This window comes from Juglans microcarpa x Juglans regia, chromosome 6S, assembly GCF_004785595.1.
Source record: "Juglans microcarpa x Juglans regia isolate MS1-56 chromosome 6S, Jm3101_v1.0, whole genome shotgun sequence".
Taxonomy (NCBI): domain Eukaryota; kingdom Viridiplantae; phylum Streptophyta; class Magnoliopsida; order Fagales; family Juglandaceae; genus Juglans; species Juglans microcarpa x Juglans regia.
This window is the reverse complement of record NC_054605.1, coordinates 16,478,546-16,541,936: the sequence shown is the minus strand read 5'-3', so window position 1 is coordinate 16,541,936 and position 63,391 is coordinate 16,478,546. Positions and strand designations below refer to the sequence as shown.

Genomic DNA, 63,391 nt, shown 5'->3' with positions numbered 1-63,391 from the left:
CTCTCGAAGGAGCTCACGCTCAAAGGTATAGAACACGACTAAAATGAAACAAATTCCTCTGTATTTCTCCTTCGACATGACATGCATCCAGAGGCTAATATTCAACACTCATGAAAAATTATAAAAACTTGCTAGAACTTATGGTTGGCCTTGACAATTTGCATATCCAATCAATGGAATTAAGATTTCAGAACCCTGCGGCAATATTGTTGGTTCGACTTTCAAAATACAAATTCTTAAAGAATGGGTGCTTCAAGCCCAGACCCAAGTGCAAGGGTGTTAATGTTTTACAATTGTTTATATTTCTACGGTTTGAAGAATTTCAGAACCAGATCAATGGGTGTAGAAAAGTGAGCACCATCTTCATGACAATCCTGAAAATTTGTAAAATACAGAACATAAAAGAATGGAGCTGAAAAATATGAAAATGTTTAGCATCAAGGTCCAATTGATTCCTAAGCATGGAAAGAATTTTAAAGGTCATAGATAATTAAATATCGTCTAAAAATATGAGATTGAGGAAGTCGAGCAAGAACTTTCAAGTTGCTTCGTATGTGCAAATGTTTTCAAATCCCATGTACTCATTCTATTGAATATTTCTAATCGTGGTGATGGAGACGGCTGATTTTGGTAGTGAATCGTAGTGGAGCTGTCTGTGCAGTGGGGAAGGTTGGGGAAGAGTTTTAGTGGGGAAGAAGGTGGGTTTCGAATGGATGTTGTTTTGCTATTGAAGGATTTAATCATCTACAGATCAGTGTATTGTGCTACTCTCCTTTTTCTTACGCGGACCCACGTGGTTGGAGGGTTGTTTTTTGCCTAAAAACAACTGGGCTGTCCCAAAGCGGCTATGAATAATAAATGATGCATAGGTACTAAGTAGGTTTCGATCGTGAGTTGAAATGAAAGTTGAAAGTTAAATAAAATATTATTAAAATATTATTTTTTAATATTATTATTATCGTTTTAAATTTTAAAAAATTGAATTATTTATTGTATTTTATATAGAAATTTAGTAAAATTGTAATGATTAGATGAAATGAGATGAGTTGAAATACTTTTTATATCCAAACTAAGGTTGCCCTGTTTGGATTAAGAAGTGATCTCAACTCATATCATCTCATCATTATAATTTTTTCAAATTTACATATAAAATATAATATATAATTCAACTTTTTTAAATCTTAAAATAATAATAATATTAAAAAATAATAGTCTAATAATATTTTATTCAATTCATCTAAAATTATCTCATTTCAATTCACTATCTAAATCTCACTTAAATATCCGAAATATCTCAAATTTTGAATATCTCAAATTTAAAATTTTGAATATACCACTTTTCGTTCTTGGGGTCATGCTTGGGGAAAAGCTTTAGGCTGGTTTGATTTTAAGATTAAAATTTAAAACTTTGAAAATTTTCTATTTTATCATTATTACTTTTTTTAAATCTCTACATAAAATAAAATAAATAATTCAAATTTTTTAAATTTTAAAACAAAAATCATATTAAAAAATATATTCTAATAATATTTTATTTAATTTTTAACTTTAATCTCAACTTATAATAATATTTTATTCAATTTTTAACTTTAAACTTCACTAATCTCATTTCTAAAAATAAATGAATCTAATTATCTTCCTCTTTTTTCTTTCTTTAATTGCATCTCCATCATTGTACGATTAATGCAGGACGTGGATTTAACTGTTTTATAAAATGCATCCTAGCTAGCTTGTTTGATTTGTTCTATTTTTAAATTGACGTGTAGAGTACATAATTTATGATAAAATTTAATTTATAAGATTTAAATTTTAAAAACTATCTTTTAAATTAAATTGACAAATGATATATGTACTACTTTATAACAATTTGTTTACAATTATATAATAAATTAATTTTATTTTAAATTTTATTTTGATTTTTACTCTTAATTTGATGGATTTAAATTTAATAAAGAATATTATTATATTTAAAATTATCTTTATGAATTATGAATAGATTGAAAAATTTTGAAAAATATTTAAAATATTTATATTTTATATGAAAATTTAAAAAAATAATAATAATAAATTGAAATGAAATAAAATGATACAGGACCTTAACGTACTCTTCACACCGGTCTAAATATTTTTGAATTAATTAATTGTCTCTCTCCGGCCCAATAAATCCCAAACAAACGTCTGATAGGGCCGATTGCTCTTTCTCACAGGGAAACGACCAAATTGCACTCTTCGAGGCATTCGAGGCCTCACAAGTGGAACTCCGAAACAGAATAGCAACGTAGTTGATCTGTTGCGTCAGACGGAGACACTGAAACGTAAACAAACAACAATACTCATCTCTTCAGACCCCAGATCATGAGACACTACTTAGGACGTTCAACTGTCTTGCAAACCAGTACTGACAGTTGCTTGTCGTTTTTCTACTACTTTTCCTTTTCCTTTGCCACCTTGTCTGAGGTGTTGGGTATAACCAATGCTGGTTGTACAATGACTGAAGGTGAAACGCTCAGTGTTCACATGGCTCTCTGACCATTACAGATTACTGTGTAGATGAAACGATTCCTGTCTGTTCAGAGAGTTTTTTTTTTTACAACTGCTCCTAATTTCTTCCTATTTTAAGGATCAGTTTCTCAAACATATTCCATACTTATTTAACTCGAAACGATTAAAATGGTCGGAAAGCAAGTTAATTCACTCATGTCGACATAGATGATCTTTAAATGTGATACATTTCCAGATTCTTAATTTGTGCGTATGTAGTTGATAGCCAAAGCTAATGCATAAGCATTACCTTCTCCTCCAGTGGAAGAAAATCATGCAAATTATTATTAATCCTAGTAATTATTGCTAGCTAGCGAGCTAGCTGCAGCAGGACATGGAAATATACATATATATAGCACCTCCAAATCGTAATCATGAGAGAGTTGCAGTTGCAGCGGCGGCGGTTGGGAGGTTTTGTTGGATGCGATTCCTTTGGCAGGGTTCCGTGGCTTCTCGTGAAGATGGAGGGGAAGGGAGACAACTGCTGCGACAAGTGGGGCACGAGGAGCGGGAGGACAACCACTCCTCGATGCACTGCGCGTGGAACCCATGCTTACACCTTACCAACACCCGAATGCCCTCTCCTTCCACGAACTCCGATAAGCAAATGGCACACTCGGCCTCCGCCCCAGCCAGATTCATCCCGACCGAGAACACCACCGTGGGAGCTGCCACCAATGGATCATCAACTGCATCTTTCTGCATGGAGGTCTTCCGCTGATGATGTTGTTGCTGTTCGTTTTGGGGAGGGCTGCTGTCAGGTGGTGGGTGACTGCGGCCACCACGTAGGAAGCAGCGGATGGCGGCATTGAGAGCCAGCGCACAGACGAGAGAGCAGAGGAGGAGGATGAGGACTATAGTAGCGTTTGCTTCAAAATCTCTGGAATTGGAGTAGGGCTGCCACCTGCAAGCATGTGCTTCGCATCTTGATGTTGTTGTTGGAGAAGAGGTTGGTGGAGAGAGATGTATTACATATTGAGTTGCTGCTGCCGCTGCTACTGCTGCTGGTTCTAGTTTTGGTATCGATCGCATTTGCTTCTGTCTTTCGATTGAGCTCGACGGCTGAAACTTAAGAAAGAGGGTAATCTTTCTGAGACTTTCAGGCCTTTGGGCTTTTGAGGTGAGGTAGGTACATATGCAGAGAGAGAGAGAGAGAGAGAGAGAGAGAGAGAGATTGCGTGGGAGTCAGATGGTGGTAATGGTATAATTAATTATATTCGTCACTGGGCATCAAGAGATGCATGCCGTACACACGAGGTTGTCACCATTTTACTTTTCGAATTTTCCTTTTTTTTTTTTTTTTTTAACTTCTCAGCTTTTTCGATTCATCATTCACGAATTTTGAGGTTGGATTCTATCTCATCTATTTTATTTTAAATAATTTTAAATTTTTAAAATTTGTATTAAATAATTATTTAATTATTATAATTTTTTGAAATTTTTAAATAAAACATAAAAAATAATTCATTTTTTTAAATTTTAAAATAACAATAATATTATTTTAATACTATTTATAAATTTTTCATCTTATCTCAATATAAAACAAGACCTTATGCTTGAAGTTTCGACTAAAATGAAAAAAAATAGATATATAAATGGATTAAGCTCTCTTCAAGATTTTGTCCGAACTTAAAAGTCTCAAGTGAAAGAGAAATAAACATGTGAAGTATGTCCTATTAACTTTATTACTCAGTTAATACTATTCGAAACATTTATGGTATATATATATATATATATATGCATCGATAAATATTGTAGGACTTAGTTTATATATCTATTTCTCTCATGCTTGAGATCTTGGTAATAACTTGAAGGAATCTTTTCCACATAAATTGGGTCATACTGATTAATTACTCATTTAATGTTATCCGAAATATTTGTACTACAATAAATATTATAGAACCCAATATTCATGTGTGTCTCTCCACTTAAAAACCTCAATTTTGACAAAAATTCAAGGAGATGTTTTACAAGAATCACTAACTATCTAAAGAAATTACTAACTTTACTAGGATACTGTAAAAGAGAAATATTACTTATCATCGCACACCGCATATTAATATGTGATTTATTATTTTTATCGACCTTCTATTTAAATACACATATTCACACATCAATATATGTGTATTTAAATAAAATTGTAAAAATAATAAATCACATATTGGTGTGTGATGTAGGGGATGATAAATATAATTTTTCTACTGAAAAGCTTGATGTTATAATGATACATTCCAAATCTTCTGGCCCTGTTTGGATAGTGAAAGTATCTTATTTCATCTCATCATTACAACTTTTATAAAGTCTCACATAAAATATAATAAAAAATTTAATTTTTTCAAATTTAAAAATAATAATAATATTAAAAATCAATTCAACTTTCATCTGAAACTATCTCATCTTATCTCACTATCCAAACTGCACCTTAATCTCATTCTCAAGGCACCGTAAACCTAACAAATTTTATGCTCCAATTAGGAGATAATTTAGAGACATTATGCCAAAAAGATTAAGGTTTGTATTCGCAACTCATCTCAACTCATTTTAACTCATCTCACTATTATTCATCAACTTTAACTTACAAATCTTACTACTATTCACAACTCATCTCAACTCATCTTCAAATTCTTAGAGTTCAATCTCTTTAGAAATAGATGACAAGTAATGCCTAACTCCAACTTCACAAAGAGCTCAATCAAAATAGAGTAATGATAGACATACAATCCTTTTTACATTCATGTTTTAAAAAGATGATATTTATGTACTAAAGTAAACTGTAATACTACTTTTATAAGTAGTTATTTTATAAAAATATATATATTTTTTATATAATTATATAAATGATTGTAATAAAAATTGCATGTCTATTATTTTCTGCCAAAATAATTATTAGATAATATACGTGGCAGGCATTCTGAACTTGCTACGTCAATTTTAATCTCTTTTAAGAATTTACCACGTTCGCATTCCTTGTAATTATATATATATATATATATATATATATATATATATATATATTAATTGTAACCACAATTGGGAGAACTAATTGGCCATTTTGCTTTTAATTAATTAACTCATGATTATTGGCACTTTCATAATCTCATGGTTGATTTCTTCTTTTATTAATTGTTCATTGAGGAGTAATGATCACCTGGAAGTGTGGTTAGCTGGGTAATTAGCTGCCTTCCAACTTCAAATATATATTCTTCTAGTACTGGACAATAGTCATAGGTTTCTTCTCTTGGTGTCCATTGTTTCCACAAATTATAGAATTTCACGTAAAAGAAAATGGAAAAAAGAAAGAAGAGCAATCATACACTTATAATTTGTTTTTATATTTTTTATACAATTATGTATTAAATTGAAGATATTTTATACAATCATGATTAGATGAAGGTCTCCTACCAAATGTGCCCACCAAATATACATATGACTAGTGCAGATGAGTTTTTTTTTTTTTATTCTTTTTATTTTTCTTTAAGTATTTTTTAAACATCTTTAACCATTAAGAAAAAAATAAAAAAATAAATATAAATTCACTAATAGTAACTTCCTTAACCATTAAAAAAATAAAAAAATAAAAATATATATATGAGTGGGCACATGCATTTGGTAGGCATATTTAGTAGTCATACTATCATTTTCCTATCCTCTTATATCATCCATCTCATTTTACATAATCTCATTTTAACATTCTAATTATTATTTAAATATAAATATTATTTAATTTTAAATCTCAAATTTTTTCATCTCATTATTAATTAATCATTACAACTTTTTCAAATTTATAAACAAAACACAAAAAAATAATTTAACCTTTTCAAACCATAAAATATAAATTATATTAAAAATTTATATTCTAACAATATTTTCACTTTATAATATTTTTATTCAACTTGCTATTTCTCTTTTCTCAAAACTTCATTAAATACCTTAACTCAAACAATTTCACTACTATTTACAAACTTTTTCACTACTATTCATAAATTTATTATCTAATCTCATCTCAACTAATATTTTTATTAGAGCCGTATGAACATTGCAAACTATTTCTTGATGAAAAGAACTTTTATTTTACGGTGTATACACCAGACCATTTACATTACTTAAATTCTAAGATTTAAATTATAAGATTTAAATTTTGACATTTATTTTTTAAATCAAATTATGGTGGTATATATAAATACCTTAAAATAACAATACTCTAATGAAAATTGATATATGTAATTATTTTTATTATTTTTTATAATAATAATTTATAAAAATAACATCATTTTACATAAATACCTTCAATTTAAAATATAATTATTTAAGAAATTATTAAAAAAAATTATACGTCTATCAGTTTTTTTTTTTTTAATTTATTAGCCGTTTATTGCTGTTTTGCATGTGATTCTATTTCAATTTGGAGGATTAGTTTTCTACTGTCAAAGCTGTGGGCACATGATCGATACTCTTACCCAATAACAATAACATGATAATAATGGCTAGCGTGGCCAATGGCTGTAAGATAATAATACTCTGTTCTTGGTAGAGAGAGAATAATATGTGTGGGTGAGTGAGGATTGAGAAAATGTTGGAAATGCATATATGCAGAAGAAGAGAAAGAAACTGAGGGTTCGGAGCTAAACGAGGCGGGTCAGTCTCCTTCAAACGCTCAACGGCTCAAACGATGCCACCGGCCATGTTATCTAGACCGGTTCCATCCTTCTCTCTCCTATCGAAAAGAATAAAGAAAGAGCAAATAAAGAAATAATAATATCCCCTGCCCTTTTTTTTTCCTTTTTCGTTTTCAGCACGTATATATGCTCACCACTCACCACTTCCTGTAATGGCGGAGGCTTTCCGCCTTTCTGTGTTATACATTATTCTATACTTTTAAGCCCCCTCTCTCTCTGGCCGCCTCCTTGTCTGCCCCAAGCTTCATTTATGTATTCTCTTTAAGTTTTATGATGTATATAGCTATTGCCAATAACTCTTAAAAACTAGAGAGAGAAAATAAAGGAGAACTCGAGTACCTAGGAGTTTCATGTTAACTTCATATGGTAGTAATCAATAACATTTCATCGTGAGAATCTGGGAGTCTTTAGCTGAGGAATCTGGGAGTCTTTTGCTGAGCATCACCTTCAGGTGTGCTTCTTCTCTTTTCTTTTTTTCTTCTTTTTTACAGAAAAGTTCCACTGCATGGATGTTTCCTGTGGGTTTCCCTTGAAAAAGGTTTGCAAATTCGTTTCTCGTTAGAGCTTTTTCAAGTATGAAGAAGGGGGCGCACCTTTTTCTGATTTTTGGGTTTTGATTTTCTTTTGAATTGGAAAGAGGTATGTTTCGAGTTTCCAGTTTCTGCATATTCTTGCTTTCCTTTGGTTGTAACTTATATCTACTCATCATGTCTTATTCGTTTCATTTTTTGTTTCACTTCAGTTCCTACAACGAACTAGCAGCTTTGCTTATAGAGGGATCTAGTGTTTGGTCGCTTTTTCTTGATATTTTACGTTACTTTTGTCTTTCAAGTTTTAATTTTTTTCAGGTTTTCAGCTGTTCTGTTCCGCTGCCATTGGCTTTTCGACTTCTTTTCTCTGTGAAACCTAATTGCCTTGCATTCATTAGTCCTTTCCTATCCGACTGACCGTCCCTGTTTCCTCCGTTTCATCTACATGTTCCTGCGAAACTTCGTCTTCTGTTTTCTTGATTTTCTTTTTTTCCCCATATAATGAATGTGGGTGGTAGAAGGTGACATGAGATAATGATTTTCGTGCTGTTTGTGATTTAATTGCCTAATTGATTCCTTTCCTTATTTTTGCTTTTGTTTTCCAAAAATCCAAAAGGAAACAAGAGTTGTTTGTAAAGAAAATGTTCAGCCTAGTGTCTTTTTGTCCATTGCAGCCTCCTCTGTTTCAAATACAATTTTCTGAAAAGGGAATAAAAAACACAAGTGAATAAATTCTCTTGTGATTTCTTTTTGTTATGGCAGAAGTAAATGGCAAAAGAGTACAGTGGATCCCCAAAAATTCATCAGCCGGAATCCAAGAGGAATCGCCTCACCTGGATCCTAGGGGTTAGTGCTCTCTGCATTTTGTCTTACATTATTGGGGCTTGGCAGAATACTTCTGCCCCCACAAATCTATCCGAGGTCTTCAATCATGGAGGCCGTAGCGATACTGGGTCGACTTCAGCAGGCAACAGTCAGCCATTGTCATCTTCATCCTCTGCATTGGATTTTCAAAGCCATCATCAAGTTGAAATGAACAACTCCGGGGGAGCCCAGAATTTCCCACCTTGTGATATTTCCTATAGCGAGTACACTCCTTGCCAAGATCCAGTGAGGGGAAGGAAATTCGATCGGGACATGTTGAAATACAGAGAGCGGCATTGCCCCAAAAAGGAAGAGCTCCTCCGTTGCCTTATACCTGCTCCTCCAAGATATAGGACACCTTTCAAGTGGCCTCAGAGCCGAGACTACGCCTGGTATGTTAATATTCCCCACAGAGAACTCAGCATTGAGAAGGCTGTTCAGAATTGGATTCAGGTCGAAGGTGACCGTTTCAGATTTCCTGGAGGAGGTACCATGTTCCCCCGCGGAGCTGATGCATATATTGATGACATTAACGACCTCATTCCTCTCAAAAGCGGAAATATCAGGACTGCCATAGACACAGGCTGTGGTGTAAGTACTACCAATGCTGTATACTACACTATGCTTTCATCCCATTTTGTAAATGTGGCTCTTTTTATGATTATCTCTTAATTTTTAAAGAAAATAATTCAAAAGTTGATGGGCAATGCTACCCATCGTTATGGAATAACAGTGAGATGATTGTGTAGTATATAGAATTTTCCAAAAGATATATATAAGTTATATGTGTTTTGTTGTAATTTATGACTTCTCAGCATAGATTAGATGGCAGGAAATTTGCTAATATGCTTTCCCCATGACTTCTATTTGTTGTGTGTATTAAGGTTGCAAGTTGGGGTGCTTACCTGTTGAGGAGGGACATCCTGGCAATGTCGTTTGCACCAAGGGACACGCACGAAGCACAGGTCCAGTTTGCATTGGAGCGGGGAGTTCCTGCTATGATTGGCATCATGGCCTCACAGAGGCTTCCTTACCCAGCGAGGGCATTTGATATGGCTCATTGTTCACGCTGCTTGATTCCTTGGCAGAAATATGGTGAGATTTTATAAATTGCAAAAGCTAAAACTCATCACACATCCTCTTTTATGCATGCAGTGAGTGAGAAAAGACGTGTATTCATCCGAGATGGTTTGATTTCTACAGATGGTATGTATCTAATTGAAGTGGACAGAGTTCTGAGGCCTGGTGGTTACTGGATTCTTTCCGGCCCCCCAATCCGCTGGAAGACATACTGGAGAGGATGGGAAAGAACTCAAGAAGATTTGAAACAAGAGCAAGATGCAATTGAGGATGTAGCCAAGCGCCTGTGCTGGAAGAAAGTGATTGAAAAGAATGATCTTGCAATCTGGCAAAAGCCTCTCAATCACATTGATTGCATTAAGAGCAAGAAAGTTTATAAAACACCACATATATGCCAGTCGGATGATCCAGACACAGCTTGGTACTCCCACAGCATCATCTTTCATGCATCATTCATTGCTTTGGTAATACAAAAACTATTGTGGTTGACTCTATTTAAATTCGCATCTTTTGTGCTGAAAAGGTACAGAAACATGGAAACTTGCATCACTCCACTACCAGAGGTAAGCAGCTCAGATGAAGTTGCTGGTGGGGCATTGGAGAAGTGGCCCCAGCGTGCATTTGCCATCCCTCCTAGAATTACTAGTGGATCAATACCAGGCATCACTGACGAGAAATTCCGCGAGGACAATGATCTATGGAAAGACAGGGTGTCCCATTACAAGGGGATCATTCCCCTATCCAAGGGACGGTACAGGAACATCATGGACATGAATGCCTACCTTGGTGGGTTTGCTGCAGCCTTGTCCAAATATCCTGTGTGGGTTATGAATGTGGTTCCTGCCAATTCGAACCAGGACACTTTAGGTGTGATTTATGAACGCGGTTTCATTGGGACTTACCAGGATTGGTGTGAGGCATTCTCAACATATCCAAGAACATATGATCTCATTCATGCGGGCGGTTTGTTCAGCATATATCAAGACAGGTAAAATCTTTGAGATACAACTGCACAACTGAACACAATATGCTTAATGATCTTTGGTCTTGTAATTTTGAACGTTGTGGTTGGCTTTGTGTTTGTGTATTGAAGGTGTGACATCACCCACATTCTGCTAGAAATGGATAGGATTTTGAGGCCAGAAGGCACAGTTATATTTAGGGATACAGTAGAGGTTCTTGTGAAGATTCAGGGTATTATAGATGGAATGAGATGGAAGAGCCAGTTTGTGGACCACGAAAGTGGGCCCTTCAATCCGGAGAAAATTCTTGTTGCTGTCAAGGCTTACTGGACCAGTGAAGCTGCGCAAAAACAAAGCTAGTTCCCCGGAGTTATTAGGTAGACTTGTGTTTTGCCAAAGCATTTGATTTTATATATTTTTTTGAGTTTTGCTAAAGCATACTGTTCCTATAAACATGGGAAACGGTTAGTTTTGCTTAGCCATCATGTATTTTGTTTACATGCTGTAATTGCAGAGAGTTGTTTCCATTTTATATTTCGTTTTATCATAATCATTACTGGCTTACGTAGAAATGCACAGGTCTGTATTTTGATGGAATGGGGCTGGACTCTTATGTTTCCAATATCTGCCTTATTTGATGGAAGTATATTACAAGGGCTGAAAAAGAAGGTTGTAGCACTAAAAAGGAAAATGCTTGAGTTATAACATTTGATACTACGTAAATATACAAATTGACGTGGTGAATTTTTGCCGAGAACTTGTGCATCTTTAGAATTAGTCAAAATTTTATTTTCAACACCCAGTGCTAATAAAAAAAAAAGGCGTGATACTAATGGATTGTTGTGTGATACGAGCACGTTAATCAATTTTGAAATATAAAATAAATAAAAATCATGAATGTCTTGTCCCTTTATGATGAGTTGTGCTACGGATCAGCCATTGTTCACGGTTGATCCGTAGCACACGTGACGTGTATATATATATATATATTTTAAAAAAATTCAAAATTGACGCATTTCAACCTCTACCCCCACCCGATTCCCACTCTAAGCCCACCCAGTCTCGCCGTGTGCCACTTGCAGTCATCGACTACCACCATCGTCAGCCTCCAGCCCCATTGTCGATACCGCTGATGCTCATGTATTCCTTCCTCGCCACGTAAATCTGTCAATTTACTTAGGAATAAATCTGTCAATTTACTTAGCCACTTAAAGTGTGTTTTGGATGATGCGTGTAGAGAGCCCGCTCCCAAGAATGATATTTGATGCAGTAGACATAGCAAAATCATACAAAAATATTGGTCTCTCTCTCATTCTTCTTGGCAAATGGAAGAACTGCATATCAACCACTGTCTGAAGGAGACAACTAACCCCACCAATTTCTATGGCTGCAAGTCATATTCCAGCCTGACACGGCAATGAAGTAAATAAAAAGATGCTGCATCTGCACGTAATTACTGTCAAAGGGAAGGTAACAAGTATATTTTAGATGGTTAGTCGAATTGCAATCATTTAATACAGTTTTCATTGGATCCCAAGGACTACCCATACATAAAAACCTTGTAGCCATTATTATTTTTTTGTTCTAGTTTTAGGAGCAAATGCTCATGGAGTATGTTTTCGGTAAGAGGAATAGTCAGGATTGTATAGCAGTAATTTTATAAATTAACGTAATTTTAGATGATCTGTCGGATCTATTTTACAATAAAAATAACTTTACAATCTGATAAATCGCATCAAACTACGTCAGTTTGTAATATTACTTTTATATAATTTTATTGTGATTAGTACATTTCTCTTTCGATAAAAATGCCGTCAAGGTTGGCGTAGTATGTGATCCGGTAGACTTGGAGGAGGTGGATCACCCAAAAAGGTCATTTTTGCATCATCTGTACCGGTGAAATATTTTAACCACAAAAGATTCTATAAAAATAAACTATAAACTAACATAATTTGATATAAAATTTTAGATTATAAAAATATTTTTGTTATAAATTATATATATCGTGTAATATCAAATCATTTTTAATATTTTGGATTGTCAGATGTCCCAATCTGTGGATCCGGCCCTAAGTATACATAAGAGCAATCACAAGAGTTGTGCTCTAGAGACTACAACAAAGGATGTAATCATGTAACACAATAATCCATTGCATTCGACCATTGAAGCCTGAAGGAGAACTCCATGGTGTTCATCAGTGTCAATGACGAAAGGACGTACACTCTATCTTACTTTCTCCCTAGAGCATTGCTACTCTGTCGCTCAAGTAGTACCACTCGGTATTATTACTAATTGTAAAATTAATTTTTTTTTTATTTTTTTATTCATATTTTTTTAATGTATTTAAATATTTTTAAAAAATAAAAAAATACATCATTACATTTAAAATCATTTTCTTCATTATTTGGTTAAAAAAAAAAAAAAAAAAAAACACCAAACAGTCAAACCGAGCAGTATACTTCAGGTAACATAGTAGAGTTTTCCTTCTCCATATACCATACGACACCTTCTATGGAGAGGTAAACGCAATGGGAAAAGGAAAAAGGATGTACAGAGGAATATTAGATACATACTTACGGCATGTAAATTTTATCATTAAAAAAATAATTTTTTCATTTGAATTTTAGATTTATCGACTTTATTTGAAAGGAGTGTATAAATTTTACATATTCTAAGACGGTCAATATCATTTCTTAAAAAAAAAATGAGGATAAATCAAAAAAGCTACCATGTTAAAGAGATTTAGGACAAGTTTGGGAAGTAAGATGAGAAAAATTTTGTGAATAGTAATAAGATAATTTATGAATAGATTTTTTATGAAATTTTAGAAAATGAGTGAGAAAATATTGAATAAAAAATATTATAAATATAAATATTGTTAGAAAATAATTTTTTAATATTATTTTTGTCTGAAAATTTAAAAAAGTTGAATTGTTTTTTATTTGAAAGTTTGAGAAAATTATAATAATTAATTTGAAAGTATTTATATTTGAGTAATGTTTAAAAATATGAGATGAGATGAGATGAAATAAAAATTTTAAGATATAAACTTTTTCTAAAGAAGTTAAAGCCTCTAATAGTTACCACTGTATCCAATTAAATAGATTGTTCGTGTGAATAAATAGACAACATTTAATATAGAATAAATATTATAGAATTTATATTATATTTATATTTCTCTACTACTCTATATCTTGTAAAAGTTCTCAGATCCGAACGACATGGTTGTAGCTAATGTTTAATTGCCCATCACCTCAAGATGACATTGATGTTCAAACCTAATTTTCGATTTTATTTAGGTATGATAGTGAGAGTTAGGCAGAGGGAGGTAGCCAAGGGCTGAAGGGTTTACCCGTAAACGAACTGTACATGCAAAGCAGAAGTACTTAAATAGGAATTAACTACGTCAAGGCTGAAGCGGTGGTGTTTGGTAATGAATTTTGATTATACTCTGCGAACCTATGGTTTGAGGTTGTTGAGGTGATGTTACCGGAAAGAAAACGAAAGCACGGCTCGAGAAAGGAAGTGCTTGGGTACTAAGAAAACGAAAAGAAAAGAATTGGGTAAGAGATGGCTGATCCGAAGGCTGCGTTGGAGGATTCTGCGAAGAATGTAGAGGAAGAAGTAAGGAGAGTGGTGGAGCAGGCGAAGGAGCTGCAGGATTCGGTTGCGTCTTCCATCTCCAAGGCTTCCTCCGATGAGCTGTCTCTCAGTCACCGCGCACTTTCCCTCGAGTCCTCCATCCGCCGCCTCCAGTCTTTGCTCCGTTCCCTTCTCTCCTATCACCTTCTTGATCCTAAATTAGTTAACAAGGCAGTTCTCTCAATCTCCCTTGCGCCTCTGCGTGTCTCGTTGTTCAATTGGAAAGGATTCGTCTTGGATTGGAGTCCAATTTCACGATTTTTGCTCTTTCATCTTTGATCAGGATATAATTTTATTCGTTTATTTCCTTTTATGATCAGCTCCAAGAAGAATTAGAGAGAGCAAGATGTATTATGGTTGACGGAGACGCCGCTACATATCTTCGTGGCAAAAATCAGGGTGCTTTTCCCATTTTATTCTCCTTTTCTCCTATTTTAGATATTGGTAGTCCCATGAATTCTAATAAAGCCTGTTAATTTCTATCGCGAATTGATGATTTATTGTGTTGATATGATACGGGGGCAGGCGGGTTTCTGCGGATGTTTCTGGGTCCAATTAATGTGCGTGCCTCGCGGAAAGACGTCCAGCTGAAGGTTAAAGAGGAGTACAACAGCTACAGAGTATTGTTTCTATTTATCTCTCGATTCTCTTACCAAAGACTAAGCTTCTTTTCATTCCAAATGCATCTCGTGTGCTTTTTTATTTTCAGATTATCTTCATAATAAACTCTCTTCCTTCCTAATATGATTTAGATATCAAACAAGATATAAAACTTGATTTTCTTTTCATCCATTAAAACTTGATTGATATATTCTAGCAGAATCAGAATCCACCTTCAATACAGATAAAGCTTCTGCTTGTGCTTGGAGTACTGTCAAGCTTATTCTATCATCTTCCTTCTGTATTTTCCATATAGCTGGAACTAAAACAAATGGCAACTGAACTGTGGTGTGCTTCTTGAAGAATTTTGCTCACATAATTATCTCTTTGGACCAGGATAGAACCGCCCTCCTTTTTCTTCTTTTTCCATCGATGCTGCTTATCCTAAGATCTTGGATTTGGGATGGATGCTTGCCAGCATTTCCTGTTCAGCTGTACCAGGTATCTCCTACTTAACATTTCTCCACTTCTGATTTTGAAGATTCATCTGTGATGTAAAAGGGAACATACACTTTGTCAGGCTTGGCTTTTGTTCCTCTACACTGGTTTGGCATTGCGAGAAAACATTTTGAGAGAGAATGGAAGTGATATTCACCCATGGTAAGCATTTGCATATAATTCTCCCAGCATTGAAACTTTCTTTAAATTGGGCATGCGTTTTGTCATATTCATTGGCTGTTGTAACATGCTTCTTGTTCTTTTATGTTCTTGAATAGAACAATGAATTGACTGTAAATGTGAAAGTGAATGCGTCTAAATTCCGGGATGCATTGAATTTGAGTGTGATGTAATATTGACTATATGTGATGTTGTTGTGATGGTTGCATCTTATGAGAGCAAGCCCAAGTGAAAAAAATAACGCAGATATGTCAAGCATAATGTGGTAGTTTCCCATTGTAGAGATTTATAGTTTATGAAGTTGACATGTAATCTGCTTTAGTTGCGCCATCTTTTATGTTGAGATGTAGTTATTAAATTGATTGGGCACACCTCCAATGTTGGAGACACCTGATTAAATGTTAGTTGTTGGATGCCATCTTGTGATGATGTTGGGAGAATTGAATCAAAGTTGTTAAATGATGAAGTTTTGGAATGAACTTCACTTTGTTTTGTGTTATTTTCACCTTTTAAGATGATGAAGCTTTGTGTGAGGCTATCAGGTTTACCTTTGCATAATTGTTTCTGAGATTGCTTGGTAACCGCACTTTTTTTTTTTTTTTTGACTGGGTTCATACAGCCCATAGAATATTTATAAACGTACTGTTGGATTCTACAGGTGGATATACCATCACTACTGTGCTATGATAATGGCCCTTGTTAGTCTTACATGGGAGGTTAAAGGACAGCCAAATTGTGCACAAAAGCAGGTTATTTTTGTTTGCTTATGTGCAAACTACAACATTTGTTCTGTTTATAATTGTCAGTTAAATTTTGTGCAGAGAGGGGTTCAACTTTTCCTACAATGGGCTATGATGCAAGGAGTTGCGATGCTTTTACAAAATAGATATCAGCGCCAGAGACTCTATACCCGTATTGCATTGGGAAAGGTGCCATTCCAAATTTTTCTCTGCATCTGACAAATTCTCCTGTCTTAGTCCCCCCGTCCCCCCCTTTTCCTTTCCTTTCTTTGGTCAGTCATCACCAGGCAGCTCTTCCATCTATAGAGGGGGGGGGGGGGGGGGGGGGGGGTGCGTAGCCCATCTTCCGTGTTATTTTCATTGCAGATCTCCTTTGTTAGGATGATGTAGGCATGCCAGGAATGCCTTTCTAACATATTTGTGAACATATGGTTCCCATGTGTATTTAAATTTTGTTTTCAGGCTAAGAGGATGGATGTTGTCTGGGGAGAAACGGCTGGTGTGGATGGCCAACTGTGGCTGTTGTGTCCCATACTTTTTATTTTACAGGTGATTTTCTTAAAATGTTGGTTAGTACTAGCTAGTTGAAATTTTTCTGAAGAATATTACTGGTATTATTCATTTAAGATGAGTATAATCCATTGCACCCACTTATTTGTATGTTCTGCTCGAAAAGATGTCAGGCAAATATGGTTTCCTGCTTTATTGTATCATTGTAAAGCAAGTTTCATCTTTGTTATGTAAAATGTTTTAAGTAAACATACGAACCTGAGTTTAGTCATAGTCTTTTTGTTTGTTTTCATTTTAAGTTGTGTTTATGCATTTTATGTAGGGTTTTGAGGCGTACGTGGGACTACTGTTGCTCCAGACTGCATTTCTCGGGGTCGTTTCTGAGTGGCAGGTAATTTCTGTCAAGGATCTTCCTCTGTTTTTTCAGTTTAACCAAATGAAATAAAAATGAGCAGGAGAAAACTGCATTATTACGTATGCCGAAACAATATTTAGTGATAGAAAGTTGTTGTTGCAGGTATTTTTTTGTGGGATCCTTTTCGTCATAATGGCTGTTGTGAACTTTGCAAATACAGTACAGACACTCCTAGCCAAGTCGAGGTTTAAGGCGAAGATGAAAAGAAGCAAGAGCAAGCAGGATCTGCAATAGCTTATCCCTAACTATCAGATATAGTCTTCCTATAAAGCCACTAAATTCCATTTTTGGGATTTTTTTTCTCTCGGTCTCAACATGTTTTTTTGACGCCAAAGCAGCAGAAGTTTCTTCATGAATTTTCATTTTTGACCTCCCCCACTCACCTTTCTAAAGGGGGTCTGAGAATGAATGTGTTTGACTTTGACAGAAGCGTTAACTGTGATGCAAGTCCTAATAATTTTGTGTACTACTTGGCCCATATTATCTGCTCGACTGCCTGTGTAATTATATTTTCTTCTCTTTTGCATAAACTGGGAGTCAAGATAAAGAGCCTTCATGTGAAATGAGATTGTACTTCATTCCTCCCATGGTGGTGCATTTTTTTATGAATCGTGTAGAAGTTACAGGTGAGCACACCTTTAGTGAGTGCCTTCGTAATATGAGACGATGGTTTGCAGAGATTGAAGAAGAGGTCAGGAACATGTTTTGGTTTGTTTTCTATGAGAACTTGGGGGTTCTTTCATTTACTGCTGCCTGTTACTTGTTTGAGATGCGAACTTGGTGTTGGCGGTTGGGTCTCCAGACTGGGAACATCTTGTATAATTTTCCATACTTCTATTTTATGTTTTGAATGCTGGCTTGCGTCAATGAAGAATTTGGGAAAAATTGACTGTGCAAAACAGAATTAATTCAGATTCTCTCGAGTCTTTATCCGAATATTAGGACCAACAGTGGGAGAGAGAGAAATATATAGGGATTAAAATATTTATAGCTACTCTGAAATTTTTCGAATAGCATTAAGATCTGAGTTAGTTATACAGATGAGATGAAAGTTGAATAAAATATTATTATTATTAATTTAGGATTTGTTAAAGTTGAATTCTTTATTGTATTTTGTGAGAATTTAGAAAAGTTGTAATAATTAGATGATATGAGATAGTTTATGTAATCAAACGAGGCTTAAGATACCGTTTGGATAGGAAAGTTGAGATGAAAGTTAAATAAAATATTGTTAGAATATTATTTTTTAAAATTATTATTGTTTTGGAATTTGAAAAAATTGAATTGTTTATTATATTTGATGTAAAAATTTAAAAAAGTTGTAACGATAAAATAAGATAAAATATTTCTTGTATCCAAAATAGACTGTTTTGAAACACGTTTTATGCATTTGTTTTCCTTTCATTCTCAACCTTAGAGTTTTGGTACGAATTTTAGAGGATCCAAGTGGAAAATATAGCGTTGCCTATACAGTCCGCTCTTTTTTGCAGGTAAAACTTGCAAAATTATAAATCCCCATGGCTTGAAATGGGCTAGCATTATTTTCTCATTTATCAATGTAGGCCCATACCTTCTTTTCCCCTTTCATTGACTATTTGCGTCCTTTGTTGGTCTTGTGAAACAGTGCAAAAAGTCAGTGCTTTGATCATCGCTTATTTTATATTAGAGAAATACTTCTATCTATAAATTGAAATGGTTTGATATGATTCGTTAAATTTTAAAATTATTTTTATTATAAAGTAGATCTAACGAAACTATATCAATTTATGAGATTGTCAATTTTTTGTAATTTAATATCAATTTTGTAAAAGTTCAAAATTTACGCTTGATCGACAAAAAAGTGATAATCATATATTTAATTTAGAATTGAACCAAATTAAAAAGGAAAAAAAAAAAATTGAGATAAGAGTACTACGAGACTTGGGAATGAAGTATATACATAAACGGATTACTGCAGAATGGCAAATAGGCAGCCGTTGGTTGTTTTGAAAGGAAGGGAGATGACAATGATCAGTACGTCTGTGAAGGCATGAAATTCATGACTATTACGTGAATTTTGGCTTCTAAATTAATTAAAGCGTCGACAAGGCTAAACATCATGAGCTAGCTAGCTAGGCAAAGGAGAAAATAACCGAATGTTTGGGAAAAAATATGAGGTAGTAAAATGATTTGTGAATAGTAGTGATATAGTTCGAGTTATAATGTTTTATAGGATTTTAAAAAAGAAAAGAGAAAAAGTTAAATAAAAATATTATAAAATTTAAATATTGTTAGAATATAATTTTTTAATATTATTTTTGTTTTAAAATTTGAAAATATTAATTTTTTGTTTAGATATTAAAATGGAATGCGATGATAAGATGAGATGAATCTGTATCATTAAATCCTTCATAAACCAATACAATAGAATATTTAATTAATAAAATAAAGTATAAAATCAAAGTTCATGACCTATACTCACTCGAAATGGTCGACCCAAAACTTCTCTTATAAAAACACACGAGACCCAAAACTAGTCATGTATAGGGCAATCTGGTATTGAAATGCTGCAGATAACTCCAAAGCCATCTTCTCTGTCTCCCCCATGTGCTAGCTGCAGCCCTGCACCCTATTAATAAACAAATATTGTTGATCTTTTATGCATGCAATATTACAGCAGCGGCGCCTAACGCGTCATTCATGATACAACCAAATTAAAATGTCCCATAAATATAGACATAAAAGTAAGGCAGGTGAAGTAGTACTACTGGAGGGATCGAATTTGGCGGGCCAAAGCTGCAGGCATGCTGTAAAAACTACATGCATAAATTAATAAACAAGAACATGATGGTAGGGCATACTTCTCTGCTTGAAATGAGTTGGATCATATATAATTATTATTGTGCAACTGAAAAAGGTTGTATTTGCAGAGATCATCATCGAAAAGAAACCAATTAAACCCAGAACGTACGAGCTTGCTGGAGGTTGGCAATGGTGCTTTATTTTCGTTTTGTAGTACTGATGGAATCATGGAAGAACAAATATTAATGGAGGGCTCGGCCTTAGTCCGGGCCCGGCCTAGCTACGGCGCTTGGCTGGCTTTAGTACTCTCAGGATCAAAGACAATATCCCACCGATACGGATGATGATCTATATATATATATATATATAATATTCTTCATATATAGCTAGATTATGTTGTTTATCTTATAATTAATCGAAAGCTTTTCTTTGTTAATTAATTTGCAATAACCATGAACGCTAGCTAGCTGCTTGCAGTACTCATGTACATGAAAACTGAAACAACATTAATGAAGTTGGAAGTACTTAAACCTCAACCAGCTTTGAGGTTCAGAACTTTTTTTTTTTTTTTTTCTAATCTTTGAGGTTCAGAACTTAATTCGATCCTTTCGACCAGGTCGACAAACTACGTACGTACCTACCTCGTACAGTCATGGCCTTCATCATCATGTGTTCTGAAATATAAATGAAATGTCGACTCCAATTAATTACTTTTAATACTCGTAAGGTAAATGTACGTACGTTTTCGATAATTAATAACATATATATTATATGGGGCGAGAAATAGTGTTGTTTTTGCCTTCGTCTTTATTTTTTATTACATAGTGATTGTTATTTTATTGTGATATATATTTATGTATATGTATTTATTATCATTATCATATTATTATTATTATTATTATTATTATTATTATTAGTATTGATATTGAATATAGTTTCTTTACAATTGTATATTATATGATCGAATTGAATAATTCAATTCTTGAAAGAAATAGATATTATTTCACATTTATATGAAACTCATATAATTGCTTGAAAATCCAACACACTAGCTATGTAGGGTCTATTTCTTTTCAGAATTAAAATATATACACAATGTATATCATATAATTACAGAGGATCCAATTGGATTACAATTTATGTATCTACATTTATTTTTTAGCTAGATTAATTTCGATTGTCATGAAATGATCAACAGGGTGAACTCAACTGGGATTTCAAGTTACATGGCATGTGTTCATTAATTGGAGCTAGCTAATAGTTTAAACCCATTTTAATTTTGTAATTTCCAAGCTACCTTTTTTTTTTTTTGCCTTTTATATATAATAATCCTAATATTGAAATAACAGGAAAGCAATACAATAAATAGAAAAATTCTATTTATTATAAGTTGATGCTTGTTAAATTTTAATCGGTACGTATGTATGAATCGTATGATAATATACTCTATATATAGTTTATAGAGTATGACTTAAAAATAAAATAACTCCAACAAATATTTCAAGAGAGGAAATTGGAAATTAAGTTATTACAAACTGAATAACAAGGATACCCAGTTTTTTCCTCTTCGTCCAAATTAAGCAAATAAGGAAGAAAGAAAACCGAGCTTTAAAAATAAAATAAAATAAAAATAACCTGAAACATCTTCTCCTGATTTCAAAACCATCAACATCTCATTGCCTTGCAGATCTCCACACTCCAGTAGTGCACCTTATTGACGAAGAAGAAGATGATCGTGACAGTACTGAGCGCATGCTGTTGCGGTGCAAGCTTATTTTTCTCTCTCAATTGAAAGATTGCTCGTCCCGTTTGCCTTTGAAAGGTTTATTAATCTCCAACAAATTAATCAACAAATTGGAAAAACCTTGTACAACCGATCAATGCCATCGATCCAAGGTTTCCCCGTTAACAAAGCTACTGACAAATGGAAGAAGAAGTTAGAATATATAAAATTATCAAGCTTTCAACTTGGTACGCCATGATTAGGTTTCTTCTTGATTTGAGCTTCTGAACCAATAGCTAGAAATATATCGTACATGAGTAGCCATGGATGCCAATTAGGCTATAGAACTACGGCCAAAAAGGAGGGTGCCCCATTTTCTCCTCCATTAGGGGCCACTGCATTCTGTCTCTGAAATCCAATCTTATAATCCATCTTCATATTCTCTTCCAATTCTTCGTCCTCCTCTTCATCCTCGTCTTCCTCTTCCTCTTGATCAATATCGTCGGTATCATCTTCCTCGTTTTTGTCATAGTCATCTACAATTAATTGTTGCTGACCTTGATGTTCCTGCTGTTCCTTTATTATTAACTCATCTACAATGTCTTCTGGCTTCAAATTGGAAAATGACAATCAGCATTTTTCCATGACATAAAGTGGTAAGTGATCAGAAAAGATCCATAATGGCAATGCAATAATGTACTTTATATATGGGGATTGAGTTTACCTTTTTGGGTGCCCCTCCAATCCCTTCTCCAAAGATTCCTTCTGCCAATCCCATGTTGCTTGTCTGGGACCGTACATCTGTCCTAGCTCCATTTTTGTTTTCTGAATCCGTACTGGCAAGGCCATGTGGTGGTCGTGGTTGTGGTGGCGGAATAGTTTCTGGAGCATCGCTTGGATCCAGTTCGATGTTCTCTTGCTGCTGTGGCCTGTTGATCTGATAAAGGAAACTCACGTTGTTGCCGCTGCCACCAGTACTGCTGGAGCCGCCCTGAATCTTCTTCCGATAAAGCGCATCGAGTTCGTGAAAATAAGGACAGGTTTTGGCATCCTCGGGGCGTACTTTGTTGCTTTCCTTTACCTTCTTGTAGTACTTATTGATGTTCTCCCATTTTTCTTTGCATCTTTTGGCACTTCTCTTGTAACCCATCCGCTGCATTCCTGCCGAAATTTCATCCCAAAGTGGTCCCTTGGGCCCTGCTTCTTGATACCTTGATTCGAGCCCACTCCTCAACTTTATAAGTGCAAGAACCTCCGCCTTCGGCCATCTCGAGGAAGTTGGTTCAAAGCTCCCTCCTCCACCACTAATGTCCTGCGGGGGTACCTGCTGTTCTGGGATAGCCATCACCACTTGGGTAAGTTGATGAGAATGTCGGAGAACTTGTTGCTGTTGTGGCTTTTGTTGTGAGGGAGGTGGTTGCGGTGGTGGTGCTGGCATTGGTGAGGGGACAAGGGCAGGTGGTGGGGCAGCAGGAGTATTGCTTAAAGGTGTAGGTAGTTGGATGGAGTGGCCTGTTATCTTTTGTAGAAACCCAACTATGGCGGCATCTCTGGAAGCAGAGATGGCCCGTTCCTGAGCCATTAGCTCCTGCTCGCGGGCCAGCCTCGCCATCTCTTGCCTATTCCAAGCTTCTTCTCTTATCATCCTGTCTTGCTCTCTCTTCTCCATTACCTCTAAAAATCTTTGTTGCATGGCTTCTTGCTTGTGCATGACCTGTTTCATTAGATTCTGGAAGAACGCCATCATTCTACGGGTGTCACTACTGCCGCCGGCCTTTGATGATTCCCGACGTTTACGTTTGCGGCTGCTACCTAAGTTCAATGGCTCCGCTTCTAGGCTCTCCTCTTCGTCATCGTCGTCCTCGTTGGATCCCGGTGAAGAGGACAAGCTATTAGATGAGAAGCTGACGCCTATCGGCGCGGCTGCTGCTCCGATAGATCCAGAAACGGGAGCCGGTGCAACTGCTGCCGAACTAGGATTGGAAGGAAACATTCCGAAGCCCGGAGGTACTTGGGGATTAACTCTGATGGATGTGATTGGCATAGGGTTGCTGAAGATACCGCCGATGCCAATACCAGTGGAAGCCGGAGCAGCCATAGGGTGAATGGTGGTGAAGGTAGTTGTCGCCGGCGGCACTACGAGAGTAACCAAGCCCCTATTGCCGGCGACGCTGCTACCGGAAAATGAACCATGGAGAGCCTCAAGCTCGCTGAAAAACTTGTAGTTTTTCCCATCTTGACGACCAGCCCGGCTTTCCTTTGTTCGCTTGTAATACTTGTCGACGTTCTCGAATTTTTCTTTGCATTTCTTGGCACTCCTTTTGTATCCCATCTCCCCAGCTTCCTGCCACCAACCCAGATTTTACTTGCGTATAAAATACTCAGATCATATGTACAAAATCTTATATCTGATCTTCTGCTAGCTACCAGAAGAAAATAAAAAAGAAAGCAAACCCGGATCAAGTTCTGACTTCTCTCCTTCCGATGCATATAATCTAACCGGTTATCAGGACTAGGCAACAAAAAAAGTACTAAATAAATTATGATCCAAGAGAGATCGGGAAGGAAAAAAAAATTACAGCTACTGATCATGTACTGTCTCATTTTCGATCCGTTGTTCTTTTTTAATCTAAAGAGTGAAGAATTCTTCTTGGGGCTTTCAATTACTGATTGAATACAATAAACCAAGTGATTTTTTTTTTCTTTTCCTCTTCACCTGAGTCCAAGGCGATTGGCTCCAATACATGCAGCGGATCTGAGACGTTCTTTAAAAAAAAAAAAAAAAAGAGAAAGAAATAGAGGGAGAGAGAAACAAAGATGGCTTGGCAGCTCGTGAATCGTGAGTGAAAGAGATAAAGAAGCCCAGTGCACTTTTATGTGTGGAGATGAGAGTGCGAGTGTGAGAGGGGATCTATTTTGCGCAGAAATTACCACCGGCAGTAAAGAAGCTTTGGCTCGATAACAAGCGTTTTGATAAAGAAAAGGACTTTTCTGGTTTTGCTTGAAAGATATTTTTGTGTGCTTTTATCTGGAAATGGATGGGAAAGGATGGATATATTGGGGTTGAATAATCTTTACAATATATATGTATGTGTATGTATATGATGATTACCTAGATATATCTTCCCACAGGGGGCCTTTGAGTGATGCATCACGGAAGGCTGCGTCCATCTCCGACCTAATCTTGAGAAGTGCTAAAGTCTCTTGACGAGGCCACCGATTTCCGCCGCCAAAACCTCCTCCATCTCCGGCACCGGCAGCAAGCGCATCCTCATCTGCACCACCACCACCACCCTGTAAAGCCATCAGCTCATCCAAATTCACAGCCTCAGAGGCAGGAGGCCGGCAACTGATGGGCGAGGCAGCTTCCACCTGCAGCTGGGCTTGGTCGTTGTCCATGCCCATCGGGTGACCGCCGGTAGTAATCGCAGCAGATGTTGCATCCAGGGCAGGAGTAGTACCCATCTCGGATGACCCTCCGTATTGAGATTTAGAACCCCCTCCGCCATCTTCTCCTTGTTGCATCTCTAGTTTAAATATTCCCAAAGCTGGATCGATGCCTCGATTTCCAATTCTACCAAATTGTTCTCTACAAAAATCTTGCTGTAATAAATGATCCGGTGCTGGATCTTCTTCCACTTGATTTATATCTCACCTTTTTCCTTCCTCCCGCGTTCAGTCGGTCGTCATGTGATGAGTGAGGGAAGTGGCTTCTGCGAGAAATGGAGAGACAAAAGAAGCAAGCGCAGAGACAAGTTTTGGTTGCGGGATGTTAAGAAGTGGAGGAAAAAAAGAAAAGAGGGAGGACAGTAGCCAACTGGAAAGATAAAAAAAGGGAAGGCAGAAAGTGAATTTATATGAGTTAGTGCTGCCCTCCCTTCAAGATTTGATCTTTTATTCCCCTTTGTTTTATTTACTCTGATTTTGAAACCAAAACCAAAACCAAAAGATTGAGTGAGCTTGAGAGAAGAGAGAATAGAGAGAAGGGGCTGTGGTCTATGGAGAAAGAGATCAATGTAGAGAGAAAGAGAGGAGAGACAGAAATGAATGGAGATGACTATTATGAGGAGTATGATGATTAAGAGAGAGAGATTTGATAAAACAAAAGAAATGCTGTGTTGTCAAAACTATTTACCAACGCCTGGTTTGACTAAAATCAAAAATTTTGAAAATCATTCATATTATTATTATAATTTTTTTAAATTTTTATATAAAATAAAATAAATTTTTTAAATTTTAAAATAGAAATAATATTAAAAAATATATTCTAATAATTTTTTATTTAATTTTTTAATTTTAATCTCATTTCATCTCAAAAATTCTTAATTTTACTTTGAAATCACTGAGAAATTAAATAGAGAACAGAGACATTAAAAAAAAAAAAAAAAAAAAGCGAGAAAAGAAAAGAAGGAGAATGATAAACAATCCATCCTTTAGAGACAGACACACACGCACACTAACCACAAAGTACTCCATCATCTTTCAGAATAAATATCCACTCTCCAACCGTCTTTTGCTTCCCATTCCAATCATTTTCTCTATCGGATTGCCCAAAAACCCATTTTTGTCCACCCGGCGTTTCTTGATTGGAGACTGTTTCAACTTTATCAGGACTTGACAGTAACCCCATGATATGTATGTATATATCAGATTCCTTTTCTTTTCTCTTTTTAGTGATCAAAATCATCAAACTCCACAGTTTTTTCCACTCCTTTTTTAGAGGTACGATGGCTGCAATTATAAGGTGTACATGCCGTCGTATATACCTTTTAAAAAATTAATTAGATTAATATGATATCTATATAAAAAATTAATTTTTTTAATATTAAACTCTATTTTTTAAAAAAATAAATGCGTTATACTTATAAAACACATTTCTTTTTATTTTCCACTTTTTTTAATTTTTTGGGTTCTGCTTTCGTACGTAGTATAGATTTGTTATTTTCTGAGCTGTGGAACAAACTCCAAGATATATAGAAGAAGTCTGAGGAAAAGGAATCAGAATATCTACGCTCCAGCTTAACCATGGTTAAAATCTGACCCAACTAACCAAACGATAAGATCTACATGCAACAGCTACTGTTCTTTTGATAATTAATGCTCTGCACTGGAATTGAAAACTCATGAAAACGACGGGGGAAAGAAGAAAGGATAGAAAAGGAAAAAAAAAAAAAAAGGACTTGGAAAAGGGAGATTCTAACTCCTTAAGGCCATATGCGAGTCCCTGCTGCAATGGCTGCTGCAGACAGAGTTATAGCTTGTTTGCCGCTATCTCGCTCCTTCGAAGCCCTTGAAGCTTTTATTTAAAAAAGGCTTTAAAGGGATTAGACCTGCGCGATCGGTGGTGGTGTCAGAACATATGACTTTAGTTTTTAACGAAGCTAGAGGTGTCGGACCCACCCCATCTCCTTCTGACACCCTTAACGAAGTTTTACACGTGATTGAGATTGTCTTTGCTGCCCTTTTATCTCTTGCCAAGTAATCAATATTAAAAAAAAAAAAAACAAATTTAAGATTGCATTAAAATGAAGTCAAGAATATAATTGAAGGGAAAAGATATTCGCAAAGATTTATGCAAATAGAAAATATAAATAAAATAACATATATTTTAAAATGAATTATTTTATTTTTACACTGACTTATAAAAATACTTATAAATTGAATTTTTCTTTTAAAATATATAAATTAAATTAGATCGGGAGTAATTTCTTGACATTTTGCATAAATCCAATCGATAGTTTGGCGAATTTTATTATCTTATTAAATTTGATACAATCAAAACCCTAATGATTAGCCTCTTCCTTGAAAAAATAATCATTAGTCTCTGTCCTCGAACATTTGTGATGTGATCCCAACCTGGCTAAGGAGTTTTTCTTTTTTTAATCTTCTAGATCTATCTGTCAATATCTAATTATTTCATTGTTAAGATGAACAGATAACATGATTTCTCGTCTTTGTATTTATGTATTTCTTATAAGTAGACATTTTGACTGTATAAAAATTTCAATTCAGAAGTAAAAGTTTCTAATTTCAAATTCTCATTTTGCTTATTTTCATCAATGTGATGCCTAAAAAAATTTAAAATCATGTTACAAAATGAATTATTGTTTATAAGAACATATTGCAATTATTTCAAAAACTTTATGAATCAGGGTTCGTTTGAACACTTTGAATATTTTATAATATATGTGAATAATAGTAAAATGATTTGTCAACAGTAATAAAACTATTTGCCACTCATCAAATCTGCTAAGCAGGTGTTTAATATCTTTAATGATGGGTTGCATTATCCAGTCTGTTGGTTGCTTTGCATTGGTAGTTGCTTGCACTTCTTGCTTGGAGTCTCCTTGGATGTAAATCTTTTTCAGGCTTGTGTTATGAGCTTCTTGAATAGCAAGCAAGTCTATTGTGGCTTCTTCAACATTTGGATTAGTGTTCTGTTTATTTAGTATTATATAATTCATTTTTGTCTTCTTAAAAATTAAATAGTAAAAAAAATTATCATATGTCGCCGCCGTCATAGAAATTAAATTAATAGACTTTGAATTTTTGAAATGCCATTTATTTTTTTTAATTTATATCATTATATATAATATTTGCATTATAATATGACGCATAAATTATTTTTATAAATTTTATGTCATGTTTTAAAATGAGAGTATTTATATAAAATAATATTATTTTTATAAGTTGTATTATAAAAATACCTCTAATTTAAAACATTGTTGTATAAAAAATTGTAAAAAAAAAAAAATTATATGTCTATCAATTTAGAATAAATAAATTTTTTAAAAAATGCAATAGTTTACATAAAAAATATTTTTTTCATTTCCTTTTTGTTTTTAAATAATAGCGGAATCCCATCATATTATGCCTAAATTCGGAACTCTCTTCCAACCGAATAACTTTCCTTTGGAATCGACTATGAGTACAAGCGCATTGTTAATTCAATGTATTATAAAAGAATAATAAGCAAAAAACAAATTAAAAATAGAGAAATGGAGGTGAATTTGGTCATTTTGTAATTGAATGTGAAATAGCATCGCAAACTACGAGTGTGAGAACAAAAAATAAATATAGAGAAAAATGTTTTGTTATGAAAAATGATAAAATTACAATCATCTTACCACCTTATATGAAATGGATGGTGGTTTTATAAAATAAAAATTAATTTTTAATAAAGTAGCATGATTGCATTGGTTCATTGTAAAAATAAATTATAAATGAGTTGCAAGTGTATTTCTATCCTTTTGTTATTTATTTAATTTTTTTTCAATCATATTTGTTTATATGTTGTATTTTAAGTCATTTTTTATTGAGAAATGTTATGAATTAACTATTATTTATTCTCATACTTTACACTTATAACTTTTTCATAAGGTATGAAGGTGTTTTTCATATAATACGGGATTGAGATGATGAATATTAACTGATGAGAAGAATTTTTATTTTATTTTATTTTCAGTAGTTGATTAATAAAATTATTTTTAAAAAAAAAAAAAAAAAGAAAAAAAAGCATCAAAGGGATAGATAGAGGCAGACAGGAACAGAAAGGTACAGCTGTAGAAGGTGTGGGTGTGGCGGGGCCGAGTAAGGAGATGGTGGTGAGAACGTGTGAAGCGTTTCAACCCCTAACTGCAGGGCATCTTATGCCCACGTCCCCTGCACATGCCTCTTGCCTCCTACCTTTTTTTACTCTCTCTCTCTCTCTCTCTCTCTCTCTCTCAGAGTACGTACTTCCCTTTTTTATGCCCAGTTTTACGTGTCATCTCTCTCCCAGTACGGACTGCAGACTGCAGAGGCTCTCCAGACCTTTTTCCTTTGTTAAATTTGGAAAGGATCTGTTTTGTGGAGATTTTACTCGGAATAGGCTTGATGCGTGCATGTAGGCTGGAAAGTGTGACGTCTTCAGCCCCCACAAAAAAATAGCACTTTGGGATTGAAAAACAAAACAACTCACTATATACACACCCTCTCGAGATGGAGGGCCTTGCAGTGCAGCCCATGAATGAACGAACCCAATGGTCGGGCTTGCATTCCTGTATCAAGTTTCCAACTTGGTAAAGGGTTCACCTCAATTTTGGGTATTGGTTTGCTTATCTGTAAAACTGAATCGATCTACCCATGTATAAAAAACACAACCACACCTATGAAAAAGTTAGAGGTGTTGAGTGTGAGAATGAATAGTAATTAATGCATCGCATTCTTCTTATAACTATGGCCACCCCTGTTTCCAAGCCTGGTTTAAGTAGAAGGCTGAAATTGTCATAGGGCAGCTGTTTTCTTTTTCATCTGAAAAGCTGAATGATCATTTCATTCTCCCTTTCACATACCAGCAAAGTACAAGATTTCACCTGCAGCAAAGGGAAGAGGAAGAGAGTCCACAGGAAATCGACAGCTCATCCCGAGCTGAAGAAATTGAAACATTACAGGGGTTAAGTTTACAATTAACAAAAGGTTATATTCAGGATGGAAGGAAATTCACTATCCACATTCACTTTTCTCTAATAACATGAGAATGTCATCTTCAAGCACATAAAAACCAGACCTACAATAAATTGCCGCAGCAAATCAGAACATGCACAGGACCCCACAGATTATTGCTTTGAAACTGATATCACCCCCGTCTTTTTTTCCTCGGCAAATGTTAACCCCACAGTTCCTGCAATAGAATGTAGCCCCAGATTAAAACACCTCCACGTGTATCTTTAGTCAACTTCCATATGGTTAGAACCGACCAATCTTGAGTTCACTGTCGACCAAAACTGACCGAATTCAAACAACTTGTTCAAGTGGGCAGTGCATACATTTACTGATGCTATAATGACAACAAATAAGGAAGGTCTACATCAACAATGCAACTGTATGCGAGAAGAAAAAGGAGATAATGATGATAATGAAGAAGAAGAAGAAGAAGAAGAAGAACAGATAAACACAACGAAGGGAAGAGAGAGATATTATGTGAACATGAAAACTTACTTCTCAGTAATTAATCAACAGTACAAAAGCTAATATGTATATACACAATGTGATCTGACCTGCATCAACCAGAAAATTCTCTAGCTTCCTAACTAATCATCGACTAATCCAACTACACTGAAGAACAGAATCTGCTAATAGTCATGCCAGCTAGACTTAACTATACTACCAACTAAGCGCAGTAACTATCTTTTGAACTATCTTTAGCATATAATTACTGCTCCAATCAGTAAGAAGGCAACCAATCTAATTACACTTTCTCTTTTATTGTCGTAACCCAGTATTAATCAGTCTCAAACTTGGGTTACATTATTTCTTACTACATTGATGAGTCTCAACAACTTCCCAAACATCAACTTTATTATCAGCACAAGCCCCACACATGATATTACAAGTTGCAGCTGCATATATGAACCAGTAATGGCTTATGTTGGCCACATTTATCCCACTTTTTCCCAAAAGTTCCCAGCGTAACAGAGTAGCATCGCATTGAACAATCTCATACTTTGACACCCTCTTAGGTGCCATAAAACTAGCTTTCATTGCATGAACCCACCAAGACCCCTAGTTTTGCTCACCTATGAAACATATATATTCCCACATTTCATCTCAACCAAAGATAGAAAGCCACTTGCTTCAGCCTCATCTATTCTTTTACCAACCTCAAATGCCAATTAACCAGGCAACACCATGAAACCGCCACCTCACTGAGACACTCTGTCAAAACATACAAAGCCTCCCTGATGAAACTATTTGGTTATTTGAAAACAAAATTAGGGGTTGCAACCAATCTCCTATTCCTTTCCAGCGCGAGTGACCTTTGAGATCTCTAGCTCTCAACTTTTTCAATCACTCTGCAACTGCAGTAAGGCATGATCAACTCAAAGATGGCTGAACTCCTTCCCCAATGGCCCTTACGCCGCAAAATCACTAGACGCATGAGCTCACCAACTAGGTAAATAATAAAATCTCAAGCCACAGAAATAATGCTTTGTGCTCATTAAGTATCAAGGCACAAAATATTAGTTAGGATGGATTCTCTGCCGTCATTTAAAGTATCAACATAATGTTTGGGATTGATGGTATTCAACATAGCATGAACCACTAAGAACCCACAAGAACAAAATAAAAATAACAAAGGTCTCAAGCTTGCGCACCATGCATTATAACAACATTCAACAAAATACCCTCTTCCCATCGAAATGAAAAAGGGACGGGTCTATCGGCACATTAAAAAGAAAACTATATAATTAAATTAGCACAGTTGATTTACACTGCTATTTTTTCTCCCTTCTGTTATGCTTTTGTTTGCATTACTTGCTTTCCTTAGCACAGAACGGTTTTGAGTAATTTCATAACAAAATCAACGATATACGGGTTGAGCAGAAAATCAAATCAGTTGTGTGAGCCTAGAATCTAGGCGTGATGCTTAAATAAGCCTAGAAGTGTGAGCCTAAAATCTTCTCTAATCACGCCTATAACATCAATGGAAGATCCTAAGTCAATGCGGTTATGCTTCCATCAACTATCATTCAAGAATTTTGTAAGGAACCAATTGCAAAGAGTAGACCCACATAATCTTTTCCAACAACCAGACACCAGTTAAACTTTTTGTTTGTTGAAAATTGAAAACATTTTAAACTGCTGTCTAAAATTTCTTTCCTACTCTCCTACATCATCTTAACTTTCATGAGACGCCAAACTTTGAGTTTGTATACTATAACATGTACCATACAAGTCATAGCAATATACAAATGGCCAGGAAAAATATACACCCTCCACAATTGCTTGCAGTTAACAGGTTTCAACTTCTAAAATTTTTCAGACTATGAAGAGACAAATTTCTGAGTCATAAAAACTCCAAAATAAAGGAATTAACATCAAAATCATTGTATCTACACCTAATTGTCGAATTAAACTATTATTAAAAAAATCGTTAAAACCACTTTTAAAAAAATCAGTAAAACTATGGATCTAGGCGTGATGGTCCACTGCAGAAGCTAGTTTCAGTGGGCTGTTGCAGCTATAACTTGGTCAAATTGAATGGAACCAACCTGACCCGATGCCAGTCAATACATTGGGCAGGCTAGCATCAAAATGTTTCAAACTTGGCAGAGCCAAGGTTGATATTTCTTTGCGCGCGCGCGCACACACACATGTATCCCTGACTATTGTAGATATGTTATAGTGAAACATATTTTGTTTTCCTTATCATTTGAAAAGAAGGTGCTCTGGTCAATAAATGTTAAAGATCTCACTAGTTTCACAAACACAGATTTGACTTATGGACACTCAAACTCTTCAACTTCTCTGTCTACAAGATATGTGGCCCTAGATGTGGCTAATCATTCGAATATAAAAAGAATCTATAAAGCCAACATCAAGTAGTATGTATACCACTCTGATGGTAATAAATTCCCCCTCCCAAAAGTCTCCTATTCTTCGAAGGAAGGCCTTCAATAATCTAATTCTCTTTATTTAACTGGAAAGTCCAAAAAAGATAATTTCCTCTTAAAAGCAGTTGAGTGAATGTAATTCCACCACTTGGCAAAACTCAGGCAAAAAATCCCACAGAATAAGAAATTCATCGCAAACTAAAGCATTTTTCCGCTGTAAAACTATACGATTTTTTCTCACATCATTTTTAATTCCCATCTGTTAGATCTTATCTCATGATTAAATACCTTCTGGACAAAAATGATGGTAAACAATGCTAGTTCCCGAGATGAAGGGTCGCATACTTGTCTTCAACTGAACTTTGTGAACATAGTACCCTCATATCTGCACTCTATGAGAATGAATGTATTGTCAAATGTCGGATCTCAGATGATACATGACCGTCGAAAGACAGTAGTCAATGGGTTCAGCATTACAAAACAAACGACGATGAAGACACCCCCCTCAGGTAGTTCACATATATCCAAATCAGCAGAAGAGTAGACAGAAGCGCCTCTATCCTAGCCGATAGTCAAGCAAATTCAGTGACAGAACTAAAAACCTTCCCACACTGTCCAACTGTTAATCTAAGACCTTCTTCAGAGGTTTGATTCAATTTGCAACATAACCGACGAGGTACCTGTCCAACCACAGTCGAAAGATCAATAGAACTTAAATCCAAGTCAAGAAAGTTGAGTAAAAATGGAAAAACCGATGTTAACATTGCACAACGTGGCTGTGTCAACTATTCTGCTTACCGAACTTCTCATACTCTTTTCTAATCTTTTCTTCTGATAAAAAAAAAAACATTACACAACGATAGAAAAAGCTATGAGAAAGAAACACACACCAAATGCCAATTCTTGCTCAGTGGATACCCAACGACCTGAATATTGCTCACATAGCGGAGAGGAACCGAACGTGGAAAGCAGATAACTTTCCTCTTCAAATCTTCTCTTCCTCTGGCCCGCGCATATGAACCCAGTGTAGCATTACCTTGTCTTGTTACATCTTTTAAGAAAAAAAGGATAGGTTTCTTACACACAGATGAATAAGGATCCCTAGTGTCGAAGTCGAATTCGTTCCTCTCACTTATTTTGTTCCATGCAGAGTAGGTGAGCTCTGAACGTTCCAGTTCACGGGCGAGAACGATGTTTGGGAAAACTTGAACCACGTAACCAAGTGAGACTGAAAAAGTGAGGCTACGTGCTCGGTCATAGCAGATTGATCGCTGCAAGAAACTTCTGGGTTCGAGCCTCATGGCCTTTGCAAAGAGTTTCAAGCTCTCCAGCGAGCTCAAGCCCGGATAAAAAGGATCAACAGCATCGACATGGTGAATTGAGACAAAAGGGGCAATGGGGTGAGAGGATAGAAGACCGTGTGCATCACCCCGAATATCCCACTGCAGCAGATAACATCATTTGCTATTTCCCCAAAACATCTTAAATCCGTGTATCAAAATGAAAAGTGAAGGGATTGTATAAAAATGGAAGAAGAATCAAACCTGGTGGAAGCCAAGTTCCCTTGTTAGGGGAACGCCAAGTTCAGAAATGCAGGCATAGAGTCGATCATCACTTCCGTAGAGCTTGGGATACCTGTCGAGGCAGTCATCCTGAATGTTGGAGAGTGCCTCGGCCAGCGGGCGGCTGACAGCGATCCCACCACCGCCAAAAGCCATGGAGTGGCTGAAATAGGTATTGGCAGAATGGCTCTCTGATGGGCTCCCGATGTAAACCATCTCGGATGGATCGTACTTGCGGAGAACAGCGACGAGATTATCGGCATTGAAAACGGTGTCATCATCTCCCAGAACAAACCAGCGTACATCCTGTAAGCCCAGGCGGAAGCACTCGGTGACTATGCGGGAAATGCGGAGTCCAGAAGGGTGGCCGGTGGGATTGGTGTAGCGGAAGCGAGATATGTCCTCGGAAACCATGACGGGAGGCAAGGAATCATCCCCCTCCTCGCGAGGCACCGCCTCTTCCAGCCAGACGTGGCCCCGCATATCGTGAGGACGCCACCAGAGCCTCACGAATTCCTTGCGCCGTTTCCAGAGCCGCGAGGAACCGGCTATGCCAAACACGACGTGTCGTAGGGACAAATCATCCCCCCGGGTGCGATTGTGAGGGGAAAACTGATGCCGCAACGGTGGCGAGGAGAAGACTGAAGAAGAAGGAAGATGGGAACGACGACGGTTTCTCCAGGCCCAATGGAGAGAATGGGGGCTGCCTTCCCAATCCTTGAACCGGTGCCAGCAGTGGGTGGTGGTACCGGAAAAGACAAGAGAGAGCCAGGCGGCAGTGGAAAGGAGGAGCGCCACGACGGCCACGAGGGCAGTGCGCGTGCGGCTATGACTCCACGGACGGCTTCGGCGATTGTTATGGTAGGGCGTCGTCGCGGTGCGGTTCAGGTTCATCTTCAACACCGTCATAGTCCCCCAACGTTCATTTCCACCGTTCGCCATCCACGATTATCACGTTCAGGGCGAAGGAAATCGCCTCCGGAAAGGGGATTTCGCTTCGTTTCCGGTCTCTGTCTCTCTTTCTATCTCTGGAGTTTCTCTTGGATTGCGAGTCCTTTTGTTTTTTCTTTTTTCTCGAAATTTAAAGAGAGCCTCCGCTACTGCTCTGCTGGCATGCCTTTGAGGTCGAAATTTTGAACTTGAACCATTGCGTCCCCGTGCTGGCGTTGCTTTGGTTCGCGTTTCTCCCTCTTCTTCTTTCAACCAAACGCAACGTTTCTTGTCTTCCCACATTTCTCCTCCTCCCATTCCATGTACGCATTCGGCTCCGCTGCGAGGTTGCTCATATCAAAATCCCGCAGCTTTCTTCTGCAATTCTCAACTGGCAGAGCTTGGTCCTGCCATCTTTGCAGCAACCCTGTGGACACCTGTTTCTGGGCTGCGGTATTTTTGCCTTTAAACCCCTTAATTTCTCTTAATCTTTATCATTCTAGGTGATGCAGATTAAGCTTGCTGATGCAGAATCAGGAAGAATGGGAACATTTTTCTGAGGATTTACCAAAGGGCGGCTTTAATGGCATCTGTAGAAAAATAATGTCAATCATTTCTACTGCTCTGCGAGAATACCACTAGCATTGTCGTTTCTGTGAGGGAGCAAGCACATTGTGTTTGTGATTTCATTCCATAAACCTGGAATTTTGATTTGTGGGAGGCAAGATCTGAAGAACAATTCAGAAGTCCAATTCATCTTTTTCTTTTTGAAAATAAAGGGGCCATCAACGACATCTTTTGTCTCTTTTTTTCAAGCAATTATTAGTTCACGTTGAAATCGATTTCTCTAGCACTGTTACGTTACCTTTCTCCTTAATGGCCAACAGCCGATGCATGTTTGTTTGGGAGTTGACCTGGGCTGGGAAACCATACCAATTTGAACTACCTTATTTTGCCTCCCAAACGATTGGAAAAATTTAACTTTAAGTGATTCTGCACGTTAACACGTACATCTATTTAATATGATTGATTAGAAAATAAATTTTATTAAAAGTAATACTAATTTAAATTTAAAATATGAAGTCAACAATATTACTATATAGATTAATACGCAAATTTACTTATACATAATAAAATTACAAATAATTTGGATTGACAACCATGTGACTCCTCTTCTTTCATTTTATATAATTACCATAATTTGTTTAAATTTTTATAAAATATAATAAATAATTTAATTTTTTCAAATTTTAAAATAAAAAATTATATTAAAAAATAATATTTTAATTAATTATAAATTTTTTATCTCAAAACACACTGTCCAAAACAGGCTTAAATACATCTTGTGCATTCTCTTTTTAAAAAAGTAAATTTAGTGTAAAATATTTATTTTTTTTTAAGTGAGACTCAATTTTTTATAAAAATTTTTTACAAAATCTGTCTATTTAGAATTTGTACATTACGGTACTCCACCTTGCGAACATAATCATTTCGGGGACGCAGAAAATTTTTTGGTACAATTTGGAGCATCCTCGAAGCTTTGTCAAATGCATTTTTAAAATTTAGTCAATATCATATTTTTTTATATTTATTTATTTTATTTAAATTCAATTTCCACATTAAATTAATTATTTACTTTTTATATAATAATAAAATTTTATTAAATTAATAATTTTTTATTTAATTTATTTGCATCACATTTTATAATTTTACCAATTTAATATTAATAATAATTATATTCTAATTAAATTAATATTAAAAAAATCATATTTTCAAAAGTCATTTAATGCTAATAACAAAAAATATTTGATTAAACTCATCTAAATTTCTATCTAAATTTTTTAATTACAAACCAAATAGTATTTTTATTTGGAGTGAGAAATTAATATTTTAATATTTACTTGGAATAAGAAATTAATATTTTAATGGCTCTATATAGGAAAGATGTATTTTCGAGTATAGTAGACTTTATGACTTAATTATGTTACGTAAAATTACTTTTATATATTTTTTATACATTTAATTTATGTGATTAATTAAAATAATTATTTTATATTAAAAAATATATACAATCAATTAGCGTAAAAAATATATAAAAATGATTGTACACGACATTTTTGTTATTTCTCTATTATTATAAACCAAGGATACGATTGCATTGATAGAACTAGTAAAGCAACCTGAGAAATAAATGACACGTAGAGGCCCTTCTAAGTGTCACTTATTTCAGTTATGTTATTTACAAATTCCGTATATATTATTTCACTTATTATTACGAGACATGATATACATACTAAGAGGAATACTTCGTGTGCAAATTAATTCTATAAATGTGGCATGATACGATACAATATATTGTTTTTCTTTATAAGTAAACATACGATACTTCATATTGTAAAGTAAGTTTTACTGTAAAGTAAATTCAATATATCACATTAAATTAATTCAATTTGTGAGTTTATTTTTGTGAGATTCATTTATGAATGTAGCACTTTTTTAGTCATAATTGATTTAAACTCACAAATGGATGTGATATGTCAGACTATAAAGTTATTTTTATTATAAAGTAGATATAACATATCATATAAATTCATGTTAATTTATGAATTTATTTTTATAAATTTTTTTTAAAATCATAGCACTACTCTTGTGTAAAAAGACATGTTTAAACTTCACCATCAAGATGTGTCCAGCGGGTCAATAAAAAACTTTGTAAATTGATGAATTGATTTGCCTCGTTTTCTTTAAGAGATAAAATATAAAATTTTGAAATTTTTTTTCAAGCTTTGTATGGTCAGACATTCTCTGAAAACAAACACCCATTTTTTATGTCACTTTTTTATCTCAGTTCATCTCTTATTATTTTATTATTGTTCATTGAGTGTACTATACACAAAAAGCTATGTCCGATCCACTCCTCTCTCTCTCTCTCTCGTCTATTGTCTATGTCATTGACTGTTCATTGACAGTATTTTATCTCAGTTCATTGACTATCTGCTTGTCTCGTACGGGTGGTCTCCCATTGGTTGATTTAACAATATACTTCCCATCTTTTTCAAACACACTCTAAAAATATTATCCAAAAAATACATAATAATTGGTGAGTCCCAATTTTTCTTATTTATCAAATACTACAAAAAAAAAAAAAAAAAATCAAAACACTTTCATCTCTATAAACAAATACACACGTTTTAACAAAACGATCTCATCTCAATTCATTTTAACTCACATATCTTAACATTATTTACACACATCTCATATCATCTACCCAACAAACTATGCCTTAATTCTTGAGTAATACGTACAATAGATTTTTAATAGCAGAACTCGCCAAATTACACACAAGTGGGGTCCCCATCCGTAACATGGTGCATTGGGAAAGGTCTAGCATGTGCCAAGTTTAAGTGCTACTTTAAACGTGTTGTCTTTTGTCTATGTTACACTCAATAACAACTTTTTATTGTATGAAAAATATACTTATATTAAGCTTACAATATTTACTTGACACTATCCTATTTTTATTTTTTCTATAAAAAAATAATGTGTGTATATATACACACACAAGTGTAAAGAACTCAATTCAGATTGTATTTGGTATACTTTATATGTTCCAATATTATTATTATTATTTACAATATTATGCCTCTTAGGAATTAGCCATTGAATCAATACTTTATCGAAGTCATGGTCTTCACATGCAGATCATGACTTATCTCATCTGATATATAATATAAAATTATGGTTTTTCTTATAATTTAAAATACTATTTAATTGATACTTACTTGTATATTTGCTAATAAATGGTATTAAACTAGGGTGAATATGGGTCCTTTTGAATTTCTTATGGTTATTCAAAATTTAAGACTTCGAGTAAAATATTTATTAGGTATTTAATGTGGACCTAAAGTTAATATTTATTAAATATATAATATTGTTTGAAAAATTCATGTGAACAGTTATAAATATTGTAATTATACCTATTTCATATATCTATCTCTTTCATTTGTAAGACTAATTGTAACTATATGAAATACCCGTATTGATTGTTGATTACCTAACATTAATTGTATTAATATAAGTGTTACAGCTATAAAAAAAAATTTCACAAAAATAAACCTATATGCTAATATGGTTTTATATGATACGTTAAATCTACTTTATAATAAAAATAGCTTTTCAATTTAACATTCCACATCAAATCACATTAATTTATAAGTTTACTTTTATAAAATTCATCTGTGGCTAAAAGTGTATTTCTTATATTAAATACATGTTTGATATTGCGGTGAAAAATATAGTTTATAGTTTTAGGGTTTATAGTTTAAGTAATAAGTTACACTATTAAACAATTATTTACTCTTTGGTAATCATATGAGTACTTTCAAACATATTATATTTGTTTGAAAACAAATTAAAAAATTGATTTATGATGTAGAAATTATGATTATTTGATTTTTTAAAGATTATGATCATATTTTTAAAAATTTGAAAGTTGTAATTATCTTAAAGTTGTACGAGTATTTTCACCCATTAACAATCTTTTTAAAATTCAAACTACATTTCGCATTATCTGAAAAGCACATTTGAGAATTTTGAAACTTTTTCTCAAACGTACTTTTTATCTTATTTGAGATTAAAAAATGTTTTAATATATAACATCCAAACAACTTAATTTATTCATTAAAGAGTTTTTCAGATTATTTAACCATTTTTTAAGACTCCTGACGTAATTCCAAACAGGCCTTAAATGTCTATATACAACACTCATCATTTAAGAAAAGGAAAATACTAAATGTAATTAAAAAAAACTTATAAAAAATTGAATTCTTTATGTGCCAGTTATTAATATATTAAAAATTATGAAATTTAAATTTAAAAAAATAGGAACAAAAGAGTATTATTGTAAGTAAAATTATAAATAAAAATATAATTACATATAACACCAAAATGTTTGGTAAATAATATGTCATCGCATCAAGTTATATTCCATTAGAGAGAGAGAGAGAGAGAGAGAATTTAATAAAAAAAAAAAAAAAAGATTCTGTCTGTCCACAAATGAAAGAAAGGATTCTGTTTGTCCATGAGTTGTTTGAGACATGACGTGTTTTATAAGAATATGAAGCCACCTTCACACACACATGAAACATGCATCTGATCTTCTACCTCCAAAGATAAATTCCCTCCTCTCAATTCTTTTTTTTTTTTTTTTTCAGGGCATGGACACTTGTCGCATCACTTGTCGCGTTATCTGAACTCAGAATTATTTAAAAATAAAATCGAAAAGAACCTCTGACCAAATAGCTGTAACTTTTGCAATTGGAAAATCATACTGTCTCCTCAATTATCTCTTTAATTTTATCTTTTTACTTTTATGTATTTTATTTTATTTTTGAAGATTTTTTTTTAAAATAATAGTTAAGGAAATAATTATTAGTATATTAATTTTTTTTAATATTTAAATATATTTAAGATATGTTTGAAATAAGAAGCCAAAGAAAAAAAATTACAATTTACACTAGGGACGCACGAAGTGGGCAAACTTGGATGACATAATAGCACTATTCTTTACAATTATTTCTTAAATTTCTTAAATAGGATTTTTATAGTTTTATTCAAATATTAATTATTATTTATGAATATTTATTCTATTCTCAATTCTGCGTGTAAAGATTTAAATTTGATTTAGAATATTCAAATTTTAAAATTTATCTTTTAAATTAAGATACTGTTTGGATAGTGAGTTTAGATGATATGAGTTTAGATAAAAGTTGAAAGTTGAGTAAAATATTTTTAAAATATTATTTTTTAATATTATTATTATTTTGAGATTTGAAAAGTTGATTTGTTTATTATATTTTGTGTAAAAATTTGAAAGTTGTAATTATCTTAAAGTTGTACGAGTATTTTTACCCATTAACAATCTTTTTAAAATTCAAACTACATTTCGCATTATCTGAAAAGCACATTTGAAAATTTTGAAACTTTTTCTCAAACGTACTTTTATCTTATTTGAGATTAAAAAATGTTTTAATATATAACATCCAAACAACTTAATTTATTCATTAAAGAGTTTTTCAGATTATTTAACCATTTTTTAAGACTCCTGACGTAACTCCAAACAGGCCTTAAATGTCTATATACAACGCTCATCATTTAAGAAAAGGAAAATATTAAATGTAATTAAAAAAAACTTATAAAAAATCGAATTCTTTATGTGCCAGTTATTAATATATTAAAAATTATGAAATTTAAATTTAAAAAAATAGGAACAAAAGAGTATTATTGTAAGTAAAATTATAAATAAAAATATAATTACATATAACACCAAAATGTTTGGTAAATAATATGTCATCGCATCAAGTTATATTCCATTAGAGAGAGAGAGAGAGAGAGAGAATTTAATAAAAAAAAAAAAAAAAAGATTCTGTCTGTCCACAAATGAAAGAAAGGATTCTGTTTGTCCATGAGTTGTTTGAGACATGACGTGTTTTATAAGAATATGAAGCCACCTTCACACACACATGAAACATGCATCTGATCTTCTACCTCCAAAGATAAATTCCCTCCTCTCAATTCTTTTTTTTTTTTTTTTTTTTTTCAGGGCATGGACACTTGTCGCATCACTTGTCACGTTATCTGAACTCAGAATTATTTAAAAATAAAATCGAAAAGAACCTCTGACCAAATAGCTGTAACTTTTGCAATTGGAAAATCATACTGTCTCCTCAATTATCTCTTTAATTTTATCTTTTTACTTTTATGTATTTTATTTTATTTTTGAAGACTTTTTTTTAAAATAATAGTTAAGGAAATAATTATTAGTATATTAATTTTTTTTAATATTTAAATATGTTTAAAATATGTTTGAAATAAGAAGCCAAAGAAAAAAAAATTACAATTTACACTGGGGACTCACGAAGTGGGCAAACTTGGATGATATAGTAGCACTATCCTTTACAATTATTTCTTAAATTTCTTAAATAGGATTTTTATAGTTTATTCAAATATTAATTATTATTTATGAATATTTATTCTATTCTCAATTCTGCGTGTAAAGATTTAAATTTGATTTAGAATATTCAAATTTTAAAATTTATCTTTTAAATTAAGATATCGTTTGGATAGTGAGTTTAGATGATATGAGTTTAGATAAAAGTTGAAAGTTGAATAAAATATTTTTAAAATATTATTTTTTAATATTATTATTATTTTGAGATTTGAAAAGTTGATTTGTTTATTATATTTTGTGTAAAAATTTAAAAAAATTATAATGATAAAATGAAATAAAATATTTCTTACATCCAAACAGTGCCTAAATTAAGCTTGTTAAACAATGTGTGGTATAGGTATTAGATACTTGTGTGTTCTTTCAAAATAAAAATAAAAAAATACTTGTGTGTTAATTATTTAGATAATATTAAATTTTAAAATTTAAGAAATATTATAAAATTCGCGTTATATTTCTATTTGTTTCATCTTTTAAGTCTAATAATCTAATATGAGTTTCACTATAACTACTGAAAAGGGTCTTGAATTTGGGACTCGAATAGTATATTTTTTTTTCTTTTTTTTCATGTATTTTTTTAATCATCATAAATATTTTTTAAAGAAATAAAAAATTTACAATATTATTAAAAAATACTTTTTTAATCACTAAATTAAAAAAAAAATACCATTCGGGACACAAATTTCATTTCTCATCTGATATGTATAGACACAACCTTCAGTACAATGCATTCGTTGGGAGGGAGACGCGGTACCATTTAAGGAAGAGAGATTATTGGAAGGGAAATCTGAGAGAATCAAATTAATATATGTTCAAAAACTAAACGTGTGGGCCACTGAGCGATGCCACATGTTCCTTAAAAAAGGAGAGCGAACAGCCGGCAATCCTCCTTTGACTTTTTAGAGATTTGAAATACAGCCTAGAAAGAACAGGAAAGACTGGAGGTTGGGAGGCCGAGTGTTTTCTTGTATGATTGATTGTCTTGTTCGATCGGTATGGAAGCAGTGTTGGATTCTGCCTCCCCGGCAACCTCCCCTCCGAGGAGTAAACAAATGTAGAGGCGAAGATAGGAAGGTTCGTCCGCACGGGTCTGGAACTATGTAGGGTTTGCGGGGTTCTGAATCTGTCTGCAGGAGTTGGTGCTGCATGTTGGTCCATCCCTTTTTTTCGTTTTCTTTTTCGGTGAGCCCACACACCAAGCTTCAACGCTACTACTTTGTTCTTTGCTCTGCTATTAACAACACGCACCGACGATCTTCCTTCAAAAGATCATCCGCACAGGAAACGTAAGTACTACGCAGAGAAACCCACTTTGATCAGCCCCCACAACACTGTCGAGTATTCTCTGTGTTTCTTGCCTTGCTGCTGCATTTTGTTATGGCCTTCCTCAAGTGCCTTGGATTGAAGATTAGACGCAGACCGGCCAGTTGTGCGATTGTTGATCATCAGGACCCAGATGAGAACCGGGCTGCCAATGGGCACGAGCTTGATGATGAAAATCGGAAGGATTACGGTTCCATTCGGAGATTCAATTGGGACGACATCAAGAGATTCACCATGAACTTCTCCGAGGTGATTGGATCGGGAGGGTTCAGCACTGTATATCTGGCTCACTTCCCGGCCGGCTCGAGTCTGGGACTGGGGCTGGGGGCAATTAAGATCCATTTTGGCAGCGAGCGCCTCAACCAATTATTCAAGCAGGAGCTAGACATCCTGCTCCGTCTTCGCCATGAAAATATCGTCAAGTTTATTGGCTACTGTGATGACGGAGGTGAGTTACGTTCGTGTCTAGTGATTTGGTTTGTTCTTAATTCCTTTGTTTGAAGGCAAATATATCTTAATTTCTTAGATCCGATCTCCATGATTTCAGAGCAAGGGGCCATGGTATTTGAGCATGCGGCAAACGGAAGCTTGCAGGAAAAGCTCCATGGCACAGAAAGGGAATCACCTGTGCTTTCGTGGAGAAGACGCATGATAATAGCATTCCAGCTTGCGCAAGCACTGCAATATTTGCACGACCAATGTACCCCCCAGATCGTACACGGCGACATCAAGGGTTCAAACATCCTGCTGGACGAGCACCTCAACTGCAAGCTCTGCGATTTCGGGTCTGCAAAGATGGGGTTTTCTTCGACGGTGCTACCGCCTTCATCTTCTCCATATTCTTCGTCTCCCATGAGGAGGAAGCATTTGATGATGGGTTCCCCCGGTTACACTGATCCACATTACCTGAAAACGGGAATAGCCTCGAAGAAGAACGATGTTTACAGCTTCGGAGTCGTCCTCCTGGAACTTGTGACGGGGATGGAGGCATTCTGCTCGGAAAGGGGGCAGCTCTTGACATCCATAGTCAGACCCTTGCTGAAGGACGTCCGCACGTTGGGAGCTACGGAGGTAGCAGAAATGGTGGATCCGCGGCTGGCCGAGGACTATGAACCGGAAGAAGCCAAGGCCATGCTTTCCATCTCGGCACTTTGCCTTTGCCAGTCGCCCGTACTCAGGCCTTCTGCCAAATTCATCTTGAAAAGTCTTCGGGAGAATATATCTTATATCTCCAGCTTATTCTCGCCGGAGAAGCTTGGTTCCCTAAAGACCCGTAGACTCTAGTCTATGTAAATAAGTAAGTCCTTAATCGATGAGGATGATCGAACATCGGGATTGACTCTGTTTCTGTAAACTTGTAAAAAAATTTGTCTTTCAACTGAGTTTTTGTTAGAATCGGCATGGAATAATACACATTACCCTTCGACATAGCATATAAATCATTCGATATAACTTGGGACGACACGCAGACTTCTTATAAACAGCGAAAAAAAAAAACTTGCCTCAATCCGTTGTGTACCAAAAATTTCTGTTTGGATTGTCCGAGTTTTTGTCGGGAATTATAACGTCTAGAATTTAAATGGATTTCATCATTTTCCAACGGTAAAAATTTTCAACGCATGAGAGATTTGAATCCTTAAATAAAAGAAAGCAGTGATTTGAATAACTTTATGTATTACTGCTGAGCAGCAATAAAATTGTTCTACGTGATCATCATTCAAGAATCAAGAGAGTGATCCATGGAGTAATAAGATCGATCCTTTGCATTCTTTCGCTTGTTATGTGGCTCGATCGGCTTCTTTCAATAGTGGGCTGTCATCTTGTGAGCTTTGCCATGTATGCGGATCCCGTGAACCGCACATTTTTTTTTTTTTTTTCATCTTAAACATGTCTTGTTGCCATGTATAGAGACCGAACCATGCACCGAAGAAAGGCACCATTCCTGTTGTTTAAAAAAAAAAAAAACAAACAAACAATAGAAATGCACCAGTCCCCCTAGCATTTTCCTTATAAGTATAGAGTTTGATGTCCCAAAGCGTGTTCCGTTGCAAGGACATATAATATAAGAATATTGACAATGAACTAGTCAAATATCAATACAAGTCTAAATTTTAGTTAGATGTGAGAAAAAACCTCTACATTGGACTAGCCAATAGTCCAAAACTTAAAACTTGAGCTATAATAAATCTTAAGTCATCTCCAAACATGACTAGCTACTATTCATAATGGAAAGTAATATTTTATTATTTCATCAATTTCCTCTCTATTTGAATGGTAAAACATACATGGTATGAACATTATTTCTACTGATTACGAATATTGATAGAGTAGACACATTATTTCTACAAAGCATGAAGATCTAGGAATATATGAATTGTATTTGTAAAAAAAAATAATTATATTATATTACTATTTTAACTTTAAAATAGTTAGTCCAATATAGACTTATTTAGTCAAAAATTGATACTATAATTAAAAGTTAAGATTCTAACTAAATTTTAGACTTGGCGCCATTGCCAATGCTCTAAGGTCGACCTTATATAGCATCCAACCTTTAAAAAGTCTATTTTTGTATTTTAGAGGAGGGGAAAGGATATTTAAAATCTTAGAGTGTGAAAACTTAGTGCATTTTCTTTAAAAAAAAAATTAAATAAAATTTAGATACACATCAAAAAAATTATTTGTTTAATAATAGAGTTCATTTAAAAAAAAAAAAACACTTGGGGCTTGTTTTGAAAAGTTTGTATTCCAAAATACTCGTCTCATTTCAAACATCACTCAAACATAAATACTTTCAAACTAATCACTATAATTTTTCCTAATTTTTAAATAAAATAAAAAATCAAAATTTTCAAATACCCAAATAAAAATAATATTAAGAAACTATATTGTAATAATATTTTAACTTTATACTATTTTTTATTCAATTTTTTTCTCTTATTTTCCAAAATCAGATAAACTATCTTGTTACTATTCACAAACTATCTTATTATTATTTACAAAATTCTCAATCATTTCACTCCTCAAACTTTTCCTTACTCCCAAATATTGAATCTTGTATTAACTTATTAGTTACATACAGTCTTCTTAGAGCATCCTCAATGGATTAGGTAAAAGTTAAATCTATTGAGTATTTAGCTATTAGAGAGCAAAATATGCTTACAATGGATTAGTTACAGTGACTTTCAAAAGTTTTTTCAAATTTATAAGTTACTGTACATATATCAAATACATATTTTATTAATTATTTCTCTCTTACTTTCTTTCTATAACATATTTTATCACAATTGGTATATTAATTTGAGTTAGTGATATATTAATTTAATAAGAATATGATTATTAATTAATATAATATAATATGTAGAATTGTAAAATATGATAAAATAAATTAATAATTAAAAAAAATAAATATTTTTGAAATTATTAGTTATTCATTACTATATAATGAATAAATAGATAATTCAATATGGAGATTTGATGTGAATAATCAAAATTAAATTTATCTTATATTATTTTATTGTTATATAATAAAAAAATAACTATTTTAATGTGGAGATTTATGTAAATGGAATAGTCAAAAGTCAAATTTCTCTTAAATTTATAAAAAATGTTCTTTAACTTTGGCTAATCCATTGAGAGTGCTAAGCACCATTGTCAAGTCTAAATTTTGACTAGAATTTGAGGTTTTAACTTAAAATTTAATATTTTATAAATACACCTGTATTTAATATTTTTAGTATTAAAAGAGAGAGGTAGTTAGATAAAAAAATTATAAAATATTGATTTGATCTTTCAAGAGTGACTCTCCAAATATAACTAGGGTTTTAAATTACTGGAGATCAAAATTACACAAATATCTTTTTGTCTAATCCATGCAAGAGTTTTAACTGAAAAAAAAAAAAAAAAAAAAAAAAAAAAAGTTAAAATTTGGAGTTGGACTGCAATGCTCTAAGTTTGAAACCCACTTTAGATTTTCAAAAAAAAGAAAAAAAAAAAACCCACTTTAGAAGTATGCATGTGTCATCATCTCATTGGTCCGTGGTTGGGTTTAGACTCGAGAGAGAGAGAGGGGTCTGCGGCCCACTTTTAGTACTCGCTTTCTGAAAGAGCGGAGGAGTGAGGACGATGGTATTGGGCAGACTCGAGAATCTCGTCACCGGCAATTTGGCATTGCCAGAGGTGGATGTCTTCCTCCTCGTCTTCTTTGTTACTGCTGATTCAGGCTCCCCCAGGGGTTGTTTCCATGACTATCTTCATCGACTCAAATGCGGCCTAGTAGCGTTAAATTGGAGCGAGAGTTAACATGCTAGTTCATTCGGCTTTGCTGCGAGGTTGAACAAATCCAAATCTCACAGCCATATTCATAAGTAATTCTCAATTGGAAGAGCTTGGCCCTGCCATCTCTGCAGCCTATGTACTGCTATTTCCGGCCGGCGGTATCTTTGCCTGCAAACTACTCCATGTTTTTCTCAAATTGTTTGTTTCCTACACATAAACTCTTTAATCTCCTATCATTCCATGGGTTGCAAATATTGGGCTTGCAGATTTTCCTTTGAATCAGCCAGAAGCTCAGAATCTTGTCAGTCATCTCTACTGCTCTGCCAAACTACTAGCATTGTTGTTTCCGTGAGCCAACCATAGGCTTTCTGGTGAGCAAGTATAGTATGCTTATTTTCATTTTATGACTCAGAATTTTAATCTCTCAGAGGCAGGATGTGGGAGTCGAGGATGAAGGTAACATAGTGTGCTTAGTGGGGTTGTTCCGGAGGGGCCATTAAAATTTTCACCTTTTCCAAAAATCTGAGATTTAATTGGAGGCAGTTAATATAAAATTCTTATCCCTTCCGGTAGAAAGCGTCTGTTTAGAGCTTGGGATACGCATATTTCATCGCTTTTGCAGCGTGGGGAGAGGGGGATTTCTGAAAGTCACCTTTGTTCTTTATGAAACAGATTTGAAAACCTTGTATGTACTAAAGTTTATTTTATACAAAATCTTACTTCAATTCATAAGTCCAATTCGTCCTCTCCTTTTTGAAAAAATAGAAATTCCATCGACGAATCCTTTGTATCTTCAAACAATTTTTGTTGTATGTTGAAACGATGTCTATAGCACTGCATCTTCTCCTTTATAGCCAATTATCATATTCATGTGTATGCATGTTTGGGAGTTGCCCTTGGAAACCAAACCAATTAATTAAACTAGGTTATTTTGCCAGCAAATTTGACAGAACATCCTAGGATCATTTCAGGGACGTAGACAAACTCATCTATTAAAGCAGGGTGAACAATTGGCTACGAAACTCGCAATTTTTAATGTTCATCAGAAGAATGCCTGTGTATTGCTCTCCGGCTTTCAAACTTACTAGGCACCTTGTAGCATTTAACTAGCTGCTAATTCAAACTTTTCCAATTTTTTCAGATTCCCAAGCAGAATGCAAAAACTATCTGAATAATAATTGAGCTACTTGTTGCCAAATTAGAACTTCCCTAATACGAATTCAGTAGCCTCCAACCAGCCACCAAAACGGTTTAGCTTTTAACACAGGATATATGCCATTCTCCCTAGGCTTGCTTTCTCATGCAAGTACCGTTCACAAAAGATAGTTGTGATGCTATCTTTCTTTTTTCTTTTGTATTTGGCAAGTATGTTCAATGTTGTTTAAGTTTTTCATCATTCATATTTACTATAGTTGTCTGTGCAGGATAACTTGGATATCTTTCAAGTTAGTTCTTGTATTTGGCACAGTCTAACCTGAGGCCTTCTCTCTCTCTTTTTTCTATTTTATTTTTCAGCAATATGATTGGCAGCTACCTGAAAGCTGACTCCTGTATGCCCTTTTGTTAGGACTCTCTATCTGCGCATTGGCTATGTTTATCTCAGCATGTCTACATGACAGCCATTGATCATTGAGTTTTCTCTAATATGATGAAGTATTGCTCAGAAGTCACCTACCTCGTGTTACTTATTAAGGTACTTTGATCTGATTTTTGTACTCTGACTCAAAGCAGACATTGTAGCTCATTAATATCAAGATAAAACCACTTGGTTAAAAGAAGACATATAATATTAACATTGAATAATCACATGACTTGAGCATATACACTAAAATTTATATTTTAGGCCCATGACCTACTTGAGCAAAAACTTGAATTAAATTGCGAATCAAACATGATTTCAGGGTGAAGTCATGGCCTTGAATTCGTCTAGACTACCAAATAGAAGTTTTAAAATCAGTAATTACAAAGGATCGATGAAACTTTTCAAGATTCCTTTGTGTAAACTGAGATCTCTAACCTGAAATCAAATTGTCAGTTATGGCCTTCTTTCTAACTCCAACCTAGAGGTTCCCGTGTCACACCATTACTTTTGACAATACAGCTCTATGTCTCTGTTAATTACCCAGAAAACAAGAAGTCAAAAGGCTCCAAAAAAAAAAAAAGACGTGCAACGAGCAATGACAAATGACCAATGATGTTTGTTAAGGATCTGTTCCCTTTCATAAGAAAGAATAAAGTAGGATGTTGGCATTGGGAGGACGCTAATCTTCTTTGCAAGAAAACCTCTCTCTCTCTCTGCCTTTGACCATCTTTTTTTTTTTTTTTTTTCTTTTCCTTGAAGAATAAAAGGCAACTCATTTGAGCCGAAACTTCTAGTGACCTACTGTTGTTGTTGCTTGCTTCATCATATGATTATGGCTGGCATTGTGAATAAAGTTGATAGGATCATGTCCACTGCCCTTAAAAGAATGGTGAGAAAGAAAATGGGGAAAAAGAGAACTGAAAAAATGTACCTTCTTGTTAAGAATCATGTGGAGTATCTTGTACTCAAGAAGGACGTCCCAAAGTCCATGCCAACAAAAAAAATTGCACATCTGATATAGCCTTTTATGAGGGAATGGCTATTTGGTGGTCAAAACAGGCGTTCTCACATGCAATTATTAAAGTGCAATCAAAGCTAACCCAAAGTTTTTAGTGAACACTGCACCTTATTCTTCCAATCTGATTTGTTATGATATGTGGGACATCATTGTGCCTCGAACGAACTTTTCTTTTAGTTGCTTACTACCTTTGTGAAAAAAACTAAAGAGAATGTGGATTCTACTGTTAGGATTATTCATTGCTTTTTGTGACGGGGATTTGGTTTCTGTTTGCTTGCATACACAGGTTCCCAAGGAAAAAGTTCCCTGTAATGAATGGACATGAAGACGGACGTTCTCATCTTCCATTGAGTTTCAACGTCTCTTCAAAAGGACTTCCACCATGTGTTTCCCCCAAGTGCTCAAGTAATGAAACATCCATTTCTCACTTATGTAGTAATTATAAGTATGAGAAATGATAGTTACAGTCGTAAGTATGCAAGTGCCGTGCAATCATTTTAAAAAAATGAATAAATACGAGATTTACATGAAAAGAAATTAAAACGTCTGCACAACGTTTGCGCACTTCACGACTGTACGTATCATATCTCTTATAGTATAATTCCTGTTACTTCCCAACTGGGTAACTCAGGGCATGAAGGAAAAAGAAAAAAACGATAGAAAAGAATGGGCCCAAACTTCTTACAATACAAGTCATTGGCTTGTGTCAGAACATTGGATTGAAATACTAAAAAGAACACATACATATGACGAAGCAAACATAGATTCCTTAACATTTCGAACATATCGAAGCCTATAGAAATATACTTGTTTGATACAGCCAAGTTAACAAATTCAGTAATCAAAGAGAAGGGGGAGAAGGTTTGGCTGTCAAGTATTCCCTGATGATGTTGCTTTAGCTAATTAAGTACAGCTTACATAAAGAACCATTTATTAATTAAGTGAGTGGCAGAGGAATCTTCAAAAAAATATTGCTAATTCACTTAAAGCGGCATCATCAACACCATTGATCAATCGTATTAATCCATTATTATTTATAATTCATGCTTTATATTACTTTAATATATACAAATAAATTTAATGCATTTGCTCTCCATATGTCACTTGGATCCAAAAAGGTGTATGATGCCATCTAAAATAGCTTTCATTACGCCTTTGCTTGCATTACGTTCTTTTTTTTTTTTTTCCTTGTCTTTCTTTCCCCCCCAAGTTAACAGGGTCTCCTCCTTAAATGCTACCGACTCTTCAAGCTGTCCCAAGTATTCTTTAATAATTATGAAGTAATACTATTACAGTGCCATCTTAATTTGAACGCATTCAATCATTCTTTATAACCAGGTTCACATCAACCCTCTCTCTCTCTCTCTCTCTTTCTCTTGCCAAGTTGAGATGTAAATGAATGAAACATCAGAGCAAAATGTTCATATATGAATCATCATGGGTTGTGTCGAGAGTTAAATTTTTTAGAGTTAGTTTGGATAGTAAAGTATTATGATAATAAACCACTATTATTATTATTCTTATTTTTTTTTATTACTATTCACATAACAGAATATCTATGATCACCTCATTGCTCAACCGCAACCTTTAAAAAGTGTATTTTTTCCGCATTGTTTTAGCAGTTCCTTTCATATTCCAAGAAAAAGAAATGGAGATGGTGCGGGCCTAAGGTTGTGTGTTGGCCTATGGCGACTAGATTCATCAAGTGGGGGTGAAAAAGAAATGAAAGAATAAGTAAGGGGAGGAAAGTGGAAAAAAAGAAAAAAGAAAAGGGTAGTAGAATTAAACGAGGCCTTAGTTTTTAGAAGTGCTTTGGAAATGGGATTAATTAAATATGGTCAATGTCAAACAAAAAGAAATACTTGGACCAGTTTTAAGATATTCTAGGGGATGCATTGCTGTATGCTTTGTTTAATGATACGTAATTGGGTGGGTAGTGGAATTATTATTATTATTATTATTATTATCATCATTATAATTTTGAAGTAAAATCAAAGCTTCAAACGGACATGTGCCAGAGATAGTCATGTCATCACGTATTGGTTTTTGCCTACTACCCAAGGAAAAATAATATTATTTTTCATGAATTTTTAATAGCATCATATTTGAAATTTTATTTAGATAATTGATAAAAAAAAAAAAAAAATCATGAACTGCACTATGTCATCTGATTAAAGATGACAGACTAAGAATATTATTTTCCTATATTATTATTGATGCAAATGACAAATGAAAACAACAGTGTACTTATAAGATTAAGGACTGGTTTTAATAGTGAGATGAAATGAAATGATTTTAGATGAGTTAAATAAAATATTATTAGAATTTTAATATTATTATTATTTTAAAATTTGAAAAAGTTAAATTATTTATTACATTTTGTGCGAGAATTTGAAAAAATTATAATGATCAGATGAAATAATTTAAACATGGCTTAAAATACTTTAAAATTGGTGTAGAGAGACATATAAAGATTAGTTCAAGTGGAATGTTTAGACATAATATTAAATAATTAATCAATATTATAAAATTTATTTTACTTATCTATCTATCTTTCAATTTGTTTTAAAAAATCTCAAAGTTTTAAAACAAAAAATGTGAAGAGAGGTCTATATAGGGTGAAGTGACTCTAGCTAGCATTAATACGTAAATAAAGTAAAGCTTTGCACATTATGATGGGACAGGCATTGACTTTTTCTTCGAATATATGAATTCTGAATAGTATTAGAGGTTCCAATGTGGCCCTCCTTTTTGTTTGTTTTTGTATATATACGTCCATGCATTCTAGCATAACTCTGCAACTGCCTCTATTACTAGTCTCGTTTAATTTCTCTACCTCCATCTCCATTATTGTAAGCTAGCCCCCACCGCCGCCCATCGCTGTCTTCTTCTTCTTCTTCGTCTTCTGCATTCTGAATCCGATCGATTCATTTTCCTCTGGCCTGATCTCTCTCTCTGTCTCTCTAGATCATTAGCTATATATATATATATATATATATATATAATATACATCAGCTAATTTGCCTGTGAGTTTGAGGTTGAAGCTGGATCCTTCAGTTTCCAACAGCGTTCCTTGATCATACCTCCATAAAAAACCTTCCCAGCATGTAAATCTGCGTTCTCTGATCAGTTTCAGAAAATCCTCATCCCTCCCAAAAAAAAAAAAAAAACTCTTTTTTGTGTAGATGAAGAATTGAAGTCATCTTTCTTTCTGGTATAGTGTGTAATCTGGCTCGTTTCAGTCCTCCTATTCCTTAGCAGTACATTTATAAAAGCCTTAAAAGCATGTAATCTTATTCCAACTTCTCCAAAAAATATCCCAAAAAAAAAAAAAAAAACTTGGAAGTACTCCAAATGCAACATGTTGCCATAGTCAATTAGTTATCGATCGGTATTCTTTTGTGTTTAGCTATCCTGGCCAAGATCGAAACCCTCGTGTAGCCAAAACTTTATAAAATTTACCCAATCATGTAATTTATATCCATCTCGTTTAATTCCCAGTATCCAATTTTAAAAAACCAAAAAAAAAAAAAAAAAAAAGTTTTGCTAGCTAGCTTCTTATTCAAGGTTGCAGAAATTCAGAAATGATGCCGGAACCAGAGACTGGAACGCCGCCAGCATCAGCTCCGGCGACTCCAGGGACGCCGGGAGGTCCGCTGTTCACATCTCTCCGAGTGGACTCGCTGTCCTACGATCGGAAGTCAATGCCGAGATGCAAGTGCTTGCCTGTGAATACCCCAACGTGGGGTCAGACTCACACGTGCTTCGCCGACTTCCCTACTCCCAATATCTCTCTCACTCGGAAGGTACGACCTCCATGATCTTCTCCTTCGTTACTCTGATGATGATCTCCCTCCGCCCCCCTCCATCGCCGCCTCTCTTGTTTTATTGCTCAGTACGTTACATCACTGATATATTATATATATATATATATATATATATATATATATGTATGTGTGTACATATACATGAGCTGGAGTACTGGGTGTGCATGATTTTTGCTCGAATCACATGATGTTCATATAATTATTGATCTATTTCATCGCCCTTGTTAATGGAATTTTGATATAAATCTGTGATTAATTACCTTAATCATGGAAAGTTTTAAATATTGTCCTAGCTAGTGAGCTGATTAAATGAACCAAAATTAATAATTTTAATTGAAGCCATGCATGCACTTTGATGATCAAGATCAAGAAAATTAATTTAAATAATCATGAGTTGGGTACTCATGTATCTTAAACATAATCTCCTCAAGAAATGAATACTAATTAAAACATTAATAATATTTTTTCACCCTTTTAGTTTCTCTTGCTCACATGAACCCATGATCATATATCTATCTATATATCTATATCATGTCTTACAAGTACATGAGTAGTACTAAGTGGTATTTTTGAGTTTCATAGGGTTGTCATAATCGAAAAATGAATATCAGGCCGTTTGAATCCCTAATTAACTGAAATTAATAGTCCTTGAGTGAGAACAATTCAGACGTGGGGGAGAGTTGCAGCAGCTTGTATATATGTATATCCTAATATAATATAATAGTACTTAATACAACGCCTTTTCTCTTTCTTTCTTTTCCTATTTATTTCTTTATTCATGGTCAATATAATACAGCGCTTAAATTGGCTATTCATGTAGACAACACGATTTCCATTTAATCCTTAAAAAAATACATACATATTGACTTTAAAATTAAAGAGTTCGTTTAATTTAATTTATTTTTATAGAATAACACCTCTTTATTTTTAAACAAATCCAACCAGCATTATATGTTTGTATATGATAAATCAATGTCCACTTTTTAGATAATCATAGACAATAAAAAAAAAAAAAAAAAACATCCACACCAAACACGTACGTACGTAGTACCGACAGCTTGCATGCATTCTTGGGTGTTTACTTTTTGTTTTGGTTTTTTCCCCAGTACCGAAACAATTAGGGGTGTAATCAGTCCGATCTGATTCAGTTTTTGATAAAATTTAAGACTGAATCGGTATATACCAATTTTGTATTTATCAAAATCGATTACGTACCGATTACCCTCCTAAACTGATATCTCTGATTTTACTGGTTTTCGGTCCAGTTTTTTGATTTTTTAAAATATAATTTTATCATTAAAAAAAAATATGTTAATAAAAAACAAAACTGCTTCAAAAAATATGTTCTAAAAATCTATTTCTATTACAAAATCTGCATTACTAAAAAAATCTATTTTAGTAAAAAAATCTGTTTTAGTAAAAAAATTAGTATTAGTTATAAACTTATATATTAGTATAGCTATATAATATATTAGACTATATAATAGTATTAATATTATACTATTAATATAGTTATATATTAATATTAGTCATAAACTTACATATTAGTATTGCTATATAATATATTAGACTATATATAATATAATTTAATATATATATTTTATGTTTAAAGCATATGATCAATTAAATTTTCATCTAAAAGATTAAACTTTTATTTTATAAATTATAATAACATCATCTTATATATAATTATATTAATAACATATAATCAAACAAATTACAAATGTTCATATTTAAGATTAATATTTTATGTTATAATTTATAAATTATAATATGAAATTATTTCATATATGATATATAATTATATATATTATATATAAAAAATTTACATATAATTATATATTATATATAAAATATTAATTTTTTATATTTTTTTCCCAACCAGTCCAGTTCCGAAAATCATAGAACCGAACCGGAACTGGACCGGTTCCGGCCAGTTTTCATAATTCAAAAACCGGTTTCAGACCAGACCGGTTCAAAACGGGTCCAACAGGTTTTATTTGTTCCGATCCGGACTAATTTTCCAGTTTCTCAGTTTAAATTTACACCTCTAAAAACAACATTCTTTTCCATAGTTACTTGAAACCTCGATCCTTTCTGGGCTGGCCTTTAAAGAAAGATATATTGTACGTTCAAACCTCTTCAATTTTTCTAAGACTATTTTATTTGATATTATAATTTATACTGCATTTAATTTCTTTATTATTATTATTATTGGTCAGTATATATATATATATATATATATATATATATATGTGCACATATATATTTGCGTAGACACACGTACACATGACACCATTTTTTATGCTGTAACTTCTATAATTCGTCAATGGAATTAGGTAGTACTTTTCTACGATATCGTCTCTATTAATTCCATCAATTGAAAAAACAAAACCTCCAAATAATTAATAAACGTTCCAGTACCTACTCTTGGAACAACCTATATATATATAATTCTGTTATAATTTATTGTCTTCTTTTCTCATCCACAGCCTCGATCAGGAATTATTGGAAATCTGAAAACAGTACAAAATTACTATATATATAGATCAGGTATCGAAAACGTACGTTTCAACAACTCTCTTTTTTGTACATATACATGATGAATTATTGCATGTGTCATGACGGCCGGTGAAATATTATTGTATCAACTTGTTTGAAGATAATTTAAGATATATATATATATATATTTATATATATAATTGTGTTTTGCTCTTCCAAGTTCCAAGAGAGAGTATCAAATTAATCAGGCGTGCACTTTAGAAAGTCAACTTTGAGAGCAAGAGTTTTGTTCGAGCACGTACATACCATAAAATCTATTCCATATTATAAAGAAATCATGTTTTAGTTATATATAAAAAAATTACATTAAAATAAATTAAAAAATTGACGTGACTTGATATGGTATGTCATATTATAAAATTATATTTATTAAAAAATAGAGCTAACGTATCACTTAAAGTTCAATTTATAAATTTAATTTTATATATTCTATTCATGCCTCATTTGTACGAATAATGGGGGCAGTCTTTCTTCTAGACTCATAATAACACGTACGATTCGTATCATGCATACATGATATATAATCGTATCATGCATGTTGTTTTTACTTGCCCAATAAAAAAGTCCTTTATAGGAGTGAGTAACTTGGCCGTAGAAGAAATTTGATTGACGAGAATGAATATTATATATAGATTAGGACATTCAATATACACAAATATCGTATCTTGGAGGGGTGGGGGAGCGTCGCAGTTATAAAATTTACAAATAAATTTATAAACTGATATGATTTTATTATATGATAAGTTAAATATATTTTATAATAAAAATATTTGACAATCTAACATATATACCATATAAAACCAAATCAACATATGAGTTTATTTTTATACCGTATCATTTCAGGGGCTAAATCATTTCTCTTTTAAGAGTTTTTATTCTTTTTTTGAGATGTTAATAGTACCTATATATCCATCGTTGCTTAAGTGGAAGTTCTACCGGCCGGGGAGGAAATTAAAGATCTTCAAATTACTAATATTTAAGGCCCCAAACTACACTGATTTGCAAAACTGGTTATCGATCGACTTGTTACATAAACAATATTTGTACGCGTGGATATATAATTTGCAGGTTGGAGCAGAGTTTGTGGGAACTTTCATCCTGATATTTGCAGCAACAGCAGGACCCATTGTAAACCAAAAGTACAATGGAGCGGAGACGCTGATCGGGAATGCAGCTTGTGCAGGGCTTGCGGTGATGGTCGTGATTCTCTCGACGGGACACATATCTGGAGCACACCTGAACCCGTCTCTCACCATTGCGTTTGCAGCACTGCGCCACTTCCCTTGGACCCAAGTTCCTGCCTACGTTGCAGCACAGGTTTCAGCATCCATCTGTGCTTCCTTCGCTCTCAAAGGTGTTTTCCATCCTTTCCTGTCCGGGGGAGTCACGATTCCTTCCGTCAGCACCGGCCAGACCTTCGCACTCGAGTTCATTATCACTTTTAATCTCCTGTTCGTCGTCACCGCCGTTGCCACTGACACCCGAGCGGTATGTAGAAAGGAAACTATAGTCCATTAATTCAGATGTGTTTAGATCATCTTTCTCTTCTCATTTTGTGGGGTAAATTTTGCCAACAGGTGGGAGAGTTGGCGGGTATTGCAGTTGGAGCTACCGTTATGCTTAATATTCTGGTGGCAGGGTGAGTAACTCCTGATCTTTTCTCATGTAAGGTTGATTTTTTCACAAGTACTAAACATAAGTAGTAAGGTTCACCATTAGTTAATTAATCGCGCATCACAGTTGAGAGAAACAGTCGGTGGTTTTGTTCGTACCCCAAAATTTAGAAAGAAGAAAGAAAAGAAAAGAGAAGGCAAGATTCCGATAGGAAGATGTAACAATCGTTAGATCTGAACGTGGCAGGCCAACTACAGGGGGTTCAATGAATCCCGTGAGAACTCTGGGCCCGGCAGTTGCAGCAGGAAATTTCAAGGCACTGTGGGTATACCTGGTGGCGCCCACACTTGGGGCCCTTGCTGGTGCGGGCACATACACGGCGGTGAAGCTCAGAGAGACTGAGGTTGATCCGCCGCCGCAGGTCAGGAGCTTCCGCCGCTAGGCGGGAGGAGGTGTGGCCTAGCTAGCTTACTATATAAATTGTCTTTCATGCCGACCCTGCTAGCTTGCTGTTGCTGTCTTATTCACTTTTGGTGTCTGGACTTTTACGTACGTACTAGTTACTACGGCGGGATTGTTTGAAAGTAATATAATAGTAAGAAGAAAGAATAAAAGGTGTGGAGGGCGTGGGATGATGTGATCCAAAGTCTACGCCCTACAGATAAATTAGTTGAATAAAAGGACATTGCCTTTTGTCTGATGCTTGTCATCTTACGATCGATCGAGGGCTCTAGCCCCTGTGTCCTGGCCCGCGTGTAATTTGCGAGGATCCTCAGCTTGTTGTAATATTAATGTGTGCGCCTTTCGTTTAGCTCCTTTGTGAAATACTCTACGTTTGTTGCTTTGTGTGATGCTTGTTTGAATATTTGGTAATGAATAAAGTGCATTAGCACGAATGGCTTGTTCATGATAAATATAAATTCTCTTTAGTTAATTTCCTTTTTTTTCCTTTTCCGTTGGTGGGTTTTACTCCTAATCAATGATCAATCAATAAAAAATTGAGCTTATCTTTATCGCTATCAATTTGTTATTGATTGATAAGCTCAAATAATTGATAAGCTTACCAAATAAGAGCGTGTGAATTTAAACTTATTAATAGTACTAATCCATACATAACAGGCCGAAATGAGAAAAAAAAATTCATTCCTGGCTCGTTGTGCTTGTTTGGGCCTCGATCGGTGTTGTGTGGAGCTATCAGCGATGATCCGATATGGTTGTACAATGTCATTATATACATCCATGGCAGTAAGTACTAAATAAATACAAAAAAAATAAATAGAGAAAGACACAGATTTATATAGTTCGGCATTGGATATACGTCCACAAGGGATTTGGGGAGGAGAGAGTCTACTATAATATGCTTGTTTTATAGTCTCACATGGTCTCTCATCTTCACTATACAATAGAGATTAGAACTCTATTTTCTGGTGGAGCACTTAGCGCTGAAGTCCCTTTCGTGAGGTTGAAGAAGCTGAAGGAGAAGTCGAAGTCCCCTTAGTTGTCTGGTAGAAACCCCTATATCCTTTGCTCCCCCTACTTTATGTCACATCTGATATATTTATTATAGATTGTGATATTAAATATGTGAGTTTATTGAATATGATTTATTATTTATTTACGTGAACCATTATCTCAAAGAGATGCATTGGTCCCGTGGTAATGGTGTGTTATTTCAAAAGAAAGGGTAGGAGTTCAAAACTCCACAAGTGCAATTTAATTTATAATTTTGTGAAGTATTGGATTTGGACAGACACATGCTTGGGCCGGCCAAGCCTTGCACGTGGGCCAAAGAGTCACATCACTTGAGTGTTTGCACATGGGCCGAATAGGCACTTTGATTGGGTGCAATGTTTCAAAAATCAATTTAATTGAAAAGACACTTTTGGAGACTTGAACCAATGCCCTCCCTTCTTAAGGGAGGCACTTGTTGACCACTAGGCTAGGCACATACTCTTTGGTCTTTAAGTGAAATATCATAACCTTTAAACCAGTAACTGACAATTGAAAAGTTACAAGTTAATAATTGTGATCTTTCACATGATGTCACTTCATTATCTATAAATAGGGGATGAGACCCACGAATTTTATTCATTCAATTCTCCCATATCTTCAGTCACTTATGCAATTTTGTAGAGAAACTTTGAAGGAGAAACTTCAAAATTGTTATCTGTAGTTGGTGACTTTGTTGTATCATGGAGGTGAATTGCTTGTAACCCAGTAGCAAATTCTTTCGAGTGGAAGCAATTATCATCTTAAAGATAGTGTTCTACACGCCTCAAAGTCGCATTTATTTTCAGATTACTGTATCCGCACAATTTTCTTCAACATCTTCTCTCATTTACGTCTCCACTCAATTTTTCCTCCTGACACCCCATACTTCCTCAGTTTTTGTCTCCTCCTTCTCTCTTCTTTCTCTCTCATTTTGTTGTCTTCTAGTGTGGGCCCTTTGATGGGCTGAGCTCTTTATTTGAGCTTGTGCTATTTTATCCCCTTCAAAATATATGCAGATTAAGAATACATGATTTTGTTATAATTTGCTAGACAAGCATAAGCAACGCATGAATCAAACCAAGTTTTATGAAGTAGTTCACTAGATGGAAGGACATACCGGTTGAACGAGCAAATTAATTCAAGAGATGTTTGTAAATAATTTTCATCTCATCTAATTTTTTTTCTAAATATCACTTAAATATAGACACTTTCAAATTAATCATTACAATTTTTTCAAAGTAATCATTACAAATTTTTTAAACTTTTAAATAAAAAATAATTTAACCTTTACAAATCTTAAAATAAAAATTATATTAAAAAATTGTATTAAAATAATATTTTAAATTTTATAATTTTTTTTTTAAATTTAAAAAATAATTAACTCAAATTATTTTATTACTATTTATAAATATCTTATTATTATTTATAAAATTATCGAGAAACATCACCTCACCTGACATGCATGACACGTCTCCATAAAGTGAACTAATTACTCAAATTTCAGTTTTAAAGGATTACTAAGCCCTAATTTAAACCTCACGCATCTAAGCCGCGTCACCTTTATAAGGTTAACGACGAATGATGATTTTTAAAGCGATTGGAGCATTGGTTTTAGAAACCTAGATTTGTTTCATTTGCAACAAAACTTTTTGTACGTTATTCTTGGAAATTGTTGGTAATGTGATCAATGTTGTTGGATCGAGTTCCAATGAAGCAGCTTCTGAGCAAAACTATAGATCGGGAAGGTGGAGTGTTTCAGAAGCATACACATACGTATATATATATACTAGCAGTAGAGTAACGTCCAAGGGACGTTTGACTTTATTTTTTTATTTTTTTTTATCTAATGATTAAGAAAATATTTTTTAATAATGTTATAAATTTTTTATTTTTTTAAAAAATGTTTATGATGATTAAAAAAATATATGAAAAAAAGAAAAGAAAAATAAATAAAAAAAAAGAAATACACATTCAGAATATATTTTCGGAATACTTTTCCGTTAGCTGTAACAGTTTTATTTAGTTAATTAAGAATATTATCATATTTAAATTATGTTAAAATTCTAATTATTTATATAGTTATACTTTTTCAAAAATATTTAACAAAATTTCATCATTTGAAAGATTAGTATTTTATAAATTAAATTCGATAGTTTATTTATGATATGATATTTATATGTTAATTATCTATTTTAAATTAATTTAAATCAGTATTTAAATTTTTACCATTGGATCAAGTTTGGAGAGTTAAGATGAAGGGTTAGATTTAGGTCTCGTTTGTTTTCAGGAAATATCTCATATCATATCATCTCATCTAATCTTTACAACTTTCCCAACTTCCAATACAAAATAAAATAAACAATTCAACTTTTTTAAATTCTAGAATTAAAAAAAATATTAAAAAAAAAATTTAATAATATTTTATTCAATTTTTTAACTTTAATCTCATCTCATCTCATCTCTGAAAACAAACGAGTCCTTAAATCTTAAAAAGTTTCATTTTCGTCTTGCTTTCTCTTTCTCCTTCTCTCTCATTCCGCTCAGCCACGTCTTCCCTCTCTAGGCCTTTTTTTTTTTTTTTTTACCTAGTAATTAAGGAAGTGTTTTCTAATGATATTGTAAATTTTTTATTTTTTTTAAAAATGTTTATGATGATTAAAAAAATACATGAAAAAAATAAAAGAAAAATAAAAAAGTGAAAGACACATTCCGGACATATTTTCGGACTACTTTTTCTGTAGCTGTAGCAGTTCTCTTTAGTTTATTAAAAATATTATCATATTTAAATTATATTAAAACTCTAATTATTTATATTTTTATTTTTTAAAAAATATTTAACAAAATTTCATCATTTATTTAATGATGAAATATTAGTATTTTATAAATTAATTTTGATAATTTATTTATGATATGATATTTATATATTAATTATCTATTTTAAATTAATTTAAATCAGTATTTAAATTTTCACCATTGGATCAAATTTAGAGAGTTATGATGAAGGGTTAGATTTAAATCTCAAAAAATTTAATATTTTATAAATTAAATTTGATAATTTATTTATGGTATGATATTTATATA

The 63,391-nt window shown here is 33.9% G+C and overlaps 7 protein-coding genes and 2 long non-coding RNA genes across 13 annotated transcripts; 5 read left to right on the top strand and 4 right to left on the bottom strand.

The window, feature by feature from the left end:
* Window positions 1-2,808: 2,808 nt before the first annotated feature.
* On the bottom strand, window positions 2,809-3,715 carry LOC121237218 (RING-H2 finger protein ATL79-like). The gene has a single exon (XM_041133852.1). The coding sequence runs from the start codon at window positions 3,571-3,573 to the stop codon at window positions 2,914-2,916; it is 660 nt and encodes a 219-aa protein (XP_040989786.1). The 5' UTR covers window positions 3,574-3,715; the 3' UTR covers window positions 2,809-2,913.
* Window positions 3,716-7,298: 3,583 nt separating this feature from the next.
* Window positions 7,299-11,225, top strand: LOC121236442 (probable methyltransferase PMT18). Of its 2 annotated transcripts, XM_041132870.1 has the most exons (6): window positions 7,299-7,668; window positions 8,510-9,202; window positions 9,496-9,706; window positions 9,815-10,112; window positions 10,215-10,679; window positions 10,785-11,225. In XM_041132870.1, exons 2-6 carry the CDS (start codon window positions 8,516-8,518, stop codon window positions 11,011-11,013), a joined length of 1,890 nt encoding a protein of 629 aa, XP_040988804.1. In that variant the 5' UTR covers window positions 7,299-7,668; window positions 8,510-8,515; the 3' UTR covers window positions 11,014-11,225. The 2 variants fall into 2 exon arrangements, with proteins under 2 accessions (XP_040988804.1, XP_040988805.1); XM_041132871.1 differs by lacking the exon at window positions 7,299-7,668 and having other exon boundaries at window positions 7,715-9,202.
* A 2,626-nt stretch (window positions 11,226-13,851) lies between these two features.
* Window positions 13,852-17,916, top strand: LOC121236444 (transmembrane protein 120 homolog). The gene is made up of 10 exons (XM_041132873.1): window positions 13,852-14,466; window positions 14,616-14,694; window positions 14,821-14,915; window positions 15,292-15,396; window positions 15,476-15,555; window positions 16,232-16,322; window positions 16,395-16,502; window positions 16,776-16,862; window positions 17,146-17,214; window positions 17,341-17,916. Exons 1-10 carry the CDS (start codon window positions 14,224-14,226, stop codon window positions 17,470-17,472), a joined length of 1,089 nt encoding a protein of 362 aa, XP_040988807.1. The 5' UTR covers window positions 13,852-14,223; the 3' UTR covers window positions 17,473-17,916.
* A 3,599-nt stretch (window positions 17,917-21,515) lies between these two features.
* Window positions 21,516-25,782, bottom strand: LOC121236441 (trihelix transcription factor GTL1-like). Its single transcript, XM_041132869.1, is given in 4 exon segments — window positions 21,516-22,351; window positions 22,467-24,079; window positions 24,082-24,086; window positions 24,855-25,782. Coding segments are annotated over 4 exon segments (2,301 nt in total). The 5' UTR covers window positions 25,268-25,782; the 3' UTR covers window positions 21,516-22,081.
* Window positions 25,783-33,419: 7,637 nt separating this feature from the next.
* LOC121237685 lies at window positions 33,420-36,425 on the bottom strand. Its single transcript, XM_041134529.1, has 3 exons — window positions 34,662-36,425; window positions 34,008-34,559; window positions 33,420-33,797 (listed from the first exon to the last, which is right to left on the bottom strand). The coding sequence occupies exons 1-3, from the start codon at window positions 35,619-35,621 to the stop codon at window positions 33,690-33,692; spliced, it is 1,620 nt and encodes a 539-aa protein (XP_040990463.1). The 5' UTR covers window positions 35,622-36,425; the 3' UTR covers window positions 33,420-33,689.
* A 6,122-nt stretch (window positions 36,426-42,547) lies between these two features.
* Window positions 42,548-51,498, bottom strand: LOC121237867. The gene is made up of 3 exons (XR_005935007.1): window positions 51,369-51,498; window positions 50,917-50,923; window positions 42,548-42,584 (listed from the first exon to the last, which is right to left on the bottom strand). It is a non-coding gene; the product is annotated as an uncharacterized LOC121237867 (long non-coding RNA).
* LOC121237864 (probable receptor-like protein kinase At4g10390) lies at window positions 43,403-45,272 on the top strand. Its single transcript, XM_041134773.1, has 2 exons — window positions 43,403-44,386; window positions 44,486-45,272. The coding sequence occupies exons 1-2, from the start codon at window positions 43,993-43,995 to the stop codon at window positions 45,220-45,222; spliced, it is 1,131 nt and encodes a 376-aa protein (XP_040990707.1). The 5' UTR covers window positions 43,403-43,992; the 3' UTR covers window positions 45,223-45,272.
* LOC121237866 lies at window positions 48,037-52,257 on the top strand. 4 transcript variants are annotated; one of them, XR_005935006.1, is made up of 4 exons: window positions 48,037-48,374; window positions 48,483-49,909; window positions 51,103-51,221; window positions 52,155-52,257. It is a non-coding gene; the product is annotated as an uncharacterized LOC121237866 (long non-coding RNA). The 4 variants fall into 4 exon arrangements; XR_005935004.1 differs by lacking the exon at window positions 52,155-52,257 and having other exon boundaries at window positions 48,041-48,374; window positions 48,483-48,587; window positions 49,732-49,909; window positions 51,103-51,351; XR_005935005.1 differs by lacking the exon at window positions 52,155-52,257 and having other exon boundaries at window positions 48,042-48,374; window positions 48,483-48,587; window positions 49,784-49,909; window positions 51,103-51,351.
* A 1,353-nt stretch (window positions 52,258-53,610) lies between these two features.
* On the top strand, window positions 53,611-59,756 carry LOC121236372 (probable aquaporin NIP5-1). Its single transcript, XM_041132788.1, has 4 exons — window positions 53,611-54,622; window positions 58,274-58,693; window positions 58,783-58,844; window positions 59,066-59,756. Exons 1-4 carry the CDS (start codon window positions 54,401-54,403, stop codon window positions 59,259-59,261), a joined length of 900 nt encoding a protein of 299 aa, XP_040988722.1. The 5' UTR covers window positions 53,611-54,400; the 3' UTR covers window positions 59,262-59,756.
* The last annotated feature ends 3,635 nt before the right edge of the window (window positions 59,757-63,391 follow it).

Excerpts from the sequence above, each read along its gene's own strand:
- LOC121237218 (XM_041133852.1), bottom strand. The coding sequence starts at position 3,573 with ATGCGATCGATACCAAAACTAGAACCAGCAGCAGTAGCAGCGGCAGCA.
- LOC121236442 (XM_041132870.1), top strand. The coding sequence starts at position 8,516 with ATGGCAAAAGAGTACAGTGGATCCCCAAAAATTCATCAGCCGGAATCC. Across the intron at positions 9,203-9,495 it reads CCATAGACACAGGCTGTGGT|GTTGCAAGTTGGGGTGCTTA; the intron begins GTAAGTACTACC and ends GTGTGTATTAAG. Across the intron at positions 10,113-10,214 it reads GATGATCCAGACACAGCTTG|GTACAGAAACATGGAAACTT; the intron begins GTACTCCCACAG and ends TGTGCTGAAAAG.
- LOC121236444 (XM_041132873.1), top strand. The coding sequence starts at position 14,224 with ATGGCTGATCCGAAGGCTGCGTTGGAGGATTCTGCGAAGAATGTAGAG. Across the intron at positions 14,695-14,820 it reads TCTTCGTGGCAAAAATCAGG|GCGGGTTTCTGCGGATGTTT; the intron begins GTGCTTTTCCCA and ends ATACGGGGGCAG. Across the intron at positions 14,916-15,291 it reads AGGAGTACAACAGCTACAGA|GATAGAACCGCCCTCCTTTT; the intron begins GTATTGTTTCTA and ends TCTTTGGACCAG.
- LOC121237685 (XM_041134529.1), bottom strand. The coding sequence starts at position 35,621 with ATGGCGAACGGTGGAAATGAACGTTGGGGGACTATGACGGTGTTGAAG. Across the intron at positions 34,560-34,661 it reads GGGAACTTGGCTTCCACCAG|TGGGATATTCGGGGTGATGC; the intron begins GTTTGATTCTTC and ends TATCTGCTGCAG. Across the intron at positions 33,798-34,007 it reads TGAGCAAGAATTGGCATTTG|GTACCTCGTCGGTTATGTTG; the intron begins GTGTGTGTTTCT and ends GTGGTTGGACAG.
- LOC121237864 (XM_041134773.1), top strand. The coding sequence starts at position 43,993 with ATGGCCTTCCTCAAGTGCCTTGGATTGAAGATTAGACGCAGACCGGCC. Across the intron at positions 44,387-44,485 it reads TGGCTACTGTGATGACGGAG|AGCAAGGGGCCATGGTATTT; the intron begins GTGAGTTACGTT and ends CCATGATTTCAG.
- LOC121236372 (XM_041132788.1), top strand. The coding sequence starts at position 54,401 with ATGATGCCGGAACCAGAGACTGGAACGCCGCCAGCATCAGCTCCGGCG. Across the intron at positions 54,623-58,273 it reads ATATCTCTCTCACTCGGAAG|GTTGGAGCAGAGTTTGTGGG; the intron begins GTACGACCTCCA and ends TATAATTTGCAG. Across the intron at positions 58,694-58,782 it reads TTGCCACTGACACCCGAGCG|GTGGGAGAGTTGGCGGGTAT; the intron begins GTATGTAGAAAG and ends TTTTGCCAACAG.